This window comes from Pseudochaenichthys georgianus, chromosome 8 (genome assembly GCF_902827115.2).
Source record: "Pseudochaenichthys georgianus chromosome 8, fPseGeo1.2, whole genome shotgun sequence".
NCBI lineage: Eukaryota > Metazoa > Chordata > Actinopteri > Perciformes > Channichthyidae > Pseudochaenichthys > Pseudochaenichthys georgianus.
Window position 1 is genome coordinate 25,017,532 of NC_047510.2, and position 55,227 is coordinate 25,072,758.

At 42.5% G+C, this 55,227-nt stretch overlaps 1 protein-coding gene across 1 annotated transcript; it reads left to right on the top strand.

The window, feature by feature from the left end:
* The first annotated feature begins 3,757 nt into the window (after positions 1-3,757).
* pitpnc1a (phosphatidylinositol transfer protein cytoplasmic 1a) lies at positions 3,758-53,960 on the top strand. Its single transcript, XM_034088617.1, has 9 exons — positions 3,758-4,310; positions 39,134-39,282; positions 43,294-43,382; positions 44,634-44,641; positions 48,225-48,296; positions 49,725-49,820; positions 51,297-51,452; positions 52,156-52,219; positions 52,744-53,960. Exons 1-9 carry the CDS (start codon positions 4,263-4,265, stop codon positions 53,052-53,054), a joined length of 993 nt encoding a protein of 330 aa, XP_033944508.1. The 5' UTR covers positions 3,758-4,262; the 3' UTR covers positions 53,055-53,960.
* The last annotated feature ends 1,267 nt before the right edge of the window (positions 53,961-55,227 follow it).

Consider the following 55,227-nt stretch of genomic DNA (forward strand, 5'->3'; position numbering starts at 1 on the left):
CTTTCCTGTTGTGGAAATGTTAATGTGGATCGAAAAATGTTTCATTTGGGTCCTTTAAATGTGTGTTGGGGTGGTTGGTCAGGATTACCAGTGACATGTTTTCACTGAGAGAGTAGATTAATATAAAAAGCAGAATATAAAACAAAAACATTCCCCAGCAAGCAATAGGAGGACCAAATCAATCGTAGTTTTAAATGGGTACTCAAAAATCATTGATACCGCACGTGTATTTCTGATAAGCAGCGGTTCCATGTCGAATTTGGATATAATCATTCCCTGCTATAACAGAAAGAAAGTCCCTGTTAACACAAAAGAGGAATACAAAACATCCACCCGTGACCCCCTGCCAGTCTATTCACCTGGATGTAATGCAACCATTAAGCTGGACTGTTACGCCCGTCTAACATCGGTGTTTGCTTCCCCAGAGCGACGACTCCAATAAACCCATTATTAATTTCAGCGACAGCCCAACCCCCACGCTGGTACAAGCGGAGAAACAGGCCAAGTAATGATGTTAAGCGGCAAGAGGCGAGGAAGCCATGTCCCTTAGCAACAGTTTCCCGTCTCTTCCGACGCTGTGATGCTGTCTGGGATAAACAGATTCTGGTGTGTATGTTTGTTTGAGAAGATGTGTCTGTATAGCTATATGACGTGTCATCACTTTGGCAACTCAAAAAGCTTCGCATCATGTCTTCTGGATACTCAAAAAGTCATCATATAAGGTGTTATTGATGTTTATAGGACACATTTCAGAAACGTAACATTTGTAATCTGTCACGATCATACGAGCACTTCTCTAATTCTCTTTTAAACTGTTTAGTTATGGTAATTAACACGTGTGGTGTAAGATACTTTTTTTCCAACGCTAAGTATAAAGCCATTTGAGAATATAAAAAATGAGAACCACTTATAAAATGTAATAAAGCTTGTATGGTATAAGATGTAATGCATTGTAAAACTATTAACAGAGTTTAACAAAGCTTTAAGAATGCATTATATTAATAAAATATAAATATATAAATAATAAATATTATAAAGTAATAAGTATCTACTGGAGCCAAACTAATAAAACATGTATAATAATGTAACATATTTCATTATTAGATAGTCTGTTGGTTTTAAGCATCTTAGCTCAGTTTTGACTCCTCCCATACTGTGCTGAATGTGCAAAAGGTGTTTCGGTGTGTGCATGATTTCAATAATGGTGGCCGTTTGAATCATGAAACATACATCATGATCTTCATATTTGTGGGTGTGTGCATCAGATGCTTAGGTACTGTACACATCTATACACTCAATCAAATGTTATTCTTGGTCTGTGCTGCCTCTGTAGTTCACAGATACAAAGCCATGTTGGTGTTTTGCACCCTCTTGAGTTAAAACACAAGAACTGTTGTTTTCTTCCTTAATTCCAGCACAGGGGGAAGTGTTACTTAGCAGCCACAACACTGACATCTTAAATGATGACATCTCTTATTTCATGAGAAATAACAAGCAACCTTGCATACTACAGCTGGTATGAAAAGCAAACAGAGTCATATAGGTAACAATCTTAAGAGAATATATGAGAGTATGTGGGCTTCATCTATTACTGTGAATCACAATATGAATTGAGTTATTGTTTTACTTTAAGTCATTTCACACACAACTTTATGAAGGTATAACCTCTAGCCTTCATGTATACCATTATACCATCTAAAATGTTGCCATATAGTGGAGCCTACAAACCGACTCTGTTCAGGTTCAGGTTCTTTATTTGTACCCGTACTGTAGATTTAGTTTGCAGATAAAAAGACAAGGGATCCATCCTGACACACTCTAAAAACAAACACAGACAACTGACACATCTCTAATAAAAGAACTAATACAAGTACAAGTACACCCTGCTCCGTCAAATCTCAAAATATTACAAATGTTTTTACTGTTGTTGGTAAATCATGCTGTAAAGTATGCCCATAGGCCTTTTGTTTATCAGAACCATGTAAAAGCACAGCATAAAACATACAGTAAGAGACACATAGCCTACTGTACACCCTTGTAAAAACTCAAATGAATAATGACTGTACCGTGCAACCACTTATCCAAGGACTGGAATGCCTTATCCTATTTTCGACAAATATAGGGGGTCAAATATATACAATTGCTCCGTAAACTCCTGATAAGTGTTACATCAAACATCATGTCAGATACTTGTCTTCGTTGCAACTGTCATCAATGAAAGGAAGATCTCTAGCGCTATCTGCAGTTTAAATAGAGCACTGCATGCCAAACCATGCATGTTCCAGTTGTGTTAAATAATGCTCCAGAACTGAGAAAAGACAAGATAGAGGTTTAAATATATATGTCGTAATGTGTGTATTACAGTTTTTGTCTCATAAATTGAACAAAGTATTAGCAGACAGACAGGAACGATTTAACCATAGAAATAAAATGTATGTCTCCTCCCAAGATTGCCAGGTAAAAGTGTTCTGCAACTACAGTTACAGAGAACACGTCAGAAGAGACTATGAAGACTAAAAGAAACAAACAATAAGCACCTGAAGAAAGATGGATGAAGAAGAAAAAAAACATTGTGGTAACTTTGTGGTATCTAACTCTTAACTTAGCTCGTTAACACAACTGCAAGTAGCTTTGACTGCTATCTAGAATTATCATGACCTAACAGTTTATAATGTTAAAACAGATCAGTGTTATGACATTAACATGAAAAGATTTTGGGTTCATCATCTTACACGAGGACACTTAAAATATTTGTCATTCATCAGAAGGCTTCCTCCTGGAGGGTTTGACCTCTGACCTCAAACCTTTAAAGCATTATGGAACAATTTGTTAACACAAACAAAACCATACATTTACAGTAGGTCAATGTATAAACTCTTTATAAAGGTGACTTTTTTGAAAGTATATGTACTAGGTTTTGTTTTAAATAATCATAGAGCTAGTTTAGTTTATGTGAACAACTTGAACTCAAGCAACACACTTTGAATTCTGGCTGGATTTCAGAACCAAGGCCAGCTCCAGTTCAGAACCAAGGTCAGCTCTACAACCAGGATGGTACCAGGCCAGAACCAGACGCTGTGTGCTGTCCCAGAACCAAGAACTGAATAAGACTTTAAATAGACCCTCTGTGTTATATGTTTTATGATAGACCCTCTATAATGGGGGACAAACTCTGTCATTCTCATAAGCTTAATAAAAGGGTTTTGATTTGATTGATAAAAACAACAACAACAAAATAATCGAAAAACTCAGAATTATAATTATAAAAACCTAAATACAATGCTGCATTCTGCTGCCACATTTCACATTTAGTTACTTCAACAGAGGTTTTGGGAGATACATACAAATGCAACATAAGAATGGATATAATCTTTTCACTAATCTGTTTTAACATTAAATTTCATTTGCTAATTTAAATCCACAAGATAATCCCCTGCTCTGCAATTCATGGTAAAAGCTATATTTATAAGAGGCACACTTGTGATAAACAAGCCACAAACACATGGAGAATTTCCCATAGTTTACAAAATAAAATATGATTGAACATTTTACGCAGACGCCACTATTGAAAAGCTCCACAAAAACATACCAACTAACGGGCTATTATACACTTTCACTAGCCTATTACTTGTATCAATAGTAATACAGTAGATCAGTGATTGGATCTGTTCTGTTATAGTGAAGCTTTTACTCTGAAATCCTAGTGTTTCCTGTACAATGCTGTCTCTCTCTGGCTCACTTGACGCAGGTATACAAACACCACACGGAGCTGTCAGGAAAGGCAGGAGACACGCTGGTACATGTGGTCAACAACTCTGAAGTGATCTCGGTTAAACCAGCAGTGCTGAATGTCTGCAGAGCCAGGGAGCATTGACAACCTGAATATTTGTCCAGGACGCGATCAGCTTCAAGAAGCAGCTTGAATCAGCCGTGGTTGCTCGAAGCGACTTATTTTTTGGGTTGTGATTTCTTTACACTTTCCACACTGCAGACGTTATCCAGATGTTTGAGTAGTTTTAAAGTGGCAACTGATGACAGGGTTATTCTAGCCCCCTAAAGATCTCATTGTACTTTGAGAATCACCTAGACAAAGCGGAGCAGTTTCAGGAGCTGCGGAGGGATTTAGTGAATTTGTGAAACTCAGTTCTCTCGTTTCGGACAAATGATTTCAATTAAATAACTGACTTGCCAATATCGCCCAAGACTGAATCCCGACACCCGTACATCTTCCTCTGTGTTGACATCACCTTTGTGCAGGGACTATGCTGATGAAGGAGTACCGCATCTGCATGCCTCTTACAGTGGAGGAGGTAGGTGAAGTTATCTTGGCTTTCCTAATGTTATTAGCCTGCTTTTTCTTTTAACTGTCATCATACATGTGATAAATAGACACAGGGGTGCAGATCAGCACGTTTGGTTTGATTCGTAGTGGAACAGATTATTGCAAAGTTGTCTGTCATGCAATTTTCATCTTGCACCAAAGTGCACGTTGAGCTCTACAACCGAGGTGCGGTCAGACAGCCTCCGCCGGGGGGAGCTGCTGCTGTCTCTCCTTCAGCTCAATGCGTTCAGGAGAAGTGTCCAGGGGCGGTTCTGGGGGGAGGACAACGGTGGCCAGTGCCCCTGTAACAATGAGCTTATGGCCCCCTTCTAAAGAAGAGTTTATAATGATAATACAATTGTATGTAGCGTTGTGCTGTAAGTAGCCAACGTTACGTTGAATGCATTTTGTTTTTCAAATGTAATTGAATAACATTTTAACTACTGAAACAAATTATGTTGCTTTTTTTGTGATTATACGAAACTAAAAATGTAAAAGCACCGGCTTTTGTCTCTTTTGTCCCGTATTAAATGTGCCCCTCTCATAAAAAAGCTGGCCCCAGCATGGCCTCCCAAGTAAAATTGTTACTAGATCCGACACTGGTCATGTCTTTTAAAAGCTTGTGTACAGCAGCAGAGGGAAACGTGTTGTGATTTGTAGTGAAGGACAAATAGTGCCTGTCTTTTACTTTGAGTGTTTGAGTTGTATGTTTGGTGATTGGTTGTTAAAATGAATGTGTTTGGACACACTTTGTTATGTGTATTCACAGCTCTTATTCTACTCCAACCAACACTGCATATTTTGTTTTTTAGTATTATGTACTCCTTTGTCTGGTTGCTTGTACATGTTTTTAATGCAGGAATTGAGGCGTGCCTTTAATTGTGCCTCAGAGCTGAATGACAGAAATGCACATTAAATAAACATTTCTTATATACTTTGAAGACATATTGATGCAGTGTTTGTGTTAAAGTGAAAAAAGGGGATGAGGGAAAGAAGCATCTGGTGGCTGAAGCTGCCCTCAGGTCAGTCACAGCGACACAGAAAACAGCCTCACGATTATTATAGCTGCTGTGTTTGGAAAATTAAAGATACAAATAAGATGCAATACTTCCTTTACATTCAGCTCTCAGCTTAGTTGGTCTATATATATTTGATTCTTAATTTCTTCCACTCCTGTATGTTCTTTACTCGTTTTAATGTTAAGCTTTCTATGTGTTTTATGTCTGCACCAACCAACAGATGTTCCAGCTGAAGGGTTTTATTGAAACTCACTGTGTCATAAAGGTTTTACACGCCATTTAACCCAGTCTATGATGTGACATGAGCTGCAACTTAAAGGGAGTCAATGCATTTATATGTTATCATAGTGGTTCATAGAGTTCCATAGGTACATTATATTTGATTCAGCAGTGCTGTTTGTGAAGATACAATCCATCACTGCAGTCAAGCCATGCCCCTTCTTTGTTGTGTTCTTCGATCAAATCTGTACTTTTTCTTTAGAAAGCTGACTTGAACAGCCTCTCCTGAAGTTCAGTGATCCTTATCTTGCTCTGTTGTCCTGCTTTGTTTCTGTGAGTTTTATGTTTATACTTACCAGGACGCTGCTTCATCACATCGTCTCCTAGGGCCGATTGATTATTCTCCTTCGCTTCATTCCAGTAGTGATTGAAGACACTGTTGTCCTTTTTGGCCAGCTGAAGGCTATCTCAGCTGTGGTTTTAATAATAATGATGCTGTCCAACCTAATCTTTTATTCTGTAATTAAAATGACAATTCAACCTTTTTTATCGATTCATTTTTGCATCCTGCAAGTAGATACCCGCTCACAACAAGACACGTGTGTGTGAGAGAGACAGATATGATCTCAGGAGTGTTTAAACAAATATTACATTTTAATTAACGTAGGACCAACCAAGGACATTTAAAAGGGGTCTTTATCTTTAATATAGTTGCTGTCATCTGGACAGGCGCAGATTACTCATTCTACTGCTATGTGTTCCTGTGAAAATAAGATGCATGATAAAACTAATCTTAATTTCACAGTTAGTATATATTATCATGATAAGGAATGGTTCATTTAGTGCTTTTGGTGTCCCAGTTAAATGATATGTATTGCTCACTCGACACATCATTACAGTCACAAATCAGAGTCTCTTCAGCAAGAGGTAAAACATTTCAGATAAATATCAGTCTGTCGGAGAAGTGTACAGCTTTGTTGAACAAGGATATGACAAGTCTTCTTAGGAATTGTATCACCAATATTATTATTCAGGCTTCTTCAGGGGGGTATATTGCGAAGCAGGATTTTCGCTTAGCCGGCTAAATTCAGGGAAAACTCCGGCTTTCCGGTCCTACGAAGCTGGTTCTCTTTTTAGCAGGCTAGATCTCCATGGTAATATATGCTAAGCAGCTAACCTGGTCGGGACCAGGTTAGGTTGCAGGCTAAGAGCTCAACTCAGTGAAAGCACCGCCTGCTGACCAATCAGAGCTCAGTGTGCGGAGTTTAAAGCGATCAAGTCATATTACAGGAGAAAGGAAATACAGAAAAACTGCCGTCGCAGGAAAGACGGCCGGCAAAAATCACCGACTGTGTGAACGTGAACATTAATAGAATATCACCTCCCATCTTCAGAGCAATCTGACTATTATAACATTAGCGTTAAGAAAGCTTACTTAAATATCGGCCACAACATAAGTAACCGGATCAGAGTACATTAAGTACAGTCCGCGGCATATCACTTCATAATGTATCATATATCTCCTTATCTGAGTCAGCTGAGCCGTATCTGGCCGTGCAACACTCACAGTGTCACATACTGTATGCAGAAGTATTATTTTAAGCAACACATAAGTTGACGAAACACTCGAGACAAATGTAATTGAAGTCAGATCGTGTTTTAGACGGGGCAGTGATATCATAAACCTGTTAATGTACGCATTCAAACACTTTTTCTTTTGCCAGCTGTATTCACCTTGCAGGTGCAGCTATGTGGCTTTTATCCTGGATAAAGTGTTTAAGTCATGGATGTTTAAAGTTGAACTTCTTCATTTTTGACTAGTATTAAAGTTCACTTTCATTCAGGAAGTATGACGCTGCGCTGTCAGTGCGCTTCTCCATGTTTGTGATTGGTCGAATGCTCCAAATACCACCCCTTTCATGTGAACGCGCACCTAACTAGATAGGACACGGTTGGCTTGAGCGATCCACTTGATAACCAGCGTCGTAGTACAGTTTAGCGAGAGCGCGTATGTTTTGGATTAAGCCAACCGGCTAACTCAAACATATCCAGGTTAGGTTGAACCAGGTTCGTAGCATAGGCCCCTGGACGCCATTAAGTTCAAGCACTGCTGAGAAAACAAATGTGAGACGCTGTCATGATGATCTCCTCATCTTATAAGTGCTAGTCAAGTGACTATTACACAAAAACAAAAAAATTGCTGTAGTAGAAATGCAAAAATGGAATGTCAACGTTATGAATTAAGCTTCAAACTATTCTGTAAAGCCAAACATTTAACCATACATTGTTGTTATTGTTTTAGTTAAACAGGCATATGATGCTGTTTGATGATGACGACATTAATGTAACCCTCACTTTAGAGTGTGTTTAGTGTACTGTAGGGATATGTACTAGTGAAAAAAGACACACTCTATCACAAAACATTGTTTTAAAAATCTGATATTAGGAAATGTATCATGTTTAAAGAACACACTCCGTTATGCATACTATCTGAGTAAAACAATACTATTTCTACAATGAGAACAATGGGATCTGGATTTCAACAATCATACTTCCTGTTACATCCAACACAAACATACTGTCTGCCACACATTTTTCCATGTTTTCTATTGACTCAAAAGTTATAAAATGTACGGTATCACACAACATAAATATTGCATAGTATTTTGTTACACTCGTTTAGTGTGTACCTGTGTGTATTGGAATGCTTCCTGGAGTTACATTACATAGCAAACCCATCAATTTGAATAATATACAGTCTGGATATTAAAGACTGTAGCTCTGAGTATGTTTTGCTCAGAGCTACATATTTTTTATTTTAGTCAGGCGTCTCTGTTGTACATTGTGTCCAAGTTCCCACATCAGTTTGCACATTAGAAAAAAATTGATCAAAACATTTCATTCTCTTTCATAGGATAACAAAGCCAAGGGGACGTATCTGTCACAGTGTCAACGTGGCATACAAACCCAATACTGACATCCTTTGTGATCATGTCAGTCAAGTTGTAGCTACAGAAAGAATACAAACTATCAGTCCATCACTCCATGAAAACATGTCACTCCATGAAAACATGTCAACTTGAAAGGTCTTTGTCAGTTGTGTTAATCCTAAAAAAAAATCTAATTATATAGAGACTTCTTTGAAAAAATCACTGAAGGGATGTACAAGCTTTCTTTTAGTTTTAGATGTTCTCCTGCAGCATGACAGACAGACAGACAGACTATTGTTCTGATTAAGGTGAAAGCAGCCAGTCAGTCTCCAGGGGTTTCCATATCTGCCTGCATACTGAGACGTCTAGGAACTTGTTTACGTCCCCAGAGAGGAGTCCCTGTGCTCTGAGTAACTAGAAGAGTGTTTCTTTGTTCCCCGAAGAGCTCGTTGCGTCAGACTGTGACTTATTGGCACACGCACACCAGATGGAAAGGAGCACGCTCACTAAGATTATCTGCCAGACGCAGAGAGATGTGCCAGGGAGAGAGAGTTTGCATTTGTTGAGAGCTTGATTGATGGACTGTGGTAATTGTCTGAGTCCGCCTACAGCATGATTTCGCCTTTTGAATTTATTTGCGGGCCGATGACTCGCTATCACGGCAGTTTCAGGATTCGACATTCACACGTGACAATAAAATTGATACCCACGTGCTATAACATAGCTTAGCTTTACAGAAAAACTGGGAACAGGGGACAACAGTTAACGGTGTCTGCTCAACGGTAATAAAATCTGCCTACCAGCACATATAGCTCACTAATAAACGCGCTATATCGGGAGCTGTAACTTCCTAGAGTTTCTACCGGTTGCCTGGCAACTGCTCCCACCTCATACTCACACATCAGTAGGCTACACCTCGTTAAACATTAAATTGTCTTTTTTTTACCATGTTGTTTTCACTGATTTAACAAACAAAATAAAACATTTTAGTTGGTGAGAATTAGACATGCTGGTAGATTTGGTCACCTTTTGACAGAGCCACACTTGCTGTTTCCCCATTTCCCGTTTAAGCTAACCTAGGTAGCCACTGCTTGCTACATATTTAATATAAAGACATACAAATGGTAGTGATCTTTTCAACCTACTCCCAGCAAGAAAACCTATAAGAATTAAAGATGTAAGATCCTTTTAAATCTTAGATGAATAAATTGTTTTAAACCCTCTAGGGTTTAGCCCTATAGCCCTTTTTGCGCTGTTACCTATATAGTTAATAAGTGTTCTCTATTTTAGTTGTTTATATTTGATTTTGCATTTTTTTCTATATGCCTCAAAGCCAGTACACTGCAACCCGTTGACGATATATTACTATGCAAGATTTTACATCTACATCTTCAGTACCCCATAAAACAAATCTTGCATGAAGCTTAGAAGATTTATTTGTACATTCGATTTCAGAATGCACTGAGCAGAGCTTTTACTGCCTCATCAATTACCATGCCGTTTCCTCTGCAATTAATTAACCATTCACTGCTTAAAGAATAGAGAGTGTATTCTCTGCACCTGAGCAGAGTTACTATCACTTTTTTCTTGATTGGCTCCTGAGTAATGAGCTTTGGAGAATGAGAAGAGGGAACAGGAACATCATCAGTGCTTAGTTGAAAGACAGGGGAAGTGTCTGCTTGCCATCAGCGCTTAATAAGGCAATACATGTGCCTTTCTTCCTCATTAAAAGGGAGCTTACAGGCAGTGCTAGGGTTTAAGCTACTTATCACAATGGCCTTAGAACTTCATTAAAAACCTTTGACGAGTAAAGAGCCCTTCTGACATAACCGCTCCATGATGTGATCCATGATAAAGCTGTAGGCCTATAGCTGTTTGAATACAGTTTTATCATAATACAATATTATGTAAATTCTCTGAACAATAATATGATATCACAAAGTCTGTTTTTGATTCCTTTTAGGGGCTACAATTGTTCTGTGTCGAGATCCTAATGCTTATTTAATACATATGGCTTACACTTACATGAACTCACAAACGTAAACTAAACTTAAATGAAAGATAATGTATTCTTTTTTTAATAAAAATAAGAAGAGACCTCCTGTTGTTGTAGGTCTCGTGGGAGGTCAGAACTAGTGAGCAGCTTGTCACTAAAATAAGAATAGCTGGTCCACCGTAAAGGTCAGCCTACCATCACTGAGCTGAGTTTTCCAGTCACATGTTGTTCTAGTGGCTTTCTGTGTTAGACAATGTTTTCTATGTGGCTGTGTGACACTTCACCCTTGGTTGTTACTGATAGTGATCGGTCAGTTTTGTTATTTATCTGTAGGTTATTGTGGCAATTAACTGAAAAAAGATGTGGCAACAAGGTTACTTACTCACATTGACAAGCAAGAATAATAACTACAATGGCTTCGTAGCCATATTAAAGATGGTATAGAGAGACCTCTAGGTTCAAGAGTTTTATATTTATAGTAGAGAGCTAACGACTAACAACTAATAACAGTGCAGGAACAGTTGGTCAGGTGACTGAAGGTTGTGGGAACCTGCGAGTCGACAGATGAAATAGAAGAGGGAGAGTCAACCATTATACAGGCTTAAACATTAAAACATGTCATTTGTCCAAGTAAGGCTTAAAGCATCCATTAGTACTGAAGGGAACACAGTAGCTCAAGGGAGGAATAGCAGTCAAACACAGGGATTCATTTGGTAACATGCTAGAGCCAAAACACAAACACATGTAATGACTGGCTCACACACAAGCAAAGCAAGTCAATGAAAGGGTTTAGAAACAAATTGAGCTGCCTCAAACACTCCCCAAGGGTACAGTGCAAACCTAAGAGTGTCACGCCTCGGGGATGATTATTGAAAAATTATCCAATCAGTAGTACCAATAATGTTAGAATTCTACATTTCACATTCCCTCATTTGGTGAATTATCCCTTTTAGTTGGCGTTCTCACAAGACAATAATCAACTAATGCTGACGTGTAGGTGCTGAGGAATGTTACATCGAGCTTGGGTGTGGGATCTTTTTTAACTAATAAAAATGAAAGCCTTAAGGATAGTAATACAAATGGTGGACTCAGCAGCTGTTAACATATAACATTTATGATTTAAAGCAAATAATTAAATATTCAAAAGGGACAGGGGATCACCAATGAGATCAACCAAGTGAAAGAAGCAAGGAAAAGAACATAAACTGAGACATTTGAAAAGAGAATATGCTTTTCTTATAACGCAATATATGTTAATATAATAATGTATTGCAGAAACAGCAGTGCACAAAACGTCGGGTTACATAGTGTAACCCTTTGTTATATTAGCACAGGCGGAGCCCTCTACTGGACCCTATGGGTACTCTCTTACCCCGCAAGCATTCTCCCACTGAGACTTCTATAGACGTAGCCGGCCCTGGGCGGGCCTACCTGAATGCGCGTGCATCACACCGTATAAAAAGAGGCCTCACCTCCTGACTATCATCCTACACCTCTCTTCAGCGAGCGGAATAGGACAGACAGTGCCCCGAGTAGAGGGCTCCGCCTGTGCTAATATACAAGGGTTACACTACGTAACCCGACGTTATATCTCTCACAGGCTCCGCCCTCTACTGGACTCTATGGGTACAGTGGGTGGAGATGCGATGTATACGCGCACTGTCGTCCAACAATATTCCAGCCTACTGCCCCTGACCGGCTATTATGGTCAGCAGCTGCTGCCCCACCTTCTCCTTTAACCCGGTTGTAACCGAGGAGAAATCTGGGCTGTGGCTGACAGAGCACACCCTGCTGCGCTTACCTCGCAAAAAGTGTGCTCAAAAAACAGTGCCGGGGGACCCCCCCACCCTGGATGGGGAGAGCCCCCTCGGCCCCGAAAGGGCTTACTACACGCCTGCCTCCCTGAATCCCTAAGGATAACAGGGAGAGTGCCAGAGCCCCTGCCCCACACTCAAACACTGACCCCGTGGCGAGTGTGTGGACTAAAGTGTGGAGGGCTCCCCCCCTCCTGCTCTCGGCAGGAGGAGAGCAGCCCTCCAGCCCTTTAAGGGCCCAGTGCGCCCCTCGCCCCTCCCGGGACCCTCAGAGGGCCCGAGAACAGCGAAGGCGCATTACGTCCGGGGAGGAGGTCAGATGCCAACTGACCCACAACCCCCCTCCCCCTACCAGTCCTGTGTTGCCCCCGCCAGCACAGACGAGGAGAAAGAGCCCGACATGTCCAAGAGATAAAACCTTATGAAGGGGCCTGGCGTCGACCAAGACGCCGCTGTGCATATATCCTCCACACTCACACCGTTGAATAAGGCTGCCGACGCAGCCACAGCCCGTGTGGAGTGCGCACAAACCCCCGTGGGGCAGGCTCTCCCTGCCTGTCCGTAGGCATGTGCAATGCACTCGCAGAGCCAGCCTGCCAGGCGTTTCTTGGACAGAGCAGTAAACAACTTGGGTGTACCGACAGAGCAGTTAACTCGGACACCCTTTTGGCTGACGTTAAGGCAAGAAGCAAAGCTGTTTTCCACGACAATGCTTTCAGAGAGGAGAGCTCCAGAGGCTCAAATGGCCCCGAGGCCAGCGCCTCGAGCACTAGGGGCAGGTCCCACTGTGGGGTGGAGGCGTGCACTACTGGGCGCAGCCTCCTGACCCCCTTTAAAAACCGCGACATCAGTGGTTGACTAAAGGCTGACCTGCCGCCAAATCCCTCATGGCAGGACGAGATGGCTGCTGCATACACCTTCACTGTTGAATGTGCAAGCCCTCTGTCCACCAATAACTGTAAGAAGGATAAAATAGAGCCTAACTCACAAGATAGGGGCTCTATTCTCCGCTCCTCACACCATCGCTGGAATCCTAGCCACTTTGGCCTGTAACAGGCTGTGGTGGATCCAGCTCTAGCTACCTGGATAGACTGAATAACGCTGTCAGACAATCCACCCTGTCTCAGCCTGTCCCTCTCAGGAGCCAAGCCTGGAGAGTACGGCCGAGAGTGGGTAATGCCCCGATTGCACCTGCCTCTTGAGACATCGCCCCCCCAGAACTGGGGAACCGCCCAGGGCTGGCCCACCTTCATCTGTGTCATCTCTGAGTACCACGGCGCCCCAACGCGGTCCGGAGCCACTAGGATGACTGACAGACGTTCTCGCCTCACTCTCCTCAGGAGGGGGAGAATGAGACGCAGCGGTGGAAAGGCGTAGAGCAGCTTCCTTGGCCATGGCTCGTGTGCAAACGCGTCCACCCCCAAGGGTGGGTCGTCGCTCCGAGCCACGGAGAACCACAGGGCACAGTGGCTGTTTCGCCAGCTGGCGAACAGATCCACTTCCGCTCTCCCGAACTGGGCCCAGATCTGCTTCACCACCTTCGGGTGAAGCACCCACTCGCCTGGCAGGGGGCCGCCCCTCGACATGAGGTCGGCTCCCCCGTTCTCCAGTCCCGGATATGGAGGGCTCTCAGAGATAACACCACCTCTGAAGCCCATAACCACAGTTCCTCCGCTGTGGTCAACAAGGCGGCGGATCGAACTCCGCCCTGCTTGTTGATATAAGCCACTGTGGTGCTGTTGTCGCTCCTGACCATTACATGTTCCCCCTGAATTAGGGGCCTGAAATGCCGGAGGACTAACACTACCGCCCGTAGCTCTAGGAGGTTGCTGTGTCGAGACTCTGTTAGAGCCCAGCGCCTATAGCGCCTATAGCCCTCTTCAGGCAGGTCCCTCCCCATCCTGTTCCGGATGCATCCGTGAACACTGTGATGTAGGAGGTCACCCGTCCCAGTGGAGACCCCCTCCGGAAGTGATCCGGGGACCCCCAAAACCGGAGGTTGCCCCTCACTGAGGGGGGTATGGTCACCAGCCGCCGCTTGTGCCTCTTGAGATCCAAGCGCAGGCTGGAGAACCACCTCTGCAGGCGGCGCATATGTAGTAACCCTAACGGGACCATCATGTGAGCAGCCGCCATGAGACCCAGCGTCTGCATGACAGTAAAAGCTGTCACTGTTGCCCGCTGTCGCAGTCTGCGTACCCCCTGAAGAAGGGACGCACGTCTGCTCTCTGATAGGGTGGCGCGCAACGTGCCTGCATCGAGCACCACACCCAAATACAACGCCCGTTGGTGCAACACACTCTCACTCCCTAAGCGTCCAATAGCGACGTTTGGTCAGTGTCCGTGGCGTCCAATTGTGACGCTCCTAGGCTCCTTCAGCGTCATAAAGGGACGCAAATAGCTTTCAACTGATTGCAATGTATTCCCATCTGCGTCGGGATTTGACGCTCATGGAAGCACGGCATTCGTTTGTGTCGGCTGCCCTTAAAGGTAATGTGAGCGTCCATTCCCATTGGATGTAAGTATTCCTCTTACTGTTGATTGATTTTACAGTGATATCTGCACTACTCATCGACTAAAAAACACCAGATTATCCTTGTTAATTACACAACATTGATTGGCTTAAATTGTGTGCAATGCTTTTGTATTTTTCCCCTTCGATTCAGAGAAACAAATATTTGTTCTGAGTAAAGGATGGCAGAAGACACTACACTACCCAGAATCCCCAGCTATCGTTTGGACTGCACCATGTGCTCTGTTTGACAAACCCTGTGATAGTCCTCAAGCTCTGTGATTGGAGAGTGTGCTCCGAGGGTTAAGCGGATTCTCGAACAGCACTTGAAATGGGATGGAACCACGGCAGACTGTCCAAAACTGGATTTGAACGGGTTCACCGTGTCCCCCCTCCCCCACCCTGTCCCCAGAACTACACATGCTGGCTATTCTGTTTCGCAACATGTTCTCTATGGCACGTCTCTACTGGGAGTTGTAGTTTTAAAAGACGTTTTCGTATTTCCCATAATAAGAAGTTGCCAGTATTAAACTGTGTACATCCCTGGAGGTTTAGGGGACAGGAAACACTCACATTTAAAACATGTAATTAATAAATGGGTGTAAATTGCTTGTGCCCATTATGGGCAGTATTAATTATATACCCACATGCCAGCTAATGTCAGAAGAGCTTTATTTAACAGCTGGTCTTATGTTTGTGACCCCTGTGATAACATTACATTACATTACATTAATTGATAAGCCTGAAACATATTCAGAGGCACATTTTGCAAATATGGCAATAGCCATCGATCAGCTTAAGATAAGATATACTTTATTGATCCCAAGTTGGAACATTTGCGTTACATCAGCATGTGTAACAGTTAAATATGCAGTTGTGTTTATTTGAAAATCATTTAGTATAATCACACAAATTCTGTGTTTTATATTCAACAATTCTGTGTTCTTTATTTATTGATTGTTCAATACCTGACAAGGCCGGAGATGAAATATCTACATACATCTTATAAGAGTATAATACATTATGTATAATATCAGTTAAAATAAGTGCTTCAACATAGTTAACATTGCTGGAGGTATGCACAAATATTGATAGATGTCTTGTAATGCACTATTGAGGAACCTGCAACCCAAGTTTTTCATTCAGTGCAGAACTACACCACAGTTGTGTAGGCCTATATGATATGTCAATAAACCTTAGAAAATCTTGAAATCTTGAAAGGGATGTGCAAAATAGTCATTATATACAGTCTTTAATTAACTATTAGTAGAGAATAACGAGTAATGAATATACTTTATAGGGATCGTATTAATATCTAATAATAAAAATAATTAAATTCAATAACATGCTTTAACCACCAGGTGTCCCTTTATATCAGCTGTGCACCTTTATGGTGTAAATACAGCCTATCTACCAATTGGATCAAATATAAAAGTGAGCCGAATTAGTGTTGATACTGCAAGGAGACGTATTGTGTGAAAAGAAATGTAAGATGTTGTTTAATGGCTGATATATTTATGATCCACGTCACGTTTTCAGTTCCTCATGTTTGTCTTCTCATCAGGGCTCTATAAATACAGAACTACGGCAGATATGTAATATGTAATGCCGCCGAACCGTGTATTACAATGCCATTATGTGATGACTTTCAAAGAGAAAAGCAAGCACACTCGGAATAAAGTATTATTATTTTTTTTTTTTTTAAATGTTTTCGGTCTGTTTCCGGTATTTGTTAATGACGATGTGCTGTGAGATGTGAGACTGGAATTGCACAGGGGAAAATAACGTAGGCTATCTTTAGATGCGGATTTTGTTAAACTAATATGTTTAGGCTGTGGACCAACACTATACATTGACGAGGAAGGGGGTAGCAATAAAGATAACACCATTAAACAGTTACACAACATAACAGAAATAATATCGATAGCAGCGTCCCTAGCAACCACCTTGGTAACAATGAAAACGTCGCGATTTCCTGAAGTAATCTTCGTAATAACTAGCAAACTAAAGATCATGTACATCCACTGCACACATAATCTGAAATAACAACTTATATTTCTCGCATCAAATGACATCAAAACGCATTTTAATGGCCAAACTAACTTTAAAATAGGCATTTTCCACCGAGAATAAAACGAAGTTCGGCCATGTTTTCTTTTTCTGCAGGGAGAAATGTGAAGATCATGTGACATAGACACCAGCCATCGGAATGAATGGTGAAAAAAACGGGGTTTGTCAAACAGAGCACATTGTGTAGTCCAAACGATAGCTGGGATTCTGGGTAGTGTAGTGTCTTCTGCCATCCTTTACTCAGAAAAAATATTTGTTTCTCCGAATCGAAGGGGAAAAATACAAAAGCATTGCACACAATTTAAACCAATCAATGTTGTGTAATTAACAAGGATAATCTGGTGTTTTTTAGTCGATGAGTAGTGCAGATATCACTGTAAAATCAATCGACAGTAAGAGGAATACTTACTTCCGGGTGTACAATTCTCCGTTATCCAATGAGAATGGACGCTCACATTGCCTTTAAGGGCAGCCGACATAAACGAATGCCGTGCTTCCATGAGCGTCAAATCCCGACGCAGATGGGAATACATTGTAATCAGTTGAAAGCTATTTGCGTCCCTTTATGACGCTGAAGGAGCATAGGAGCGTCACAATTGGACGCCACGGACACTGACCAAACGTCGCTATTGGACGCTTAGGGAGTGAGAGTGTGTTGGTTGGTGAGGTATGGGGGTGCTCTTTTTCCAATTGATCGCAAAGCCTAATCTGGTTAGGTGTGTGATCAATTGTGCTGTGCAAAACATTGCCTGTTCCCGTGACCCAGCCATGACTATGAGGTCATCTATGTAAAAGAAAACTCTCATGCTCGTGCAGCGGTTGAAGCGCTGTGGCCACACATTTGCTGAATGTGCGTGGGGATAGGGAATAGCCGAACGGCAGCCTGTTGTACTCGTAGGCTATTCCCTGGAAGGCAAAATACTTTCAGGCAGATACTTTCTGTGCTTTGGAGCAATTTCTACATTAGTACGCGTCTTTCAGGTCGATAGTGGTGAACCAATCGCCTGGCTGCACCAGCCCCAGTAACTGTTTCATAGTTAGCATGCAGAATTTCCTGCGGGAAATGTGGCGATTCAGGCCGCGGAGATCTAGAATAGGTCTGAATTCCCCTGTCTTCTTGGGAACCAGGAAGTATATGGAATAAAGACCCTCTTCCCTGCGCTGAGGGTGCACAACAGACACAGCCTGTTTCTGCACCAGAGCCTGAATCTCTGCTGAGAGGAAACTCATCCCCTCTCGAGAGGATAGCTTCACCTCTCGCATGCCCATAAAAGGGGGTGGGACGCTACAGAACTGGAGTGAATAGCCCCGTTTCATCGTCCTGTCCATCCACTTTGATAGTACACAGCTGAGTTTCCATTCCCCATAACACTGTGTTAAAGGGCATGCCCTCAGCTGTGGGGCCGCAGCTATAAAGCTGTGGTACTCTCTGGCGACCCGTCCCGCCGCAAAACTCCCCGTGAAGGGAAGATTCGCCCATGGAGGGTCGACACAGAAAGGGCCGATTATTTACTGAGGACCCTGAACGCACCGTCGCACGCTCATGTGTGAGCGCGCGCTCCCTCAAAATGCTGTTTTCACCCTTACGGTGAACATCATTAATCGGAGTCCTCATAGGAGTAGTGCGTTCTACTAAGGTCCCTGAACGCACCGCCACGCGCTCTTCTGTGAGTGCGGGCGCTGCCATAATGCAATAGCTTTGTTTACGTTTCATCACTCTCATCTGTGCACTCCCACTAGCCTCCTCCCTTACAGGAGCTATGGCTGGGGCGGCGAGTGGGGAATCTGTACAGACATCATGTGTAAGTGTAGCATTGTGGAAACAAAGGCCACTTAGACTTGGATACAAATCAACTTTTTCTTTATTTTAAAAATGTTTCAAAGGAATCTGTGCATCGAATAGGGAGGAGGCGGGATTCACCCTCGCGTCCCGGGCGAAGAGATTTCCTCCCCCCGCCGAGACGCTACTTCCCCCCGCCAGTCAGCTTCGGGCAGACGGCGCACCCCACCCGGCCGCTCTCTGCTGCTGATGAGCCTGCCGAGGTCGGGCAGCCCTTCCCCGTGGCTGCCGATATGCCGGTACCACGTGATGGGCCGTAGAGGTGGAGGGCGCCGCAGCTACGGGACCCCCGTGCCGGCGCCTCTCCCTCCGCTTCACTGTCGCACTGCGCTCCCTCGCCTGCATGGAAACGCGTGGAGGAGCGCGTAGCGGGGCCGGAGGCGGGGCCAGCGGTAGCATCCTGCTAAGCTGGACCCTTTCCTCCTCCAGCCGGCTGAAGCGCTGAGTGACCGAGGAGATTGACCCAAAGAGCCCCTCCGTGGACACGGGGGCTCCGAGGAGATCTTCTCGGTCTTTTCTAGATAGGGCAGTGAGTCCCAACCACACGTGACGAGACGCCACTGTGGCCAAGGAAATCACCCGCCCTGCTGCAGCGGCCACGCCATGAATCAGATTATTCATCTGACCTATAGCGCGGTCCGGATAATCGCTCCCATATTGTGACAGGAGGGCGGGGGCGGCTGCCTGAGGGGTGATCAGGGAGACGCCCAACACGCCGAGATTATTTGCTGCAGCTGCCATCTGCGTACCGAGCTTGAACATCTTGTCCAGATATTCCAGAGTGTCTCGGTCCCGGGGCAGCGGGGGCAGGGGTCGCTTACCCTCCGCCCAACCAGCCGCCCGTGGAAGCAGATGGGCCGCCAGGCTCTCATCAATGGGGGGCACCCCCGCACACGCTGTGTCCGAGCGGCCCTCCACCTTGATGATGCCTGCCATAGCGTCTACTGGGGCCTTCGTCCGTAATCGGGGTTGTCTGGCCCCACGGAAGGGAGAATCGGAACGGCACTTCCTCCTCTCCTGACTCGCCCATCTCGACGACGTTGAGATCCGAATACTCCACCTCCTCCTGCGGAGCCTCTGCTGACAGGAAATGCTGCCCACGATGCTCACGCGTGAGCCGAGGAAGCATCTGGCAGGCTGAGCATCCCGGCGTCGGGCCCATACCGCTCACAGCGTGGTTAGGCCCCATACACAAAAAACAGCAGGGGTGTGGATCCGCTCCCGCGATCAGGTTTGGACACTTCGGGCAGGTCCTGTGGTCAAGAACTGACTCCATTACTCTTAATTTTTCGTCTTTCTAAGCTCCGTGAAAACACTTCCGCTTGCTGAAGAGAAAAGGATGATAGTCAGGAGGCGAGGCCTCCTTTTATACGGTGTGATGCGCGCGCATTCAGGTAGGCCCGCCCAGGGCCGGCTACGTCTATAGAAGTCTCAGTGGGAGAATGCTTGTGGGGTAAGAGAGTACCCATAGAGTCCAGTAGAGGGCGGAGCCTGTGAGAGATATAACAGCATGCATGAATCTATGATACATTCACACATTCACTTTTTTGTCAAAAAACAGCAAGAAAGCATGGGCACTTATTCACAAGCTACGAGGTGACCCTAAAGCAGCTCCTCAGCACCCAAAAGTCACGGCCAACCAAGTTGCCAACCAATTGCTCGAAAATGGAAAGAGTAGAAAGAGAGGGAAAAAGACCAAGCTGAACCGCAAGAAATACATAGAGGACCCTGCTTTTACAAGACAGCTCACTATGGAAGATAGAGAATCTCTATCCTCAAACCAGGAAAGGCAATTGGACTGGATACTATCGCAACGGAACAGATCACAAGGCAAAGACGTGGCTCCTACAGCTCTACAATGAGTGCTTAACAACACACAAGCTTCCTAACATCTGGAAGAAATCCCACATTATAGCACTGCTGAAACCTGGGAAAGAACCATCCGCTCCCAAGAACTTCAGACCAATCTCACTTTTGAGCCACACCTACAAACTCTTTGAACGTCTGATCCTCAACAGAATTGGTGCCTTTGTTGATGAACACCTCATCCCTGAACAAGCAGGTTTCCGCCCTGGCAAGTCGACAACTAGCCAAGTACTCAACCTCACCCAGTACATCGAAGACGGATATGAGGAAGGGATGGTAACTGGTGCGGTGTTTGTCGACCTCTCAGCTGCCTATGACACAGTCAACCATAGACGTCTCCTCAGTAAGATCCTGGAGACCACAAGAGACACCCGCCTGACGGAGCTGATTGAAAGCATGCTTGAAAATAGGCACTTCTTCGTTGAGCTAGGAGGAAAGAAAAGCAGGTGGCGAAGACTCAGGAATGGCCATCTACACCAACGACCAACCAAAAAGTGTAGACACCCGCCGCTTCATCTATGCAGACGATCTTGGCATAGGTGCACAAGCCACTGATTTCAAAACTGTGGAAGACAGACTCTCTAACGCTCTGGCAGAGCTAACACCTTACTATGAAGAGAACCACCTACGTGCAAACCCATCTAAGACACAGGTGTGTGCCTTCCACCTGAGAAACCGTGAAGCCAAGCGCCAACTGAAGGTCAGCTGGTCAGGAACCTTCCTTGAACACTGTGAACACCCAGTCTACCTAGGGGTAAACCTGGACAGATGCCTCTCTTTTAAGACCCACACTGAGAAGACTAAGTGCAAAGTGAGTGCGAGGAATAACATCATCCGCAAGCTCACCGGCACGACCTGGGGTGCAAACCCACAGACTCTGAAGTCAACCGCACTAGCCCTCTGCTACTCAGCTGCCGAGTATGCCTGCCCAGTATGGGAACGAGCTGTCCATGCCAAGAAGCTAGATCCCACCCTCAATGCTAGCTGCCGCATGATCACAGGCTGCCTGAAATCAACACCTACAGACCGTCTGTACATCCTGGCAGGCATAGCCCCACCAGAGATACGGCGAAATGCAGCAAGCAAGAAAGAGCGCCAACAACAGTCTACTGACCAAAGACATCCTCTCTTTGGCCATGTGCCAGCCAAAAGCCGCCTTAAATCCAGGAAAAGTTTCCTGAAGAGCGTCCCACCCCTCGGAACACCGAGCATAAGCAGTGAAAGAGTCACTCGGTGGGAAGAAAGACTTGACAACCTCCCATCAGCAACAACAATGGAGCTAAAGGCGAGCGAGGCACTGCCCCCTGGAGCAGACACCAACTACGCAGTGTGGAAATGCCTAAACAGAATAAGATCTGGTGTTGGACGTGCAAAAGCCACTCTCGCCAAATGGGGATACCTAAATGACGGGGACGTTGTGTGTGACTGCGGCATTGAACCACAAACCATGCAACATCTCCTGATATGCCCCCTGCTGGAGCAACCCTGCACAACATCGGACTTGGCAGAGTTTAATGAGAAGGGACAGCAATGTGTTCAGCTGTGGCTGAACCACATCTAACCAAGCCCTGTAACTGACTGCCTTGTGGACACGATAAGAAGAAGACACATTCACCCTAAATCTCTTTTCCCGCCAGTGATTCTTCCTACATCCCGCACTATAGTACTGCTCGACATCTGTTGTGCCCTTTTACTGCTGCCACTAGCTGTGCACCACACACTGCAGCACTGAGCTTCAAACAGAGGTCCTGTGGGGTTAGAGAGAGCCGTTACACCTTTTAATGGTGCCATACACACACAAACACACACACACACAACTTCATTTCCATGAAAAAGCAGCCTCATAGATGCATTATTTATTTTTGCTGTATCTAGTAGAATAGACACTTAATCTATTCTACTAGTTAACTAGACACTAGAAATACAGAATATTTGAAGGTTAAGGTCATTCATAGGTTAAGGACCTTCATAGTCACGGTTAGAGTAATACACACTTGGCCAACGTTCTGGAAAAGTCTGTTAACCCAACAATGACTGTCAGTTTAGAACAGGAACTGAACAGCTGTCTCCTGTGTTCAATCCAATAGTTTGTTGATCACCATCCATCGACCTTAACTTCCTTACAAATACTTTTTATAATTGAAATATTGTTCTTTCGAGCTCCTACTGATCAGTCCAAGTGAATGCTGCTAGATGTTTGGGTCCTAATACTCTTGTGTTGCAGATGGGTGATGGGTCCACATCTTCATCATCATCATTTACCTAATCAGAACAGGAAGCTCTTTATTATCGCCTATCCATTTCTCCCTGTACACCACCACCTCTCTTCCCTTTTGCCTAAACCCTACTTACTGTCAACATCCTGTCCAAACAAGGAGAAACAATGGCTACTGAGAATAGAAGCTGTGCTGACACATTGTGAATGTGTTATGGGACATGTGGTACGAGAGACGCAGCATGAGAAGGGGACCAGCTGGACATGCTGCACCATAATGTGATCAAAACATATCATTGTGCATTCTTATTGGTTATGGACTGTATATGTGATCAGACAGATTATATGATAATCAGGAGTGACATATATCAGTTACTTTGACAAAGAAATTGAACTGATTCCCCCAAAGGTGGTTGGTAAATAACATTCATATTCAATCTCATACTGTTCCTTTAATCTTGTGTTAACATTAGAAACAAATGTCACAGGTAGTAAACAGTAATTATGCATCAAATACAACAAGTGCTTCTGTAGTACTGGTAAGTAATAGGAACATACATGATTGTTCAAGGGACTGAAAAACAGGTTTTAATCTTGTTTGTTATGAATTCACCGGGGTGAAATTGATGTCTTGAGTTCTTGCAGTCTGCTTTCCCCAATCTGTTTAAGAACAAATGCAAATGCATCTGAAAGACACCTGTTTATGTTCATTTACTCAGAGTCATAAGTCCAGGTTCAGCTTCACACTTTGCAAGCTCTAAAAAGGTTGTACATTTCAATTTGAAATCTCTCCCATCCTTTGAATGAACACAGATGCAGTCACAAATTAGTGGTGCACTCTTTAATTCTGTTTGGGGGTGGGGAACATTTGTGTGTGCCACCAATAGAAATGTTTCCGTTAGCAACTTCAAGCAAGGGCTTCAACCGATTCAGTCGATGAGCCGCATAATATTCGTCTGATCCTTTGAAAGGGCTTCGCTTTCAAAGTGTAATTAGGAGATGTTCCCTCCAACTCCAGTGGCATAGACCCAATTATCTAACAACCTGGTCTTCACTAAGATGCAATTACATTAACATATGAATTTCTCTGCCATGAACCTTCTCACAAGGGGCTGTATACTGTGTCAAAGCCACAGCATGTCAAAGGGCTGCCTCACAGTTTACCAGCCATGTTCTTGGTACTTTGTGAAGCCTGCAGAGATGCTGCATATCGGGAGTTTGATGAATTGATCATGACACACACCCACGATAATGTACTGTATGTCCATACCCTTCCACAGTATGTGGAAGTGTGATGCATGTATTCACAGATACGCAGTCTACAAGCCAGAATCACAGGTACAAGTGTCCCTTGTTGCTATAGGAACATCAGCAGCTCACAACTGATTGGAACGCTCTTTGGCTTCTCGTGTGTGTGTGTGTGTGTGTGTGTGTGTGTGTGTGTGTGTGTGTGTGTGTGTGTGTGTGTGTGTGTGTGTGTGTGTGTGTGTGTGTGTGTGTGTGTGTGTGTGTGTGTGTGTGTGTGTGTGTGTGTGTGTGTGTGTGTGTGTGTGTGTGTGTGTGTGTGTGTGTGTGTGTGTGTGTGTGTGTGTGTGTGTGTGTGTGTGTGATGACCCATAGCCGTTTTTCTTGAGAAACAACAGCTGAGGAGAGTCTGCTGAAGGGCATTTATCTCACGTTATTTTAATAAAATATTCACACATCTTTAATGATTTTGAATGTGTTTTGATAGACCTGAAAATCTGGTGAAAAGCTGTTGAATATAGGGCAGTGACGACAAAAGTTTTGTGCCTCAACATTACAAAGGAACATCTTCTCACACACTCTTGGACCATATGCATTAATGCAGCCTCTCTGAATTTGAGCACCCAGATATAGGATAGACTGGTACAGACAACATCATAAATACATTCCCAGAAACATGTTCTCTCTCTTAAGCGGCTCCGAGTAATTCTCGAGTATCTATAAAAAAACACAAGATGTCCATCAAGTGGACCTGCCCCTCTGTAATCAGTGCAATCATCATCTTTGATTTAACTGATTAACTCAAGCATCTTTTCCTTACAACACACATTCAAAGCGATTAAAACCCTCTTATCTTTTGTAATAAAGGTCCCATTCTTCACATTGTATGCCCTTTGATTTTGTGTTTTCACAAAGTTAAAGTTATTTTCTTCCTGTGTATTTGTTACTGCGTAGTTTCTCTGACTCAACAGCCCAGGCAGTTAGATGGTGCCATGGATGCAGGTGGCCAGCAGCATGGGTCCTCTTCTCCCTCCCTCTAGCGTCTGTTGCTTCTGTCAGCAGACCCCAGTGATTTGGAGATTCTCTCTGTTCTCCACACTGTGTTTTAATTGCAGTAATGTGAATTTTCCCTAAGGCTGATTTCAGCTCTACTCTTCTTTTTTTATTTCCCTAATCGCAAAATGATCTTTGCCTTAATGTTCTTGTCACTGTAAACAAACAAAATTATTTTGTGTAGTGTAGTACACACTGCACATGCATTCACACAAACACGCTTAGTATTCACAAGCACATGTACATACACATTTTATGTTGGCTATTGCAGGAACAGAGGTCATGGCCAGGCTCTCATAGAAAAAATAATAGGCTGACTGCCTATAAATATCATGTGAGTGAGAACCTTCTGCAGCTGTTGTGACGTAAGCCTAACATTTACATTTATATCTACATCTCCCATGGTTCTTTAGTTCACTTCTATAGTTTACTTTGTGCGGGTAGACTTTGTGAATATTAATTCCAAAATCAGGAATTAGAGAGACTTGATTTGTCCTGCTAGGTTTTTTGGAGAAAGACAGTTTTTTGTCCATGTACTGTAACCTTTTTTTTAATTCAGCGTGACAATTGTGTGCTTAGCCGTTGAATAGAATATAATATAATAGCCGTATAATTAGAAGTACTGCATCCTTTTATTTAAAGTACCCTCCATACCCACTCAAACTGAAACAAGGGCAAAGTGACCTGTATGAGTTAAAGGTGGGATATATCATTTATTTCAGAAACTCTTTTTGTTATATTGCATGGAATGCTCTTAACATCCCGATAGCAATGAATATATTAAATGCTTTGACAATAAATCCATAAAATAATTTCATCTGTGGAAGCCGTGGCGCTGTAAAAAGCACGACCAATTTTCAAATTGTACCGCACTCGAGCTGGCTTCTCCAAAATGACCTACCCCACCTTTAAGTGATTTACAGCCATTTCACTAACGTAACTTGTTTCCACTGCTTTATTTCTGTGGGTTCCCTCTTTCATGGCCCTTTTATTGGACAGATACTCCCGAGTGAGAGTCACCACACCTACATTAGATGCCGGGGATTAACACTTTGTTCTCGTGCCACTGGCTGGCCTCTGTTTGTCTGCTTGTAGACGTAAGGAGCAGTGAGGTCCTGACACTCTGCCGAGGCTGTGCCTGTGTGGTGATTCATCCACAAAAACACTTTACAATAAAGGTCTTGACCTCGTCCTTGGAAATGTTCGAAGAAACATGGACTGAACATTTTCTTCTAAACCTTAGTGGAAAAAAGTATATGTGTACAGATTCCAACAGAGAGAAACTTTTTGAAAAATATCATAGCATCATATTTTCATGACACAAACACACATGAAATAATTTCCGACAAACACAGATACAGGTGGCTCTTGTTTTAGTTCACCTCTCCCTCTGATCTGCACCCATACTGTGCAGTCTTCTTCTCTCCTGGGTGCCTCCAGCTGTGAGGGGAAGCGTGTCCATGAGCCCCGATGAGCACCTTTCCCCTGATATCACCATAGATCAGGTTTTGTATTCTGAGCCAGAAATACATTGGCATTTCATTCAGTCCTAATGCTCCACAGCCACACTTTTAATGAAAGAGGGCTGCACGACTAGGCATTATCGACATTATCCAGGATATTTGTCATGGTTATTGAACTGTTTACTCTGTATGCTGCGCAGCACTTTGGATGGATGTGCACACAACTGCCTTTGATGTTAATAGACCTGAATACAAACTGCTCTAAATAGACAATTTAAATCTTTGATCAGAATTAATATAATATCAACTACTAATTCTCATTTAAGTTATGTGAATAATTGGAGCGCTGGCATTAGACGCTATTTTGTTGTGTTGTAGAAGTGTTTGTTGTCAACACTGTAAAAAGGGAAGTTTGTAACAAAACAATTCCTGGAAACTGCTTTACCAAAAGATGATAAAGTAAGTAAGTTTCAAATACATACATAATTGCATGTGCTATTGTGTAAGCATTATTATTGTTAACCTTTAAAAATCCATTAATTGTCATTCTTAAAGATAACCCGAACTAGCATACAGCTGGAGTTTTCACACAGCCAGACGGCAGTGCCATTATTTTTGCATTGTGTTGACATTTCAGTGTTCTACCTATTTCCTTGTACCTGTTAACTCATAAATATGTGGTAACAATGCTTAGTTTTAACATAATAATAACATGCACATTTGTTGTGTTTGTGCCTTTTCTCCTCGCAGTCTGGGGAGTAATATCACTATTTTTCTTTTTTCTATAGAATCAGTGAAATGTCAATTTGTAGGTGTTATTATGGTTTTAAATGTAACATTATTCTCATCTCTTTTTCAACAGTTTTATTCAGAGGAACATTTCTTGCAATATTCAACATGTTGTGTGTTCAAAAGTCTAGACAGTGTAGACTTGAGTATGACATTGTGAATCATGTTAACAACACATTTTGGTAGAGTTCAATACCACAAGAGGGAATAGCTTGGTCAGGATGTTACACCATCTGCAATGGAAGTGTCAGAAGATTTGAACACAAATCCTGACTATGCAATAAGAAGATTATTAAGTTGTGAATCATACAACTCTGAAAAATACAATCTTGTTTCTTGCTGCTCGCAATTCAAACTGTATCTCTTGTTAAAAAAAAGGGTGAGTACTCAAAGTCCTAATAACACTTAATTAAACTAAGCTAATTCACTTTCCAGTACATCATTTAAATTAAGGGTACAACAAGGACAAATAAGAAACATTACTATATGTGTAGATGCCCTACCAGAAATGATTGGGTGTAGGTGTAGAATACAGTACATTACCTTTTTCAGTAGAGTGAAATTAAATAATATAGTGAGGAGTTTTGGTTATATATTGGTGTTTATTCAAAAATAGTTATTTTAAATTGAACAGTGGGACCCACAGCTTCCCCAGGTTACAGTAGACTCCGTCAAGGCACAGAAAACACGAGTTAGTGGGAGGTAAATGGAGAGCAGATATTGTATGCAAGACTAAACCAAGAAAACACTTACGGTCAATCCCTGTTTGCCTCTTATTCTTTCTCCCCATCTCTACAATCCCAACAGGACTAAAAGAAATACACTATGTTCTCTCTGTACATAATAAATGATAAGGTTTTCCCCAAGCAACATGAAATTCAACTTGTACCAAAACAAAAGGCTTATGTAACTGTGAGGTAGAGTTGTTTATCAACCAAGTGCACGAGGCCTGGGGAAAAAGTCCCCTGCTTCTGGCTCAAGGCTCAAGAAGAAGTGACAAAAACAATGTTTATTACTGCGAGAGTGAATGATCCTGAAGTTTCAGATGGCTGCACATCATTACGGCTCTAAAAGGAGTTGAAGTATTATTTGTGCACATACGTGTATATACACAGATGACATCAATCAAAATCAGCTTTGCGATCATGTGTCACACCTATGGATCCACCTCTGGGCTTGGCTTCCTCTTTGTTGTCAGGGGCGGTTTGATTTATCTCTTCCTGTTATTGCGCTTTACTGACTTTGAGCTAATTTAGCTGCGAGGGAGAGTAAAACTGGGCCTGGATGGCAAGAAAAATCTAATTACATTTGTTTAGTCACCTAGACTTCACGCCTGTTCCAAAAGTGACTTGTTCGAGGAAATAGATTGAATCTAAAATAACTATCTGATGGTAAGCATTTGTTAATTTTAAGTTAAAAAAATCTAATTCAACCCAACATTTAATATATTCCTGTTTGACATACAGTAACTTTAGACTACACCAAATACCCAAACGGTGTCAACAAAGTAATTTAGTAGTTTGTAAATTGACTTTTTTTTTAACTTTTTCTGGAACCTCTAACTATCTCTTTAACCATAGCACACACATTTAGGCTATTTTATTGTCATCTTTTTGAAACCCTGGTATAAACATCACCAAAGCAATTAGGATTCACGAATAATACATATCCGACCACATCTATTGCTTGTCCATTGTGAAAAGGTTGGGATTTACCAAAGACATTAGGATTGAGACTTTGGCCACCTTGAATTTGTACAAAATGTCGTGCCATCGGTTTAGCGTCTGCTGAGATGCCATGGCTAGACATCAAAGAGCCATAATACTCGTTTGACAAACACTTTGTTTACATTCAAGCGCAATACCCCCGATGATGTGCATTTCATCAACCCCATTAGATTTACAACAGTCATGTATGAATGCTTAAACATGTACAGTAAAAGTAGGGAGGAAGAAGGAACAAGTTGAGATACATTTGCATATAAATGTACACTATGATCAATTATGTTTTCTTTTCATACAGCAAGGAAAGGAAAACACTTGGAAGGGAAAGAGTAATTCAAAGCAAAATGATGCTTTATGGAGAAAGTGACATGCATGGGAAGAGGAACTCCATCAGTGGGGGAGGGAGAAACAGCTGCCCTCAATCAATCCCTTTATGTAATAGCTCAACAGTCTGTCAGTTCTGTCACATATTTCCTCCTCAGCTCTGTCTTTTTCTGCATGCACATCATCTTTACCTCTCTTTGGCACTCTACCTCGATCCAATCCTTCCTCACCCTTGTTGTTACAGGCATGCATATTAGCACATCACTTCAGTAGGACACTCAGTGGGCCGCCAAGCAGGGACTAAAAATGATGCATGAAGTGATCCAAAGTGAGTGATCTTGACGTTATGTAATGTTTGGTTCAGTGACCTCAGCCACTGCAGAGATGCAGGATGGGGGGAAGAGAGTGAGAAAGGGGGAGCAATGAAAGTGCTCCATCCCACCTGCAACGATCAGTATTAATAAATTACATCCCTCCACGTGTCTTTGACGTAGTTTATGTAATGCAGTCTTTTGCTCCTTTCAAGTGGCTTTAAGAGCACCTCTCTGTGTGGATCAGGGTCATTCCCACTTCAATCCATTCGCAAGAGCAGTCTGACATTTTATTTGTTGACACTTCTAAAATGCCAGTGAATATCACCCAGTGATGCTCATTTAAGGAGTTGGCAGAAATACTATCGCAATACCCGGTTACATAAAACCATTATCTGTGCAAAAGTCTTATATTGCTGCAATTACATCGAACAAGTGATATTTGTTTGTGTATTACAATATATGAGATGTTTGGAAATGCATGTAGGTCCTCAATGTGTGACACCACAGCAGAGATTTACATTGTCTATTCCCTCCCTCTAAATGAAGCACACAAATTATTTAATGGCTAGGCTAGTATGTGGTACAAGAAGACATATTATAAAACAAGTTCTGCAGTATTTTTTCCTGTATCAAAAAATGTTTAAAATACCTTTTAGTTTAGGAAGAAATAAGCAAACTCAAAATGGAAATAGGCAAACTCTGGTCGGAACTGAATCTCCTGATCCTCCTGAAGAAAAAGCACTGACATTCGGTTATCTTGCTCTCACACCTGTCTGGCTCCATTGCTCTCAGATCCTCCACTGACTCTCAGTGATTAAACAAGAAAAGGCTATGTGTGGCTCAGCACACTCTGGTGTGGAGCTAGTGTTGAACACATGGCTTCCCGAGCCAGCGGCTATCCTTTAAATCCTCCATGTTAGAGACACTACTGTGGCATGTGAGTTTGTCAAACCATTGCAGGGAGTTAACACTCACCTTCACATTCTGCTGAATCAGCAGGAACAGAGGTAAACTGCAGTCAGTCATAAGCCCTCGTTCTCAGCAGCAGGCCCGAGTTCTTGCTGAAACAGCAGTGTGCGATGTGTGTGTTTTGTACTTTAGTCCTTGTAAAAAAAGATTACAGTTTCTGGGTTTGAGACTGAAGGTACTGCAAAGTAGGGTAGCCTCACATCAGTTTGGGTTTGAATGAGGTTAGGAGAAAGTACTCAGCTTGGACGTGTCGTCGTGAGTGTGAGAGACGGGTTAGGAAATTGATTTTCGCGTCCTTGTAAGTCCAAGTGTGTGTGCATTTGTGTGAGTGCCCCTCTCTGAAGTTCAGCTAGTGGTGTGTGTGTGTGTGTGTGTGTGTGTGTGTGTGTGTGTGTGTGTGTGTGTGTGTGTGTGTGTGTGTGTGTGTGTGTGTGTGTGTGTGTGTGTGTGTGTGTGTGTGTGTGTGTGTGTGTGTGTGTGTGTGTGTGTGTGTGTGTGTGTGTGTGTGTGTGTTAAGCATTAGCAGCAGCAGCACATAAATACTCAGACAAAGATGAAACAGCAGTCGGTGCAGAGCTGATTCGCACTCTACTGTTGTGCCTTAACAAGCTCAGCAGGCTTCTCTGATAAATCAGAGAGGTAGATATTCACTATATAGTGATATATACATGAAAGTTAATTGATAAGAAATTAGACTTTTTTTCAAGAAAGAAATTGCTTAATTTGTGTACGAATAATTTTTTTTTTAAAAAGAGGTCTTATTTGTCCAGTTTAGAAATCATTTCTGGTATGGATTTGGAGTCTCAGGGTCCCATGAAGGTTTAAGCACATTCATTTAAATACAGACAGTCTGTGAAAACTGTAAGAAGACTCCGTTGAATTTCTGTAAAATATCTAAAACCACAATCCCCCAGTTTTACAGAGTTCAAGCATTAAATCATATTGTTGATTTTGACACGCATAAAACAGAGATTTATTCTATGAAAATCAAATTCTAATTCTAATGCACAAATAGCTCTGGCCCTTTTTCCCAGTGTCAACCCTCCCTTTCACTCTTACGTCCCTCGATCAGTTAGGTAATACTATCACTGTTACAACAACTCTGTGCCAGCCACCAGGCCTCAGGTGGTAATTGTAATGGCGTTTTATGATATCCAAGTGTAAGATAATAAGCAGTTTTAAAAATTACGCCGATGGGTTTCATCAAGTCTGTGAGATAAAGAAGTTAATGGAGGTAGCTGAGTCGGACTGCCTAAAGGCTAAATGCAGTAAGTTTGTATTTTACCAAATGACCTGGATTGGATTGTGTAGCCTTCAGCTGCTGGAAGAATTTGAGTCAGTTTGTTCCAGCTGGATTTATAGACACATTCAGGTCCAAATGAATTTGTCAAAAGATTTTCTTTTACAATATAAATGTAGATTTTGGTTATATCCCGGCCCCCAATGTAATACATACTTCTTCCCAATGTGTAGAGTGTATGGTGTACCAGTCTAGTTTGCACCACTGCATACATGAAGGTAACATCCCTAACAAGTCACGAGTGGAAATAACGTTATTATTTCCATCAACTTGTTGCTGCAGTGTTATATTTATCCAAGTATTTCATTTGTTGTCCTCGTCTTTAGAATATGTTTATGGTTTGAAAAATGAGGATAAACCTTTGTAAATGTAAAAAGTGGCTGTTAAAATGTAGAACGTTTCATTTGCCACTGTTTGTGTGCCTCTGCTGTGAGAGGAATGCTTTTTATATCTCCGTACGCCCTCCGATGTCAGAATAATACATCAACCGTATGGACAGATGAGATAAAACCATATGGATGGATTTCACAAAAATAGATCTCTGTGAAGGGACTGTACGTCAGTGAGATGAAAAAGGAAGGTTGCTGTGATTTGTGAAATCCACTGCTGAGGAACAGAATGCTTAAAAAAATAAACCGGACAATAAGTTAGACTTTATCAATCCTCTTTGTAAGATTACTGCATATGCTTAAGGATGATCTGCGTATTCAGATAGACAAAGATGCATTTCTTTCCCTGTCTTTCACACACACACACACACACACACACACACACACACACACACACACACACACACACACACACACACACACACACACACACACACACACACACACACACACACACACACACACACACACACACACACACACACACACACACACACACACACACACACACATACACACGCACATACACGCGCACATAGCACTAAAAAGGACATCAAAACGCACGTTCAGAGCACAGTCGTTCAACCAAGAACACAGAGCGCTCAAAGCTCTAATTACTCTGTCCGCGGTTGGATTTTAATTACATGTTGGCAATGGGCTCATTATTGCCTTATGTGAGAAATGTGTGTGTGTGTGTGTGTGTGTGTGTGTGTGTGTGTGTGTGTGTGTGTGTGTGTGTGTGTGTGTGTGTGTGTGTGTGTGTGTGTGTGTGTGTGTGTGTGTGTGTGTGTGTGTGTGTGTGTGTGTGTGTGTGTGTGTGTGTGTGTGTGTGTGTGTGTGTGTGTGTGTGCATACTTGTCAGAACTCTTATCTTACACTCACACTAACACACTCCTGTAGTACAATGACCACAGCTCCCCCACCACCTGCTGGTGTGTGAGAGCAGAGAAGCAGAAAGGCGGGATGAGACACAGTTTGATCACAGTATTAGCTCAATGCTTTCATCTTGACATGGTATTGTACTTTAAATATATTCATTGTGAGCCTTTTCCTAGCAGGTTTTCTTTGTTTAATATTGTTTGCATTTCAGATTCAGATTAAAGTTTGGCGTCTGACCAGAAGTGCAAAATAGCAGTGCAAGTGTCTACATCAAGGGTGTCAAACTCAATTTCATCGCGGGCCACATTTGCATAAAGGTTGCACTCAAAGGGCCGGTTGTAACTATATAAATATATAATATATATATAAAATAATGTGTTATATTACATTATTTCCTCTGAATTGGATTAGTATCGGATAGGATAATAACTTAGTCATTAACTACATCTGAAAGCAGAAGTCTCTTCAGTGTGCATGTCACAAAACGAGATGCATTGTGGGACATGTAGTTTATGGGCAACCTGCTTCTGTAAAGTGGCATGTAACCGTATAATAAACGTATTATATTCTTTGCAAGCTCTTGCGGGGCCACATAAAATGAAGTCGCGGGCCGGATTTGGCCCCCGGGCCTTGAGTTTGACACCCCTGGCTACATGATATAAATAAATGAATAATTATAAATAGGCTATAAACAGATGAAGTATAAACAGTATTGACAGTATCCTAAGGGAGTCCATGTACGTAGACACGTTAGTTTGGCTGCTATAGGCTTAGACTGTCGGGGGACACCTTACTTCTTCCTTCTGTCTGTACCTGTGTATAGGCAAGGCAAGGCAAGTTTATCTATATAGCACTTTTCAACGCAAGGCAATTCAAAGTGCTTTACAAAAAATGAAAGACATTAAGCATTAAAAAAGAAAAGCTAATAAAATAAACATTAAAAGGAAAAATACATGGATAAAAGTTACAGTGCAGTCTAAAATATGAATAGTTCAATTAAAAGCAACGACAAAGTATACTCGCATGTTCCGAATAACCCAGCTTCCCGTGGCTGATCCTGTTGCTGCGGTCCTGTGTCCTGGATCCTGAATCATGTGTCCTGGATCCTGAGTCCTGGATCCCGAGTCCTGCATCCTGAGTCCTGGATCCTGAGTCCTGGATCCTTAGTCCTGAGTCCTGGATCCTGAATCATGTGTCCTGGATCCTGAGTCCTGGATCCCGAGTCCTGCATCCTGAGTCCTGGATCCTGAGTCCTGGATCCTTAGTCCTGAGTCCTGGATCCTGTGTCCTGGATCCTCTATCCTGAGTTTTGGATTTGAGTTCTGGATTTGAGTCCTGGACTTCGAATCATGGCTGAACCTATCACTGTGGTCCTGCCTGACTCTCATCATACTACTTCCCACAGGATTGTTGACATCCTCGTGGATTCATGTTCTTATTATAGACACATGCATTTCCAAACATTTGGACTACCTATGCTGTAAAATGTATTATCTCTTCGATTTACACATGGCATCTATTGCACGTCTGTCCGTCCTGGGAGAGGGATCCCTCTGGTCTTCAACTGTCCAACATTTTCCCACAGCACGCCGCTCCTCCGCTCCCAACACAGGCTTCCAGTAACTGCTAGAATCCCCTTCAAGACAATGGTACTTGCGTACCATGCTGCGAATGGATCTGGCCCTTCCTACATCCAGGACATGGTTAAACTGTACACCCGAGCACGTGCACTCTGCTCTGCATCAGCCAAAAGGCTCACTGCACCCTCGCTGCGAGGGGGACCCAAGTTCCCATCAGCAAAAACACGTGGGTTTGCTATCCTGGCTCCTAAATGGTGGAATGAGCTCCCCATTGAAATCAGGACGGCAGAAAGCTTACACACCTTCCGGCGCAGACTGAAAACTCATCTCTTTCGACTCCACTTCAAGCGATAGAATTACTAACAAATAACTGCTAACAGAGCACTTGTATACTAATAAAGGGCTGGCTTATCTAAAGCCAGTTGAGTAGCACTTGAATATTTTTGGCTCTATGAAACCTGATGTACTTATATGGTTCTGTTTTCTTCAAGTTTGTATCTTCCTGGTCGAATGCACTTATTGTAAGTCGCTTTGGATAAAAGCGTCAGCTAAATGCAATGTAATCCTCTGTTGCTCTCCCTGAGGTTTCTCCCATGTTCTCCTTTAAACTGTGGGTTTTTTCTCTGGAAGTTTTTCCTTGTACGATGTGAGGGTCTAAGGACAGAGGGTGTCCACTGTCGTATTGTCATACTGATATTCTGTACAAACTTTGAAGTCCACTGAGACAAATGTAACATTTGTGATATTGGGCTATATAAATAAACATTGATTGATTGATAAACATTGAGTATAGTGATAGTATAGTATAGACAGTATTTTATCCGTAAGTCAAAATTATTTCCGAAAGATTTTGTTATTTTTCATTAATTCATATTTATGGAGGACTACATTTATAAATAAGACTTTGCTGCCGTTGTCTTTGAACTGAAACCAGAGGAGTTTCACTAAGGGACAGAAGAAAAGGACGTAGAGGCACCAAAATCAAGATGTGTTTTTCTGCTTCAAAATGTTTCTAGGGGTCAGTCCATTCTGACAGTGACATTTTCAAAAATGGTCTTTTAGCTCTCAAACTCCCCTATTAACTGGGACTAAGAGTGGCTGCACATATAATGGTACTGAGGACTGAGTGCTGAAAATGACTGAGCTGTATGTGAGATGAAATAATAAGGTAACTGCAACATGTGGTGGCAGAAAGTGAGAAGTGGATTCCACAAAAGGGAAGTTGCAATGAGGCAGGCAGTGTGAGGAGAAAAAAAGAGAAGAAAGAAATAGAGAAAATTGAGAGTGTAGATAAATCCAAGGAAAGGTGGAAGAGAAATAACTACATCTAAGCCTCCAATGCTGCATCTTTTCTCATCGCTGTCAGCCCTTTATACGGTTCTGCTGTCATTAGAGATAAATAGAAAACGGTAACACAAGATTATTCATGTCCACTCTGCCCTAAGCAAGGTGCACTGCACCCTCCGAGTCGTAATAGCTAGATTTGAAGACCACAATGAAAACAGCCTCTCATTCATCAGCAGCACCCATCAGGTACACAGCAAAGGGGGCTGAGTACAATGGCAGGTAGGAAGAACCTCATAACAGCTGCCGTGTTTACACAATCAGTCTGAGCCCTGAATGAGCCAAGGTAAACATGAAAGATGTTGCTTAATGTAGATATGCCGTTGCTAGCCATCAGCCTGATCAGAGTGGCTCTCAGAGGTCCTACTCGAGTGCCTATTCTGCCGTGAAGCCTTTCATCTAGCAGGGAGATTTATGAATGCTGTTCAGCCCCCTCTCATCTTTGTTTTGCCCAAACAGGAATCTGTGGAAATGTAATTATTGATCTGTATGGCATCCTCATCCTTCTTCTTCTTTTAGCTGTCTGAATGTCTTGAACTGTCTCACACTCCATCATCATTAAAATAACAGAATATGTTAAACCCAGATGAACTTTTTACAGCCAATACTTCGCCTTTGAGATAACACATCTTTTGCAAACAGGGACAGAGTTGGCGCTTGGTTATTTTGTATTGGTACCTGCTGTATACTGCGACTGTATGTCCTGAGTATATCCCCGGTGGGTAGTTTGCCCTTATTACTGCTACTCCTGTGTGTCGATGCTGTTAACACAATCATGTTCTAGGTCCTATAACTTCTCCTCTTACATATGAAAGGATAAAGCCGTTTGGCAGGGATTACATTGATTATACTGCCATTCGTTGTAACACGACACACCTGCAGGCCTTCATTAGATTTTCTAACCTGCATTAATTTAATTCTGGGCACCACAACAAGTTGTATATGCAACGCTGACCTAGTATCCTCTGATAAGGTTGAAATGGAGAAACATGAAACTGATTAGCAAACAGTGGCCCAATTAACACGTCCAAGATAAAGCCCAACATTAGTATTCATTTAGAGTTGTGTTTACTCTTTTTTTATTTTGTTTCAACCTCATCCAACTCCTGAGGGAAATGGATGGCTCTTTAGCTGCTAAATGCCAACAATGCCCACCACCTGTCTGTCTTCTGTTTTTAGCTTGGCAGGTAGCATACAGCCAATTGGTGGAGCAGATTTGCTTCAAAGGGGTTAAAAAGAGACTAACCCAAAACAGTAAAGTTGAAGGAGGTAAAACCAAAACATTGAGTTAAACGATGCCGAAATAATTTGTAGATATTAGTACAACTTCAGATTTGGGTGTTGACTTTCTGTGGGTTCATCCCCCTTTTACATCCAGATAAGCATTTGGTGCATTAGTAATAGTAATATTGACTTTAAGTGCATTACGTTTCCGATATAAAGTGCTTTTTCATTAACTGTTCTCCACACACAAATCATTCTGGCTGATTCACAGCCACTGTGCTTTGTATGTCTGTCGTGTGCTTGTGTGTGACCACACAGGATCCTTCTAAATCATTCCCGGCTTGTAACTGTGTCGCTGCTGTGGAAAAATGATGCCAGACTCTTAACAGCTGTTCAGTCGGAAACACATGGCCATCAACATTCCAGCTGGGAATACTCTGTCTCAGCCTTTTGGTTTTTCTCTCATGGTCGGCAGATGGAAAATTGTGATATATGAAGTTACAACCTGAGCTTGTTTACTGGCTCTGCTTTTTTCCACTGCACTATCAAATTTCTCTTCTTTCCATACCTTGCTTTTTGTGGCTGGATGTGAAGTCACTAGGCGACATCCCAGGCAGTGATTTGTTCCATTAGCTTAACACAGCTATCCTGGGTCGGAGCTTTGTTTGTGTGTGTGGCGCTTGAGTCCTATATGATCCCTCGGCATTCCTGCAGAGTGGAATAAGTCACCATCAGGGCCGTATCCATTTCCCCCGACCCGGGAATAGGCCTACGAGTAGTCGGAAATCTCCGTCTTGGAAAACTCTCGCACCAATGCTTGTCGTTTTGTAAATGTATGGAAAATAGTTGCAGTGTGACAAAGCAGCCTGTCAAGGCCACCAAAACGGACATTGTCATTTGGCCAAGTGGGTCATTCAGTGTTGAGTTAAAGATGTGGGTGTTAACTGATGTTGTGGTATAGGGTCACCGCACTGGCTCCTGCTGCTGCTGCGGTTACTATTGTTGTACTGCTCGGTCCTGACCTGTTGTGAGGCCTTTATCACTATGCTGCGGACAGATCCTAATACCCCGGCTTTCTTTCGCTATGTGGACTGTCCCCGGGTGTCAGTACCAGGCATTGATACCATCCAGTAATCCTGGAATTTTCCCCTCTGTGTTTATTTTTTTGTCAGCTATAAAAATATGCTGTTGAGTCTGTTTTATGGACTTCAAGCAGCATATTGTTTCCATTCAGTTGCTTTATCAGAATGTACTCCAGATGTGTAACTATACAGGCTATACATTCCCTGTCCATACTGTACCTACGAAAAAGTAAGGTACTCTTATTCTTATATTACTTCTCTAAAGAAATGTGGTGATGTTGTATGAAAAGCAAATCATTAAGAGTAGGGAAAAGGCTTAGATTTAACTAAATTAGTCACCAAGATTGATGCTGTTTGTATCTCGTGCGATACAAAGCTATTGTCATGTTACTTATGTACTTAATCAACACCATGGCATGTAGGCCTACATAGTTTTGTTTCCTGGAGCTGGACATTTGTGAAAATAAATGATTAAATAACTTTCATTCCAACCTTTGTATGAAGATACGTTGACCTTTGAAGACAATTTGTTGCTATAACATTGTTAATATGTCAGGATGACGTCCTCCACCAACATTAATTGTCTAACTTTATTTAATAAGACAATTGATCTGAAGCTTCTCTGTTTGTTTGTCTTCCGTCTGTCTTTCAGTACCGGATTGGCCAGCTGTATATGATCAGTAAACACAGTCATGAACAGAGTGAACGTGGGGAGGGGGTGGAGGTGGTCCAGAACGAGCCGTACGACGACCCCGAGCACGGATCAGGCCAGTTCACAGAGAAACGAATCTACCTCAACAAGTGAGTGTCTTCCTCTGGCCATGAAACATGTGTTCAATTTAACTGAATACATGAATTGCAATGTATGAATATGTGTTTCATATAATACTCATTTGATCCCAAGAGGAGAAGCCCGCATTTCCTTCAGAAGACTTCTTCTCATTATGCTGCAGCTGATAAAGCTGTCAGAAGAGATTTAACAAAGGAAAGATGAAGTGGCTTTTTTTTATTTCACAGCTGACACAACCTCTCTCATTGCTGCCGCAGTTGTTTGTGTTGGGACGTAGATTAGCTATTAATTAGGTGTCTAATGACGCATTCATGTCAACATCTGTAGGCTGTCTTATTAAATTGAAAATGCAAAGTAGGACATGGTGATAATAACACATGCTAACCTCAGATATTATAAGGCTTTGTCAGACTGGCACTAAGCATTAATGTTGTGTCCCTTTTCATCTCTGTCCAAGCCTATTTTCCTGTGCTTTGTTCAACTTGATAAGCGTGAAATTGAATATTTGATTTTCTATTTTGTCGATTGCAATTGAATTAACTGCCGTGAGCAGTCTGACGCATGGTTTCTTCATTCTCATTTGTAAATTTGCTCTGAATGTGAACCCTCATCACACACATGCATGTTTTTCTCTGTGGAGCATTGCAGCAGAACAAAGATTATGTAAATGAATACAAAAATATTGAGCACCCTTGGACTTTTTCCTTTTGTAGACTGATATGGTGAGACAAGGTGAAAGCCTGGTTCAGCACCTTATTGATTTTCCTTAATCTATAATGACGAGAGCCCCGAGGGGCAAGATGCAAAAAGGGAAAAAAAGAAGTAAGATCTGTTTCTCCTACTGACAAATTGAAGGGTGAAAGGCTACTGACACAAAGAAATACTCCCAATGTCTGTGTGTTTCAGTGCATACGGTAGATACTTATTATGCTTGATGATTTATGAACATCACACAAATTGTGTTTAGCCTGCCTCAGACTAGAGGAGTTTTGGGACAATGTATTGCAGATTCGCCCCTCCTAACAATCTGATGAGAGGTCATTGGTTGGTAACATTCTGGCCCAGGTTATCTGGATATGTGAAAGGTTTACAGATACAGTGTTAAACCTTCCGAAATGTTCACAGGCTTTTGAAACATGTCTGATATTAAGACGTCAGTCCTACGATCCTGACCACTATAGCCTGTTAGAAGGATGAGCCAGAGCAACTGTTTGTATTGCAAAGCACTGGTAAGTGTTCTAGCCCTTGACGCTAAACGTAAGCTAGCATACTGAGAGTTAAATTCTCAAGATCCCAGGCATTTTTGTTATTCAGACTCATTTAGGTTTTTCCTTTTTTTTTCTTCCACTGCAGTCTTCATTGTGTTTGCAGCTGAACCCCATGAGATAACATGAATCTCCCTTAAGCACAATAATCTTGCTAATAGACTCCAAACATAATTTAACAAACAAATCTTCTCCAAGGCGTTTATCTTTAAAAGCTCATAATGTTCAGTGGGACATTGTTGGAAATTATTATAATGATTACAGTCGTTGGGTTAACATAGAAGTAGTTGTTGGCAATGAAAAGTCATTCAAGTTGATAAATATAGATAGTGTTAGTGTGTGTGTGTGTGTGTGTGTGTGTGTGTGTGTGTGTGTGTGTGTGTGTGTGTGTGTGTGTGTGTGTGTGTGTGTGTGTGCGTGCGTGCGTGCGTGCGTGCGTGCGTGCGTGCGTGCGTGTGTGTGTGTGGGCAGAGAGATATGAGGTTAGTAAGCGAAGGATAATTTGAGCAGTCTCTGTCGGACATTGCGCCTGCCTCTCTCCACCCACAAACCACCTGTTACCATGTTATAGCTGCTGTGTGTGTGTGTGTGTGTGTGTGTGTGTGTGTGTGTGTGTGTGTGTGTGTGTGTGTGTGTGTGTGTGTGTGTGTGTGTGTGTGTGTGTGTGTGTGTGTGTGTGTGTGTGTGTGTGTGTGTGTGTGTGTGTGTGTGTGTGTCTGTCTGTCTGTCTGTCTGTCTGTCTGTCTGTCTGTCTGTCTGTCTGTCTGTCTGTCTGTCTGTCTGTCTGTCTGTCTGTCTGTCTGTCTGTCTGTCTGTCTGTCTGTCTGTCTGTCTGTCTGTCTGTCGGTCTGTCTGTCTGTCTGTCTGTCTGTCTGTCTGTCTGTCTGTCTGTCTGTCTGTCTGTCTGTCTGTCTGTCTGTCTGTCTGTCTGTCTGTCTGTCTGTCTGTCTGTCTGTCTGTCTGTCTGTCTGTCTGTCTGTCTGTCTGTCTGTCTGTCTGTCTGTCTGTCTGTCTGTCTGTCTGTCTGTCTGTCTGTCTGTCTGTCTGTCTGTCTGTCTGTCTGTCTGTCTGTCTGTCTGTCTGTCTGTCTGTCTGTCTGTCTGTCTGTCTGTCTGTCTGTCTGTCTGTCTGTCTGTCTGTCTGTCTGTCTGTCTGTCTGTCTGTCTGTCTGTCTGTCTGTCTGTCTGTCTGTCTGTCTGTCTGTCTGTCTGTCTGTCTGTCTGTCTGTCTGTCTGTCTGTCTGTCTGTCTGTCTGTCTGTCTGTCTGTCTGTCTGTCTGTCTGTCTGTCTGTCTGTCTGTCTGTCTGTCTGTCTGTCTGTCTGTCTGTCTGTCTGTCTGTCTGTCTGTCTGTCTGTCTGTCTGTCTGTCTGTCTGTCTGTCTGTCTGTCTGTCTGTCTGTCTGTCTGTCTGTCTGTCTGTCTGTCTGTCTGTCTGTCTGTCTGTCTGTCTGTCTGTCTGTCTGTCTGTCTGTGCATGTGTGTGTGGTTTGTAGTGAAGGCAGTGTGACCAGTCTACTGGCTGATGGTCCGTTGCACAGAGAGCGGAGTGAGCCGTCCTTCTCGTGCCGCAGCGCTCCACACAGACTCTATAATCTCCAGCTTCAATTACAGCTTCCAGACACATAATAGGAAGGGAAGTGGGTGATACTGTGGGAGTTGGAATAATCAATGACTGGTGTAAAAGAGAATTATACTGTGAGAGAAAATTGTTACAGCTTAATGTTGGCTTTGTGTCCATTTATGGCGCTATTTCCTTTGCTGGATTGCCTAATATTGAGTCAGCAGGATATTGAAACCACTGTGATTTGGGCTGCAGGGACAATTTCCTCTGACTTTTCCTCTCTATAGCTATACTGAAAGTATCATAGTTGCAAAAGCCTGTGAAATCATACATTTCTGAAATATGTGGCCTGGGAACCTCCCTCCAGCTAGGAAATGTTTGGATCCTGTTGTTTCTCGTCCTCAGTTATCATTTGCATTTTACTGAGCCCCCTCAGGTGACACGGACATGCTTATCTGACTACTGTTCTGCATCTGTAATGTTGGATAGTTAGCAATCCAAATATGTGAAGGGAAACTGTCCATAGTGTAATGCTTTTGGTACTTTTTAATGAGAAAGAGGAAAACAATTGAATTCACACCTACAGTAGAACTTGAAATGTATAATACACAGTAAACAACAAATGTTTTACATCTTAATGCTCTGAAAAGGAGCTCTGGCCATGCAGTGTGAACAGTTCTGTATACACGCTTAAGTAAAGTGAAAAGCAAGTCTGCAACCTATTCAGACCTTTCAGACTTTTAATTTGTCCAAGTCACCTCCCAGGACCTGCACATTTTGGTTGGAAGGCCGTCCGTTAAAATGCTCGACTACTTCTCTGCGTCCACATTTAGAATCAATTTGTGCAGCAATAGCTAGTTCTCTGTGATTTCCGCCCTCCATGTCACTCTGTGGGTCCATCACGATGCAAGCTCGGGTGAAACTCCCCTGCAGGGTGGAGCGTGTAATCAGAGTAATCAGAGTAATCAGAGTAATCAGAGTAATCAAGTTCCCCAGGGGCCACCTTTGCTGCCTTGTATGGCCTCCATTACGGCCCCATACAGCTACAGATGCTTGTCAGTGCTTTTTCTGGGTGATAGGGGCAAGGTAAAGAGTCGAGCTACTTTAAGAGATGTCGACTCTGACTTCTATTTCTCTCCTTTTTCATTGTTTTCTTTAGTTTAAAATCAATGCAATGTTCTTTCTCTGTGTTTCAGCAAGCTGCCCAGTTGGGCCAGAGCGGTTGTCCCTAAAATCTTCTATGTCACAGAGAAGGCGTGGAACTATTACCCTTACACCATCACAGGTAATACTTTAATAATACATCCTTGTGTTTTTATCTAATATTTACAATTAAAAAGTAGAAACATTCATGAAAAAGCATGTGTTTAGATACACATTTCATCACGCCATATTAACCCTAAAGGACACGTGTAAACATTGGTTTAACAAACTAAGCAACTTCTTTCTGACAATTCTGTTTTATATTGTAAAATCATGGATTTCTGCTGAACCACATATAGATGCATACTACTCCCCATCCTATAGTCCTCTACAAACGTGGGTCAGCTCACCTTATAGCAGCCAATATATGGGGTCATTGAGAGGGCAAAGGGATTTGGAAGCAATACTCTGTCTTACACAGTCAATAAAGGGAAGAAAGGAGGGGGGGTTGTAAAGACAAAGGTCACGAGCACCTGAGAAAGTGATGGGGAGAGGACAGGCAGGTTTAACCTAAAGATCAACATGTAAGGTCTTGATCACAGGAAGATGCATTGCTACACACACAGCCTCTGGATGTGCAATCTGGTGGTCAAATGTGAAAAAGGGGGATTTAAGAAGATATCAAGCTTTTGATTTGTTGACATTTTTCTTAATAATTTGCATCACTCTTTCTTTAGCTGCAATTTAAATTTTTTTGATTTTTTTTTTTTTTTTGTTGCATATTGAATACTTCTGACATTTTAAGTGATGTGCTTTTTATTCGCTGGCAATTCCAGGATGCATTATCCTTCAGGTTTTAAGGTTCAGTGACAAGCTTGACACAAAGATGCAGTCAGTATTTTTGAATGTGCCATAGAGCTGTTCGTTAAACCATCCTGAATAAATTGTTTTATTTAAATTGTGGTCATTACTGTCTTTCAACGACCTTTAAAAAGCTTTTAGAAGGAGCGCAGTGGCTTTAAAAGCCACAAAGAAATACTGAGATGTAATAAACCACCATCGGTCTGCAGAAATCACATTTACTAGTGTGTATGTTGAACTTTCAAAAACATGGGAGCCCTGCAGCTCACATGTATGCATAGTAGTCCGTGTGACACATCTTTGAAATAAATAACACACTATGTCATAACAACATGCGTTCCTCTTATGTGCTATCACTGGGACTGTGCTATTGCTTTGGCTCAATTGTCCTTTTTCCATTTTGAACTAAATAGTTTTTCTTTCTTATCTCTCTCATATGGTTTCATTTCTTGGTACTCTTCCCGCCTGCCCCTCTCACCCAACTCCCATTTCTGTCCATTACACTGATGGCCTCTGATGGGAATACGATCAGAGTACACGGTAAGTACTTTCAATGTGTCTGCACCCACACACATGAAACATCCCACTTACACAAAAAACACTTAGATCCAAATGTAAATCTTTGTGGTGGAGATGAAAGGGGAGAGTAGCTACACTTCTTGAATGATGCTGGCTCGGGATCACAAATGTTTGTGAATAGTCTCGTTTGAATTTAAACAAATTACTCTCAGGATCTGTCACACTGTATGCAGCAACACACAAACATGTAATATATAACAATATTATACGAGCGAGTTTCTTATTTTAAATTATTTTCCCTTCTTGGAAACATCTCATTCTTTGACATTCAACTGCAAACACGCATATTTTAAACCCTTGAAATTTCACATCAGGGAAAACTGTGATCTGAAAACTCAATTAAATCCAAACATTGTATTTATTGATGTATTTATTTCTTAACCACTTTTTCTGCAATAATAAAGGATACCCAAGGCACAGGTGTAAATCAGCATCGCCTATTTATTTATTTCCCACTGAATCTTGATGTGTTCCCATGTTTAGGTGGTAATACCTCCTGTGGGTTGTGTGTGTACCCTGGGGTCACCTCCCTGTGAACAGGGTGAATCCTGATCAGAATCCTAATGAACTGACTCTTGTTTTATACAAGGAGCAGCAGTTCTTCTAGAAAGCTCCTCACCATGTCCGTAAAGGGTAAACAATTAGACCCTGGGACAACAACTCATCCAGCTGTATCTGAACTTAAACTATTTAACATACTACTTTTAGGCTCCATAGATAAGGTTGAAATGTGAAATCGACTTGTAAGACCTATAGGCTCACATTGATTGTCATTGATCGCCGTTCAATATCGATACATCAAGCTAAAACATGTTTAAAAACCCAAAGCTCTCAAAGATATACCCGGTTAATTGACTTTTGCTGAGAAAAAAGCATTAATGATTTGCCCTGGGACATTAGCCTGCCCACCTTGTGTCTGTGGCCGCAGGAAGACATCAATGAAACTCTTCTCCTCTGACGCTGAACAGATACATTTAACATTTGGATGTTTGAGGATGTTCATGATTTGAAAAGTGAACAGATAACTTCTTCTAATGTTACAACCTTAAGAACATGACTGTTGCAAATACTTCGGCATCGCTTTTCTTGACAATATTCTATAGGTGTACAAAGCTGCTCACAATATTCTCAAATCAGCAATCATTGTGATTTAGATATAAGAGCCTCTCACAAACCAGATGTCCACTTATAACAAGCAGTTATACCCTGTGTTGAAGGTGCTGTGTTGTCATGCTGCCAAATGGCCTAAATGATAATTAAATGAAATGTTTTGTTATGATTAGCCCAAGGTGGGGGTAATGATGCAAAAGATGAGGTTTATGATTGGTAGTGGCAATGACCATGACTTTATGAATCAGGTAGTCATGTCTCAAAGTTATGCCACACTTTCCTGTCTACCTGCCACCAACAGGATAGAACGTGTGGCTCTTAATGAAATATCTTAATAACTATCCGATTGATTACCATTCATTTTGAACATTAGGGAATACCATCATCATCATCATCATCATCATCATCATCATCATCAGGTTAAACATTATGTATATATGATCAATCACCTCAAAACAAATGACCATTACTTTCCGCTGTAATTTGTGTTCTGTATGGCTATCTAATATTTAAACTAATATGAATGCATGTTAGCATTTACCTTCACAATTGGGCCACATATTGAGGGCATTAAGCAATGTGCACGTCACACTGTGTGAAGTGTGTGATAGTGGCTGGGCCCGTCCATAAAAACCTGCATACTGCTTTGTGAGGTTGATACTGTACACAATTAAAACAATGAGTCATTCTTCTGTGTATGACATTGTCTTCTCTTGAATGACAGTCTTTTTCATAAACAAACACACACACACAATAACCCGCACACACTTTTCTAGTTTTCTCGTCTCCCCTGATAAGAGTCACAAGGCCAGTAGGAATGCAGCACTGACTTACTGCACTGTGCACTATAATTACAGTGAGAAACATGCCCTTCCCCCTTTCTGCGTGACCTTCACACACACACACACACACACACACACACACACACACACACACACACACACACACACACACACACACACACACACACACACACACACACACACACACACACACACACACACACACACACACACACACACACACACACACACACACACACACACACACACACACACACACACACACACATACACACGCACACGCACACACTCGGCATTCACCATGAGCTTCAAGTATCCGGCCCTATAGCTCATTCTCTCCTCAATCCCTCCTGCTGTCTTTGTCCTGCAGTGGCGCACACACACACACACACACACACACACACACACACACACACACACACACACACACACACACACAAGCTTGTACACCATCAGCCTTTTTAAACAGTATCCCACCATTCTTTGGTTGTATAATAATTGGAAGTGTCGAGCTTTAGGCCCCGGCCACACGAGGACAATAACGATCGTTTCCGTTACCGTTTTGTGTCATATAGAGACCATTCGGCCACACTAGAACGACAGAATATGGCACTAAACGACTACGGTAACGATAACGGGTCCCAAGGTGGATAGAACGGCATACGCAACGTTCTGGGGGGTCCAACGGCTCCGTGTGTATACGCCCTATAGGCGGGGCTATTGCCTAATCATCATTTTCTGATAATGATGATGAGGCAATAGTCCCGCCTCTACCCACCTCTGCTGCTCACCCCCGCGTCAAAGTAAACTGCACACTGAATTCAGATTATTTTATTATAAATATGTTTATTTTTACTGTCGGCCGGGTCACTCATTACTGGATCAGCTGCTGCATGAGACAGACACCGACACTGTTGAAGAGAAGGAGGAAAAAGAGATTATTATTTATTATTATATTATATAGATTCGTTATTCATTTGTTTTAAAGCTCAATAAATAACAAAGAAAACCTTTGACCGGCACTTTTATAATTTTGTCCGGAAGATTTAAACTTTAATACACGTTGACTGGCGAAAAACTCTGCCCGCTTCCCTCGGCCCCCACCGCGGAGAATAAACAGAATGGCAACCATGACAACCATGCTTCTTCGCTGCTTTTGTGGAGGAAGTTACAGCGCCACATACAGGCTCCTGCATGTACTGAAGCTTCTCCAGCGGTTGGAGTTAAACGGAGCTGTCTCGTGTGGACAGACACTATCCGGTGTCTATTGCGTGTGGACGGAAGCCATTTTTTCGATTGCGCTTGCGTTTTACAGTTATCGTCCTCGTGTGGCCGGGGCCTTAATCTCATCAAGATGCCGTGTTTAGGAGTGAATGAAGAGCAGTCAATATGGTGCAATAAATCTACTCAGTAAGAGGAAGATCATAATTACTCATATGGTTTGGGCAATATAACAAAGATCTGTGAGACACAATTAGTCTCACATCTCTTTTTGTGAGTCCGTCAACAAAAAAAATCACATTTTGTACTTGTGTGTGGTGATCCAAACCTAAGCCATGTAATTATCATCTCACAAGGTGATCACTGTTCAAATCAATTTCTCTTTGGTGTGTATTTTCTATCCACTCCAGTGCTCCTTCCTGCCCAAGTTTTCCATCCACATAGAATCCAAATACGAGGACAACAAGGGGAGCAATGATAATGTGAGTAGAGCTCAGAGTGTCATGTGGTGGACAAAGTAAAAGAGGTCTTAGCAACAGATGTATTTGAAGTCTTTTGCTGAATCTCCTTTCTTGTACATCTAACAGTCCCCGATTGCACAACTGTCTATTTCATTGACTTTTTTTCCTTCCCATATTGTCACCAATCCTTCTGCTTCAAAGCCTCTAAATCCGGAATGTTAAATTCTACTGCGTCATTGTGCCATCTTTAATTTTGAGACTTTGCCCACAATTCAGAGTTGATCAGCACTCATTCTGCTATCCTCTCACTCCTGTACAGGGGTTTCCTGTGGTATATCTTTTTTATTTTACCATATTTGTTTATTCCGTTGCTCTGTCACACCAGAAACACAGTTCTTCTTTTCACTCACAAGCAGGATATATCTTACAATGTCATTTCCATAAACAGTTGTGTGACCAAATAACAACATGATGAAGTTATGGCAGTACAAGCACAAAATAAAAAGCTAAAACGTAAAGACATCATAAGCAATCAACCACCTGCCCTTCAATCAGTTCCATTTGATCAGTTTAGTGCAATGTAATGGATGTTATTGGCTTGAAAACATTATTTCCAAAGTATGTACGTACAGCACGAACACATATCAATGTGTGAAATAACTAAAGTGATCAAATCACAGAGTCTCATCACTGTAGAAGTACTGTTCTTGATATCCATCTCTTCCTCAGAGCCACTTAACACTTTCCTGGCAGTAAGGTGCAAGGTTACGCAATCCTGCCATGATCCACGCTGCAGCTGAAAACAAAAGGCCGCAGCTCCACCTAGTGGTGGCTAGTGGGAGCTGCAAACCCAGTCAGACGCGTTCACAGAACATCAGGTCATTATTTCACATTTGTAACAAGTGGGGGTGTTTTAGAAGTGAGAGCAGAAGAGTTAAATACAAGTGTTCGCTCCTTCTGCTCTCAATGTTACACTTCCCTCCACGGCCTTCACCATTTGTACATCTCATCCTCCATTCTCTTCCCTTTCAATAACCTTTTCATCCCTCGCACTGCCCTTTCTCCCTTCCGCTACACCTGTATACAAGATTGTTCAAAGCAGGATCAACTGTGACGCAGGAGCCGTACAATGATTGTGAAGAGAGCGGATACCTGGCTGACGTTGCTGTGCTGTTCCTGTGTGACACAAATTACTGATCACACGTAGTGACTCATATAAGTCCTCACAGTTTGTATTGTCGGAGGGTAAAGGCAGAAGGACGGCTATCATATGGTTTTGTTTTGAGACCAACAGAATAATGTGTTTTGAAACTTCCAAACCTAATTCAACTCCTGCTTTACTGTGAAAGTGTGTGATGCTGTCCGATCACAGCCATAACAAATAAGAAAAATAGCCTTGCAACATCCCACAACATTTTATTCATCTTTGAACTCCTCCCTGTTCCTCAGATCTTTAGCAGCGAGCCCAAAGAAGAGGAAACAGAGGTGTGTACCGTGGACATCGCCTATGATGAGATCCCCGAGCGCCACTACAAGGACTCCGAGGTGAGGGGAGTCAAGCCGCTGAACTCAGGATACACATGTTTATTTTTGAGTGTTAAGGGGAACAGAGTGAATTAAAGCACACACTCATGGCAGAGATAGAGTAATGAACAACGGAAAGAAGAGAGTATGGAGACAGACAGAAGCACAGCAGGGGGGCAGAGAAGTCAACAAAAGAGAAATGAGGAGAAGGAAAGGCGTGTACGCAGACAAACGGGAACAGTGTTATCTTTCTTTAGCACGCTCGTATTCGACGACCAGCTGGTCTTCTGAGGGGGAAGTGATGGACATTAGCTAGGGTGATTTGACGTGTGTGTGTGTGTGTGTGTGTGTGTGTGTGTGTGTGTGTGTGTGTGTGTGTGTGTGTGTGTGTGTGTGTGTGTGTGTGTGTGTGTGTGTGTGTGTGTGTGTGTGTGTGTGTGTGTGTGTGTGTGTGTGTGTGTGTGTGCGTCTGTCATGTGTGATGGTCGTAAAGAGCTGAACTATTAATAGTCAGGAGGGGTCATGATGTCACTGCAGTGGTGTTTCATTATTGACACCTCTACACATATACACACACTCACAAACACACACATATACACACCTCCTGACAGGCTTTATGATCTCCTGCTTTTATCCACTCAAGAGCTAAAAATAGAACCAAGATGCGGTCCTGAGCTAAACGTGGATGTCACATGGCTGATGTAAATAGCATTTGATTTCAAAGAAAGATGGGTTTTGGATAAACAAGAGTCACATCCCACAATGCATCACAGAGACTGGTCTTATTAATGGAAGTCACCTTCAAAGCCTTAATGCACCTACAGCACGTGGGCCTTATATGCTAGACACATATATCACCATCACGTTTTCTTATTTAAATAAAAGATAAAGGTACACTTGTATAAAGAAATGTATTGACTGAGAAGAACAAGAAACATGGTGTTATAAATTCACATACATATACAGGTTATATTAAGATTTTTGTTATGGTTAGTTGAGGTATGTGACATTTTTAAAATGCTCTATCATAGTAAAATATCACTTAGAGAAAATGACACATCTGGAAGCTATGAAATTAATACATTCCCTGACATGGTATTTTTATTTAAAAAAGAAGAAAGTTATTTTCTGACATTACATTACATACATATATATGACATGAGCACTACAGCAGTGTTATTCTATAGGGAGCAGGGATTAATGTACTCTTAAGTTTGTGATTAGGGAGTCCCAGCATGCAGCTGTACTCTGCTTTAGGGCCGTAATGAATGAAGGTGATCCTGTGCTGTAGGCAAGGAGGACTTAAGGGAGAGTGTGTGTTTGTGTGTGTGAGAGAGAGATGATGGAAAAGAATATTTCACAGAGGTATGGGTTTAAAAACAGGAAGCCAATCCTTTAAGAGGATTTTTGTTCTTTCCTTTTAAGGTCTCAAATTTTAACATAGGATTTTATTTTTCCTGAGGAATAAGTTGTAACTGGTGTCTAATGGCCTTGCAGGACCTGCGGTATTTTAAGTCAAAGAAGACTAACCGAGGCGTCCTACAGGAAGGATGGATCGACAGCCAAGAGCCCATCATGTGCTCCTACAAACTGATCACGGTCAAATTTGAAGTCTGGGGCCTGCAAACACGTGTGGAGCAGTATGTACACAAGGTCTGGATACATTCTCATAAATACATTTCCCATTGCTCCTATATCCATGTTAGTGCCTTAGGCATGTAATGTGCTGCTCTGAAAACATTTGACACACAACTATGAACCAAAACAGTGTTATATCTGCCCTTTTCACATCTTACAGAATCATTTCATTATCTCCCTTTACACCGGCTGCACAGTTTAAACCTCATATCTCCTATATCCAAAATCCATTTCACCTATAGCCCTCCACAGCATCTCTCTCTGGGGTGAACTGTCTCTGTGTTCTCCTTGCCCGAGGCACACACGCACACACACACACACACACACACACACACACACACACACACACACACACACACACACACACACACACACACACACACACACACACACACACACACACACACACACACACACACACACACACACACACACACACACACACACACACACACACACACACACACACACACAGGCAGGGCCATTACTAACATAGTAAGGCGAGAGTGACTCATATTAATCCCATTCCTCCAGGGTTGTACGGAAGGATTTAGAACTTTAATGGGTTTTAAAACGGCCTTCAGAGTTGAATCATTCTTATTCACCACCTCTCTCCTTGATCTCCCGCCCCCGTCTTCTGTCCCTCTTTACTTTACTTCCTGTATGATTTTGCTCCCCTTTTGATTACTCGTCTTCTCTTTTTTCTAATGCTGCTCAGGTGATTCGAGATGTCCTGCTTCTAGGACACAGGCAGGCCTTTGCCTGGGTGGATGAGTGGATTGGTAAGTTTGTTTGTGCTCATGGCAAATGGGTTAGTTTGTGTGACTCACCTCGAGATGGCAGTGTGATTATGTGGCAAGGACCTTTTGTAAATAACAGACAAATTAGTATATCGGCAAGGATTCTATGGAGAGTGAATTGGCATAAAACACTAAACTAATAAGTAAAAGATAAGTTAATATGTCTCTTTAGACAAATCTGCGTGATTCAAATTCCATCATATTATGTGTTTTAAGGAGATAAGGAATACTAAAATAAAGGACGTAATCAATGTTTATTAACTGCCTTCTCTGAGTTATGAAGTCTTTCACATAAATGGAAATAAGCATTGACATACTGACTGTCTAATCTTATTTGGCTCAAAAGAAATTATGAAACAATTCACTCTCTTCTATGCACAATCATACAGGGTCACAATTGAGACAATGATCTTCAGCCATTTACATTTTTTAGAACAATTCACTCTCTTCCGTAGATTTAAATCATGAAATGTATTCTTGTTTCTAAGCGTGTGATTTCTCCACAGAAATGACCATGGAGGAGGTCAGAGAGTATGAGCGTGCCACACAAGAAGCCACCAACCTGAAGATCGGCTCCTTCCCTCCCGCCATCTCCATCTCAGAGACCCCCCTGCCCTCTGTCGCTCGCAGCGGCCCCAGCAGCGCCCCGTCCACCCCCTTCTCCACAGAAGCCCCAGAGTTCCTGTCGGTTCCAAAGGAGCGTCCCAGGAAGAAGTCTGCTCCGGAGACCCTGACCCTGCCGGACCCGGGCCGCAGGGATTCCCTCTTCAAGCTGCCAAACTTTTTCTCCTGGAACTCCAGTCCGCAGCCCGAATGAGAGCGGGGCTGAACGCCTTCGACCCGTGGACCAGTGGAGGCTGCCTGCCCAGCACATCCCACAATAACCCCTCAGCCAGCCGAAGTGAAGGAGACTTTTCACTGTCCTGGTAACCCCCTCCGCAGACTCGTCGGTGTTACAGGTGCACACAGGCGGCCTGATGTCCTTAGCAAACAGTCCTGCGAGGTGTAAAGGTAAAGTGCGTCCCATTGAGAGAAACAGCTGGAGGCTCCTCATCCTCCTCAGAAAACCAGCGCCGTGCATCAGACAGTATTAGTCAGAGTGTAGCGTACATTCCTGAAAATGTTTTATCCCACAGTTTAACTCCTGTGTAGACAGATCAGTCACTTCTCGTGTACAGAAAACTGTTTTCTTTCCTGCTTTGAGCATCTGAGTCTCTGGCTGTGTTACCTGGAGCTTGTGGTTTGATGTATTTGTTGATGTGGTTGGGACTTTTCCACGGATTCTTGTTGGCCACTGTATCAGTTTAGTATTACGGTTTTCACAGTCAGGTGTAAGGTGATTATGTATTCTTGTATATATTGTATCAACCTGTAAAATGTCCGTACTTAAAAACAATATTATATCCAGTAATGATGCTGCTATGAAAGTGTATTTTAGAGAACAGGACTCTCTTTCCTCTCAAAGTGTTTATGATAGTGAGGCACAACGTCTGTAATCGCATGATTTGAACTACGAAGGCTGCTTTTGAAATATTCTATGTTCTCTATTTTTACTGTTATCTCAGTCTCACACTTGCTGTTGAGTTTTAACAGACTGGTCATGTGGTTTCTGTGTTATTTTGCAGCTTTATTCATTTGAAAATGTATTCTTGTTTTTATGTCATACTGTTGATGGGTTTTGTATTCAGTCAATTATATTAAAATGCAATCCTGTTGTAATCCATCATCGTGTGGGGAGTCATTATTACCCTTTATTTGCAAATAAAAAAATAACCACTATACACACATTCATAACCTGAAGTTAGTCAGAAGCCAAAGGTGTTAACAATCAAAGTGCTCATGGGACATAAACCAAATATCTTCCACACATTTTATTTTCTTGCTTGTTGTCTCACTTTCTGAACTGTTGTACCTAACATAGCATTAACATTAATTAAATCCACATTACTGATGATTATTCAACCCAGTCTCATGGCATTTCGTGTTCACCAACACGATTTTTTTAATCTATTGATTCGTGTTCACCAACACGATTTCCCCCTTTTTTTCGTGTTGCACAGCACGATTTTAAAAGCAATGAATAGGCCTACTGGTAATGTGTTTCGTGCCTGCAGCACATCTGAAGACCGGAAGCTGTGTGGTTCATAAAAACATGTTCTTACTCAATATCAAGCCACAATTATTGCTTTTATTTTAAATCGTATAATTTCGGACTTTTGTTGCCGTCTGTGAGGAAAATAAATGGGTCTCAGAGCCTCAGAATACTGAAATCTGTATTTTTTAAATCTTTTTTTCCTTCTAATTTGTTATTCTTTTCAAAATAACACACTGTTATTTACTCACCAATAACACACAATTATCCTTGCTTTTATTTATTGGTTTAATTCCATAATCTCGGGCTTTTTTGGCGTCCGTCAGGAACTGAATTTCAAAATAAAAATAACCGGAAACAGACGTCATGACCTAAAGAACGAGATCGCGGATACAAGCGGCAGAGATGGGTTTCCTCCGCCGGGTGGCTGGTGTCTCCCTTAGAGATAAGGTGAGAAGTTCGGTCATCAGGGAGGGACTCGGAGTTGAACTGCTCCTCCTTCGCGTCGAAAGAAGCCAGTTGAGGTGGTTCGGGCACCTAGTTAGGATGCCACCTGGGCGCCTGCCTAGGGAGGTGTTCCAGGCACGTCCAGCTGGGGAGAGACCAAGGGGTAGACCTAGGACCAGGTGGAGGGATTATATCTCTTCGCTGGCCTGGGAGCGCCTTGGGATCCCCCAGTCAGAGCTGGTTGATGTCGCCAGGGAAAAGAAAGTTTGGGGCTCTCTGCTGGAACTGCTACCCCCGCGACCCGACCACGGATAAGCGGGAGAAGATGGATGGATGGATGGAAACAGACGTAGGCATTTCGAGCGATTACCCAAAATCCTCAGCTATGGTTTAAGCTTGCTGATTGGATGTTTTAGCTGCAATGCATGCTGGGATATGTTGTTTATATTAT

Excerpts from the sequence above, each read along its gene's own strand:
- pitpnc1a (XM_034088617.1), top strand. The coding sequence starts at position 4,263 with ATGCTGATGAAGGAGTACCGCATCTGCATGCCTCTTACAGTGGAGGAG. Across the intron at positions 39,283-43,293 it reads AAACGAATCTACCTCAACAA|CAAGCTGCCCAGTTGGGCCA; the intron begins GTGAGTGTCTTC and ends TCTGTGTTTCAG. Across the intron at positions 49,821-51,296 it reads GCCACTACAAGGACTCCGAG|GACCTGCGGTATTTTAAGTC; the intron begins GTGAGGGGAGTC and ends ATGGCCTTGCAG.